Raw genomic sequence first — 72,089 nt, forward strand, 5'->3', positions numbered from 1 at the left:
ACCTTGTTCTTAATTGGGAGAAATGCCACTTTATGGTTAATGAAGGAATTGTATTGGGACATAAAATTTCCGAGAGAGGTATTGAAGTTGATAGAGCTAAAGTTGAAGCAATTGAGAAGATGCCCTATCCTAGGGATGTTAAAGGTATTCGTAGTGTTCTTGGTCATGCTGGGTTTTATAGGAGGTTTATTAAAGACTTTTCCAAGATTTCAAAGCCTCTTACTAATCTTCTTCAAAAAGATGTACCTTTTGTTTTTGATGATGATTGTAAGGAAGCTTTTGAAACTCTAAAGAAAGCCTTAACAACTGCTCCTATAGTTGAACCTCCTGGTTGGAACTTACCTTTTGAAATTATGTGTGATGCTAGTGATTTTGCTGTAGGCGCTGTTCTTGGACAGCGAGTAAATAAAAAATTTAATGTTATTCATTATGCTAGTAAAACTCTTGATGCTGCTCAAAGAAATTATGCTACAACTGAAAAAGAATTGTTAGCTGTAGTCTTTGCTTGTGATAAGTTTAGATCCTATATTGTTGATTCAAAAGTTAGAATTCATACTGATCATGATGCAATTAGATACCTTATGCAAAAGAAAGATGCTAAGCCAAGGCTTATTAGATGGGTGCTTTTGTTGCAAGAATTTGATTTGCATATTGTAGATAGGAAAGGTGCTGATAATCCTGTTGTTGATAACTTGTCTAGATTGGAAAATATTGCTTATGATCCTGTTCCTGTTAATGATAGTTTTCCAAATGAACAATTGGCTGTAATAAAGGTGAGCTCACGAGATAGCCCTTGGTATGCTGATTATGCTAACTTTATTGTTTCCAAGTACTTGCCTCCAACCTTTTCAGCCCAGCAAAGGAGGAAATTCTTTTATGACTTGAGGCATTATTTCTGGGATGACCCACACTTATATAAAGAAGGAGTGGATGGTATTCTGCGAAGATGTGTTCCCGAATATGAACAACAAGAGATATTGAGTAAATGTCGGGGGGAAGACCCCGGATAGGGCAATGGACGCGGAGCAGCCGGCTGGCCACTGGCCGGCTCGCGGCAAAGGCCGGCTGAGGAGCAGCCGGCTGGCGCCGTGGCCGGCTGGTCTGGAAGCCGGCTGGCTCTAGGTCCTAGTCGGCCTGGCTACGGCCGCCAATGCTGTGGCTGGGCCGGCTTCTACAAGCCATATCCGACCGGGGTTTGTACCTCGGACCGACTCGAGGCTGGCGAGTCTTGCACTCGGAAGGAACCGGGTTGGTGATCCGGGTTCCTAAAGTCCACGCCGACTCCATCTTCCGTAAAGCGCGGGGCACCGTGGAGCAATAGTGCCGCGCGCCGGACAGGCCGTCGTGGCTTACGACGATCCGTACCGGCTACAGTGGCTGACGGCGACAGGGACAGCTCCTCTCCATACCGCTGACCGTGGCAGCCGGATGGGACAGGCCACGATGCCTCAACCACTCCTGACGTCACCGCCTCGGGAAGGAGCGGAGGCCGAAGCCGGCCCAGCCGGCCAGTAAACTATAGGGTCTTATATGTAAAGTGCCGGTGTCTATATAAGCCGCACTACCCCCTCTCGTGCAGGGGATCGATCATTTATTGCTTTCACCCACCTACAGAGCTGCCCTGTGAGAGAGACCATCATCTCCCTTAGCCTCTCAGGAGCAGCCGGACACAGCTCTAGGAGCACCATTGTACTGTGTGATCATCATATACACTCATAGCAGGAGTAGAGGTTTTACCTCCACCGGAGGGCCTCGAACCTGGGTACGTCGCCGTGTCGCTCGTGCCCATACCCGCATCCGGATACCGCCGTGAGATCCCTCAGGAACCACTTCGATTAGCCACCCTATGGCATATGCCGTGACGCTACCGCGACATTTGGCGCCCACCGTGGGGCCTTCAGCATCCTCGGCCGGTGTCTTCATCCGGACGGGCCTCACCACCACCACCGGCGAGCGAGTCGCTTCAGGCTTGATCTGGAGATTCGGCTCCCTCGACTGCGTCGCGTGACAACGCTGGCTGCTTCGCTGACCGGCCCTTCCCAGCCGGCGGCGGCGTCATCTCCTTCGGCGGTTTCGACGTCTACGTCGCCACCGCCGCACCGCCGCGCTACCCGCGGCGAGTGCTGCGCTGCGCTAGCCCTCCTCCGCGAGCCGGCAGCAGCGCTCCCGCCAGCCCCGCCGTCGTGCAAGTCATGATGGCTGGCGACGAGCTCCCCACCAAGAACCCGCGCATGCGCGGCCCCAACCTGGAGCGCAACGTCGACCCCAACGCCTCCGGCTCGGGCCCGAAAGCGCCACCACCACCGTCCCGGCTGGACGAAGTCCGGGCAAAGCTGAGCACCCCACTCACGCCTGGTGCCGACCCCACCGCCATCGAGGCGGACTTGGAGGCGCACCGCCAGCTCCTCCTCAAGCAAACCGAAGAACCGGCTGCTGCTAAGCGCCGGATGGAGATCACCCGGCCGCGAGTACAACCGCGCCCACGGCCTCACTCCAGGCGGCGACGAGCCAAGCCGAGCCGGCCACATCCGCCGCAGGGGCCGCGACCTTGGCGCTGAGATCGCCCGCGACGGCGCTCCTTCGCCGGCTCCGTCCGTGGAGCTCCCCGTCTACAACACCCCCGACAAGAACGTGCGCGCGGCAGAAGCCGCCGCAGAAGAGCTGAACCGCCTCGAAGGCGAAGAGTTACGCCGCCAGACTCGGCGGGTGACTGAGCTGCTCAACGCAGCCAACAGGCAGATCGCCGACCCCAGGTATGTCAATGCCCCCAGAGCTTCTCACGCTCGTGGAGCTGCAGGCAACGACAGGGAAGGCGCCAGGGACACGGCCGAGTCCTCCTCCCCAGCACCAAGCCGGCGCCATGATTCCCGGGCCACGCACAGCTCGGGCCGGCCAAGCCACCAGCCGAGCGGCAGCAGCCGCAGCCGGCCCCCTCCAAGCCGGAACCAGGAGCAAGACTCCGGGCCCCGCCGTCATCACCGAGCGGCTCCAGAAGCAAGCGGCGCGCGCCAGCCGGCACACTCCCGGCTGGGCCCGCGCATCGAGCCCGCCGACGCCCGAGATCGCCTCGACCGGCTGGTCGAATCCCGCATTGCGGAAGAAGAAGCTCCAGCCGGCCCAAAGTGCTTCGGGCCCCGCATCGCCAACGAGCCCACGCTCGAAGGCTTCCACGCTCCCGCGCGACACCCCCAAGTACGACGGCACCGCCAAGCCGGAGGACTGGCTGCAGGACTACTCCACCGCAGTCGGCATCGCCAAAGGCAACAAGCGCTGGGCCGTGCGCTACTCCCCCCTGATGCTGGTCGGCTCCGCCCGCACATGGCTCAACAACCTGCCAGCCGGCAGCATAAACGGCTGGCTCGACTTCGAAGCGGCCTTCATCAGCAACTTCACCGGCACCTATCGCCGGCCGGGTCGCCCCCAGCAGCTCGAGATGTGCAAGCAGGGCCCCGACGAGACGGATCGCGCGTACCTGACGCGTTGGTGCGAGATGCGCAACTCCTGTGAGGGCGTGCACGAGATCCAGGCCATCAGCTTCTTCATGGGAGGCTGTCGGCCCAACACCATGCTGTGGCACAAGTTGCGCCGCAGTGACCCCAAGTCGATGGCCGCCTTGATGGCCATCGCCGACAAGTACGCGCTGGCCGAGGAAGCCGGCAAGGCGCCGGCTGACGTTTCGCCGGCCCCCACCAGAAGGGACAACAACAAGCCGGCCGAGGGCGCCTCGCATGGCAGCCGGCGGGACAACTACCGCGGCAAGCGTCACGGCGACCAGCCGGACCGCCGGTACGGCTCCGCCCACGTGGCCGCCGTGGCGGACAACGCGGCAGGCGGCAGCCGCCGCCGAAGCAAGACCGGCAGTGGAAGCCGAAGTACACCTTCGAGCAGATGCTCGACTCGCCGTGCAAGTACCACAGCGGCAAGAACCCCTCCAACCACACCACCCGCGACCGCCACTTCATGAAGCGGCTGACAAGCGGTGAACCTCTCCCGCCTCCACCCCCGCCCCCACCAGCCGGCGGGCCGGGTGGCCAAGCCGGCGCAGAGAACGCCAACCTCGAGCACCACGAGGCTAACCAAGTGCACCATGCCGGCCGATATCTGGCCGAAGACGCCACCTACATCATCTTCACCTCCGAGCCCGAGGACAGGACGAGCCAAGAGCGCCGTTCCCTCGAGGTCAACGCGGTCATACCGCCGGTCCCCCAGTACCTAAACTGGTCAGAGCAGGCCATCACTTTTGATCGCCGCGACACGCCGGCTGTCCTGCCGAAGCCGGGCAGCTACGCCATGGTCCTCGACCCCACCATTGGCACAACCCGGCGCAGCGTGCGTTTCTCGCGCTACCTCATCGACGGCGGCAGCAGCATCAACATCCTCTACCGCGACACCGCCCGCAAGCTGGGCATCCAAGAGGCCGAGTTGCGCCCCACCCCCACCGTCTTCCATGGCATCGTGCTAGGCCACTGCTGCCAGCCGATCGGCCGGATCACGCTGGAGGTGATGTTCGGGAAGCCGGACCACTTCCGCACCGAGAGAATCGAGTTCGAGGTGGTGGACCTCGTGAGTCCCTACCACGCGCTCCTGGGCAGGCCGGCCCCGACCAAGTTCATGGCGGTGCCCCACTATGGGTACCCGAAGATGAAGCTGCCCGGCCCCAAGGTGGTCATTACCGTAGCCGGCGATTATCGCCGCTCCATGGACTCGCGCCACGCGAGCTCCAAGATGGCCCAGACGCTGGTCATCGCCACCGAGAAGCAGCTCATCCACGACGCCGTCGCCCTCGCCAAAGCCGCGCAGACAGACATGCCGGCTGCGGGCAACCCGGCTGGGACGACTCACTTCCAGCCGGCCGACAACACCAAGAAGATCTCGCTGGACCCGGCGCAGCCGGACAAGTTCGTCACCATCGGTGCCGGCTTGAACAAGAAATAGGAAAGCGAGCTCACCAGCCTTCCTCCGTGAGAATCGGGACATCTTCGCGTGGACTCCAAGAGACATGCCGGGTGTGCCGAGGGAGTTGGCTGAGCACCACCTCCACGTCCGGCCCGAAGCCAAGCCGGTGAAGCAGCCTCTCGGGCGCTTCGCCGAAGAACGAAGGAAGGCCATCGGTGAAGAAATCGCCCGGCTCCTAGCTGCCGGCTTCATCATGGAAGTGCTGCACCCGGACTGGTTGGCGAACCCGGTCCTGGTTTTGAAGAAGAACGGCTCCGGCGCATGTGTATCGACTACACCAGCCTGAACAAGGCGTGCCCAAAGGATCCCTTCCCCTGCCGCGCATAGATCAAGTCATAGACTCGATCGCCGGCTGTGAACTCGTTGTCTTTCCTAGACGCCTATTCGAGGCTACCACCAGATTCCTTTGAATCCGGCTGATCAAATAAAGACTTCGTTCATTACCCCGTATGGGGCTTATTGCTACACGACTATGCCGTTCGGCTTGAAAAACGCAGCGCCACCTACCAAAGGTGCATGCAAAAATGCTTGCAGGATCAAATCGGCAGAAACGTTCACGCATATGTGGATGATGTCGTTGTAAAGACCAAGGAGACGACTACCCTCCTTGACGACCTGAGAGAAACCTTCACCAATTTGAGAAGATTCCGGATGAAGCTCAACCCGGCCAAGTGCACATTCGGCGTGCCGTCTGGCCAGCTCCTTGGCTACCTCGTCTCTCAGCGAGGGATCGAAGCCAACCCGGACAAGATCAGTGCCCTAGAGAAGATGGAACCGCCGCGAGTGCCTCAAGGACGTCCGGAAGTTTGCCGGCTGCCCGGCCTCCTTGAGCCGCTTCGTCGACCGGCTGGGGGAGAAGGCACTGCCCCTGTATCAACTAATGAAGAAGGCGGACAAGTTCGTCTGGTCACCGCAGGCGGATGAGGCCTTCCGTGACTTGAAGCGCGTGCTCTCAACCGCGCCAATCCTTGCAACGCCGGCTCCAATGGAGCCGATGCTGTTGTACATCGCAGCCACCAACCGAGTGGTTAGCGTTGTCCTGGTGGTGGAGCGCAAAGAAGCCGAAAACAGGGAGCAGCTGGTTCAGCGCCCGGCCTATTACCTTAGCGAAGTGCTCTCCCGGCCGAAGCAAAATTACCCCCACTACCAGAAGGTCACCTACGGCGTCTACATGGCGGCCAAGAAGCTCAAGCACTACTTCCAAGAGCACCCCATCAGAGTGGTTGCCACAGCGCCCTTGGCGGAAATCATAGGCAGCAAGGATGCCAACGGCCGGGTTGCCAAGTGGGCCCTGGAGCTAGCCGCCCACACCATCCTCTACGAGCCACGCACAGCCATCAAGTCGCAGATCCTCGCGGATTTCTTCGTCGACTGGGCTGAGATGCAGTACCTGCCGCCTGTGCCGGATTCCACACACTGGAAGATGCACTTCGACGGCTCGAAGATGCGCAACGGCTTGGGAGCCGGCATCGTCATCACCTCTCCCAAGGGAGACCGGCTGGACTACGTCCTGCAGATCCACTTCGCCGCCTCCAACAATGTGGCGGAGTACGAAGCGCTCATTCATGGGCTGAAGCTGGCCAAGGAGATTGGCGTGCGTCGCATACTCGCTTCGGCGACTCCGACTTGGTCATACGACAAGCATCTGGCGACTGGGACGCGAAGGACGCCAACATGGCCTCATACCGCTTCCATGTCCAGCAGTTATCCGGCTTCTTCGACGGCTGCGAATTCCACCATGTGCCACGAGCAAATAACGAAGCGGCTGATGCCTTATCCAAGATTGGCTCAACCCGGCAAGCCATTCCGCCGGGTGTCGCCTTGGCGGTTCTCAAGAAGCCGTCCATCATACCGTCACCGGACTTGGATTCAATATTCGTGCCGGCTGACCCGGGGCTGCTCAGCCGAACCCGGGGCTTCATCGCCCAAGTCGGGGGCTAACAAGCCAAACCCGCCGGCTAGCATGCCGAACCCGGGGACTTCTCAGTCCAACCCGGGGGCTTCATCGCCAAACTCGGGGGCTAGCAAGCCGAACCCGCCGGCTAGCAAGCCGAACCCGGCGACCATGCAGTCGAATCCGGAAGCTCCCACGCAGGAGGCCCTGTTGGTCAGCGTATTCGAGATAAGATGCGTACCTTCATGGGCACAAGAATTCCTCTCCTACCTCACCGACGGTGTGCTGCCTGATGATAGAGTCCAGGCCAGGCAGATTGAGAGAAGGGCCAAGGCCTATACCATCATCAACCACCAGCTGTACAAACGCAGCGTAAGTGGGGTGTTCCAGCGGTGCGTCGAGCCGGCTGAAGGGATTGAACTCCTACGGGAAATCCATCAAGGAGAGTGCGGACATCACGCCTCATCCAGAGCCATAGTGGCCAAAGCCTTCCGGCACGGTTTTTATCGCCGACCGCGCTCGGAGACGCGAAGATTTGGTGAAGAAGTGCAACGGCTGTCGCCGCTTCGCAAAGCAAAGACACCAGCCGGCTTCCGCCTTGAAAACCATCCCCATCACATGGCCATTTGCCGTATGGGGCTTGGATATGGTAGGCCCATTCGTAACAGGCGCGAGGCGGCATGACACACCTCTTGGTGATGATTGACAAATTCACCAAGTGGATCGAAGCCAAGCCAATCAAGAAACCGGACGGGTCCACAGCCGTCACATTCCTCAAGGAAATCATTGTGAGATTCGGCTACCCCCACACCATCATCACCGACAACGGCACCAACTTCTCCCAAGGCATCTTCTCTCGCTACTGCGGAGAAATGGGGATCCGGATGGCCCTATCTTCCGTAGCACACCCCGAGTCCAACGGACAAGTGGAAAAGGCTAACGGCTTAGTCCTAGCCGGCATCCGGCCCCGGCTGGTGGAGCCGCTCGAGCGAGCAGCCGGCTGCTGGATTGAAGAACTGCCCAATGTGCTGTGGAGCCCGCGCACAACGACAAACCGCTCGGCCGGCTTCACACCATTTTTCCTCGTATACGGGGCCGAAGCCGTCTTGCCGACCGATATCGAGCATGACGCGCCAAGGATCAAGCTCTACACGAAGCCGAAGCCAAAGAAGCTCGCGAAGATGGAGTTGACCTGGTCGAAGAGGCCCGGCTGCTGGCTGAGTCTAGATCTACTATCTACCAGCAAAGCCTCCGACGCTATCACAGCCGGAAGGTCCAGCCCTTAGCATTCCGAGAAGGAGACCTAGTGCTCCGGCTGATCCAGAGGACAGCCGGACAGCATAAACTGTCATCCCCATGGGAGGGTCCCTTCATCGTGAGCAAGGCAGTAGGCAATGATTCCTACTATCTCATAGATGCCCAAGAGGCTAAGAAAAACAAGCCGGACAAGGCTGACGAGGAGACTAAACGTCCCTGGAATGTCAGGTTACTCCGCCCATTTTACACATGAGAGCAGGAATGTATGTATCCCTTGTATCCCTTTTGTGAGTTATGAAAAAGCTTGCGCCAAGAGCGCTGTTTCCGACAAGTTTTTCGCGTACTTTACCTTGTTTCGCCAATTGGCTTGAACCCTCTCACGCGGTCGGCTCGCAACGTGATCCGGTTTCCGACAGCCGGCTTCCGATCCAGCCTACGGCACCGCAACCCGGCTGTCCGGCCGGCGGGAGTAAGGCCTAGGGAGCCGGCACGCGAAAAACGACTAAGGGAAAGAGTAAAAGCGAGTTGACTTGCAACTTTTCATAAAAGTGCCGGATTGCCGAATTCAGCTCGTTCGACCGAAATACCGTCGGCCTCACCCGCCGGCCCGCTCTTGATCCGGCGACGGATCGCAAGTCGGACGTACGACCGGCAAGGGCACAGCCAAAGAGTGGGGCGGATGGGAAAAGCGAACGAGTCGAAAGAAAGCAACTCGGCACACGAGATGATTAACAAACACATTAAAGCGTGCCTTAATAAAAGGATAATAACATTGTCTTACATATGCACCCGGCATCCCGGGGATTTAACGAATTGTCTTGGCAAAAGCATAAGGAAACAGGTAAAAGCTAAGCGCCGGCTGGATCAGAACCAGCCGGGGGAGCATCAGCAGAGCCGGCCGCCGGGTCATCCTCGGGCACGTCGTCCGCCTCCTCGTCCTCAGCCGCCTCCTCCTCGTCGTCAGACGGCGGATTCGGGTCCGCGACGAAGATGGACTTGTCGACGAAGTCGGCAATGGCGCAGCGCGGGCAAGCCGAGCAGCCTTGTTCTCCGCCGGGAGCTTGTCCTCCACGTCGGCGCGCCGGAACTCCAACTGGTCGAGGCTAACCTCGTTATACCAGGAGAGCACAAAAGATAGCGCCATATCGGCTCCGGCGCGCGTGGCCGACTCCTTCCAGTCCAAGAAGCGGTCGGGAGCCCCGTCCAGCCAAGCGATGAGATTGGAGAGATCTTCCGGCAGCGTCTCCGTCGGCCACAGCAGTCGGATCAGCTCCTCCGCCGCCTTCCGCAGCTCCCAGCCAAGCTTGGTGACCGGCTCCACGCGGGCGGCGATGGACGCCAGATAGTCGTCCATGGTGAAGCAGTCGGAGCTCGCTCCCCGCGTGGCCTGCCGGCGATCCTCCCGCGCCTCGCCAACAGCCGCTAACGCCTCCTCCCGCGCCTCGTGGAAGGCCGCTGCAAAGAAGAAAAGCATGTCAGAAGCCATCAAAGCCGAAATAAGCTGAAAAATGCAAATTTTCGAAGTCCTAAAGTAAGCCTGGCGGCAGCCGGCAAGATCCGACTGCCCCCAGCCTGAAGATGGAGATTCCAAAGCTCTAAAGAAAGCCTGGCGACAGCCGGCAAGAACCGACTGCCCCCAGCCCGAAGATGGAGATATCGAAAAAATCAAGTTTCTGCCGCCGGCTGCCAACCTAAGCCGGCAGCCGACGGCCGAAAGCCGGCAAAGGGGAAGGCATAAGACAAAAGACTCACCCGCCAAGCCGCGGTCGAGCGCGCTAAGTTCCTCCAACCACCGCTTGGCGGTGGCCGACAGCTCGTTGGACTTGGTGGTCACCTCTTGCTGGAGCGAAAGCCGTTGCCGTTCCACCTCCTCCAACCGCTTGCTCAGACCCTCCAGCTTTTCCTCCTGTTCCTTCTTGAGGGCGGCAAGTTCCTTGGAGATGGTTAGCCTCAAGAAGGCGCAGCCGTTTCAGCTCCCCGTCGCCCACCTTCGGCTTGGCGGCAGCAGCCCGGTTCGCCTCCTCACTTGTGGCGCATTGAGCGCGGGCAACTCGGAGGTCCGACTCAAGCTGCGGGACCCGGGCGGCCTCAGCCGCAAGCCGGCAAAAACAAGCCGTCGAGAAGACGAAGCGTAAAAAAAGAGTAAAGGCAAAGAAGAGAAAGCCTCACCCTTGACGACCTCCAGCTCACGAGCCAAGGCGGCCCGCTCGATCTTGGCCTTGTGGTAGCTAGTCACCACCTGGTTGTACAAGAAGGTGCGCCGCTCCGTCAACCGTCCGAAAGAATCAGCTTGCTTAGACGAAACCCGGACCGGCTCCAGGCAGCCGGCCCACGCCTCGGAGGGCTACCAGGTAACAAGAAAATTGCAAAAGAAAAGAAAACACCTACCTTGTCGGCATCCTCCGGCGTCGCTCGGCTGGGCAAGGGTCTCGGCGGCTTTGGTCTTGAGGGCTGGCGCGATAGCCGGAGAAGACCATCTTCATGGGCGCCGTGCCAGGCTGCCCCTCCCGGCTGAGCACCTCGCAGGAATTCGCCCGGTGCCATGCCTCCTCCATAGTTCCGCCGAGCCAAGGCCGGAGTCGGAGGCGGACGGCACAGCGCACCAACCGGGCACCCTTGGCCACATGAAGGCCCTCGCACGGGCCCGCCGGGCCCTCGTCCTCACCGCAGCCCGGGAGTCGGCGTCCTTTGAGCGCGCCGGCTCCTCCCTCGCCGGCTCCTTCCCGGCCGGCTCCCTCCTCGTCGGCTCCGAAGCCGGAGGCGGCGCGGTCGGCGGTCGGCCCGGTGGGAGCCGTCGCATCCGGCGCTTGAGGCGCTCCTTTCGGAGAACTCTCCAGCACCACGACGTTGGGCGCGGGCCCGCCGACTCCGGTCGAAGGCGGCGCAGCCCCACCAGCTCCAGCTCCTGCCGCAGATGGCATGCCCCTGCCAGCTCCGGCTGCCCGCTCCACAAACGGGGCGCGGCGCGGAAACATGTCGTCTAGGGTCGGCCGGCGCGCCGACTGACCCTGGTCTCCGCCGCCAGGCGCGGCAGAAGAAGACGCCCCCGCAGAAGGTGGCGTGGCCGCAGGCGGCACGTTAGCAGCCGGCGGCGTGCGCGCGCGTGCTGAAGGTTGCGGGGTTGGCTCCCTCCTTTGCCGCTGAAGCGGCGACGTGACGGGAGGAGCCTGCCGAGAGCCGCCTCCCTGGGTAAACTTAATCGCGGCCCTAGTCGAACAAGCAAGAAAAGATAAATACAGAGAGGAAGGAAAGAAAAGGAATCAAACAACAGAGGAAAAAGAACTCACCCGGCTTTCTCCGGGACCTTCTTGGGCGCCAGCCGGCGCTGTTTCTTGGCCCTCGCCTCCGAAGCGGCCGTGGACCCGACGCCGGCCCGCTTCCTCCCCTTCGGCGCAGAAGTCGCCGTGCTCGTAGGCGGCGCCGCGCGCAGAGGCACCGCCGGGATGGGCCCCGTGCCGGATTGGGCCGGCTCCGCCTGCGGCCGCTCCTGCTCCCTGCTCCTGCCCATGCTCAGGCGAAGGCGGCGGGTTATGCTCCCCCTGGCCGCCCTGATCCTGCGCCACCGGCAGATCGTCGTCGCCAGCTTGGTCGCCGGCCAAGTCAGCCGGGTCAACGTGATCCGGCGTCCAAACCTTCATCGCCAAGTCGCCATCCTCGATGCCTTGGCGGGTGAAAAGCTGAAAACAAGATAAATATTGAGTCGGCCATGCTGCCGCAAGTCGGAAGACGGAAAAACATCAAACTTACCAGTTCAGGCGGCTGCTCCCGATCGTAAGGCGGCAGCCCCCAGTCCCAGTTGTCCGGCATGTTGGCCTTGGTGATGTTGTTCACCCGGTGAGCCACCTGGGACTTGGAGAGCTCCAACTTCGACGTCCGTGTCGGGTCGAGCCGGCCGGACATGTGGCCGATCTTGTGGACGCGCCACTGGAGCGGTATGACCCGGCGCGAGATGTAGGTGCGAGAGGAGGTCCTCGGCACTCAGCCGGCCCCCCGTGACGCACTCGCCCAGGAAGTCCCACAGGAGGTTCACCTCCGCGTCCGGTCCGAGGACTTGGGGTTGTAGCCCCGCTGGTCCGGCCGATCGGCGGAGCCGGGTTGAATTCCGGCAGGTTGAGCCGGTCGAAGGCCGGGCTCTCGTTCCGCACATAGAAGAAAGACATCTGCCAATTCTTTACGTAATCGACAGCCGGAATCCGCGGGAAGGACGTACCCGTACGGGGATAGATGGAGGCGGCGCCGCAGGTCCTCCGGCGGCCTTCGGTCGTCCGCGCCTTGATGTAGAAGAGCCGGCTCCAAAACTCCACGTCCGGCCACAAGCCGGCGTAGCCTTCCATGAAGGCCACGTAGCAGCTGAGGAGGATCATGGCGTTGGCCGGCAGGTGGTGCGGCTGCAGGCCGAAGTGATCGAGGAACCGGCGGAAGAAGTTGGAAGCCGGCAGACCCAATCCGCGGTCGAGATGCGCGCCGAAGACCACGCGTTCGCCGGGCTCCGGCCGAGGCTCCTCCTCCGCGCCCGGCGCCCTGGTAATCACCCCCGCCGGGATGCGGCGGAGGCGCACGAGCCGGGCAATGTCGTCGTCCTGCATATAGGAACCCTTCCGAGAGCCGCTCGGCTGAGCCATCGAGGACGAAGAAGAAGAGGAGGTCCAAGAGAGGCGGAAGGGCGAAGAAGAGCCGCTCCTCGCCGGAGGAGATCGCGGTGGAGAAGTGCGCGCCGTCGATGCGCGCGGCCCCGTGGCGCCGGATTGGCGGGTTTGCGGCGGTAGCTCGGCGGAGGATCGTCGGGGCGACCGCTCGCTGAGGTTCGCCAGAAGAACGGAAGAGGAATGGCGTCGGAGCAGCGAAAGAGCTCGAGTGAAGAGAAGGAGAGAGGCAGGAGCGCGAGGAGGAAGAAAGGGGCAAGTGCCGCCTCGATACCGCCCCCGCGGCATTTATAGCCGACCGCGGCGGGCGGTTGGCCTCCAAGTGGCCGACGTGGGCCACGTCTCCGGATTTACTGCGCCGTAACTCCTCCCACGACCGCTACCGTTACCGAAACGGCCACACCACGTCGCCCACTACCGCATCGGATCCGGAGGGACATTGATGTGACCGGACGAACCGGCGGCGAGCCCTGGCATCAGGCCGGTCAAGTCGGGCGCAGGACCCGAGGCGGCGGAGACTCCGGCGCGCAGCGAGCCGGAGCCGGACAAGAAGTTCCACTCGAGCCAAAATTCATCAGCAAGGCGGAGGCGCCATCAGATCTTGCGAAAAAGCAAAAAGTGTACAAGTGTAAAAAGCGGCCGGCTAGAAGCAGCCCGGCAGGAACGAGCCGGATGAGGGCGCGGCCGGCTGAATGGAAATTCTCGGCCGGCCCCTCCAAGTGCCGTCTAATATATTCGAGAAGCCGAGAAAACCTGCCTAGGTCCTTCCGGACGCAGGACCTTGCCGGCTTCGGGGGCTAATGTCGGGGGAAGACCCCGGATAGGGCAATGGACGCGGAGCAGCCGGCTGGCCACCGGCCGGCTCGCGGCAAAGGCCGGCTGAGGAGCAGCCGGCCGGCGCCGTGGCCGGCTGGTCCGGAAGCCGGCTGGCTCTAGGTCCTAGTCGGCCTGGCTACGGCCGCCAATGCTGTAGCTGGGCCGGCTTCTACAAGCCATATCCGACTGGGGTTTGTACCTCAGACCGACTCGAGGCTGGCGAGTCTTGCACCGGAAGGAACCGGGTTGGTGATCCGGGTTCCTAAAGTCCACGCTGACTCCATCTTCCGTAAAGCGCGGGGCACTGTGGAGCAATAGTGCCGCGCGCCGGACAGGCCGTCAGGGCTTACGACGATCCGTACCGGCTACAGTGGCTGACGGCGACAGGGACAGCTCCTCTCCATACCGCTGACCGTGGCAGCCGGATGGGACAGGCCACGATGCCTCAACCACTCCTGACGTCACCGCCTCGGGAAGGAGCGGAGGCCGAAGCCGGCCCAGCCGGCCAGTAAACTATAGGGTCTTATATGTAAAGTGCCGGTGTCTATATAAGCCGCACTACCCCCTCTCGTGCGGGGATCGATCATTTATTGCTTTCACCCACCTACGAGCTGCCCTGTGAGAGAGACCATCATCTCCCTTAGCCTCTCAGGAGCAGCCGGACACAGCTCTAGGAGCACCATTGTACTGTGTGATCATCATATACACTCATAGCAGGAGTAGAGGTTTTACCTCCACCGGAGGGCCTCGAACCTGGGTACATCGCCGTGTCGCTCGTGCCCATACCCGCATCCGGATACCGCCGTGAGATCCCTCAGGAACCACTTCGATTAGCCACCCTATGGCATATGCCGTGACGCTACCGCGACAGTAAATGTCATGGTAGTGCTTATGGAGGACATCACGCTGGAGATAGAACTGCGCAAAAGGTTCTACAATCAGGTTTTTATTGGCCGACTCTCTTCAAAGATGCAAGGAAGTTTATCTTATCTTGTGATGAATGTCAAAGGGTTGGTAATATCTCTAGACGCAATGAAATGCCTATGAATTATACTCTTTTTATTGAACCATTCGATTGTTGGGGATTTGACTTCATGGGACCTTTTCCCTCTTCAGAAGGTAACACTCATATACTTGTTGCTGTTGATTATGTTACTAAATGGGTGGAAGCCATACCTACAAAAAGTGCTGATGGTGAGAACTCTTTAAGAATGCTTTTAGATATTATTTTTCCTAGATTTGGAGTTCCTAGATATATTATGACTGATGGAGGTTCTCATTTTATTCATGGTGGTTTTAGAAAAACTCTTGCTAAATATGGTATTAATCATAGAATTGCTTCCGCTTATCATCCTCAAACTAGTGGGCAGGTGGAACTATCAAATAGAGAGATTAAATCTATTTTAGAAAAGACTGTTAATAAAACTAGGAAGAACTGGGCTAGTAAATTGAAGGAAGCACTTTGGGCTTATAGAACTGCTTATAAAAATCCCATGGGTATGTCACCTTATAAAATGGTTTATGGAAAAGCTTGTCATTTACCTTTAGAACTAGAGCACAAAGCTTATTGGGCTGTAAGAGAACTAAATAAAGATCCTAAACTTGCCGGTAAGAAGAGGTTGCTACAATTGAGTTCTCTAGATGAATGGAGAAGTGAAACTTATGAAAATGCTAAACTCTTTAAAGAGAAAGTTAAGAAATGGCATGATAGAAGGATTATCAAAAGAGAATTTAATATTGGGGATAAAGTCCTATTGTATCGGTCTCGTCTCAGATTCTTTGCAGGGAAATTACTCTCAAAATGGGAAGGACCATATGTCGTTGAGGAGGTATATCGTTCAGGAGCAATTAAAATGAGCTCTCTCCAAGGCAATGCCACACAAGTGGTGAATGGACAAAGACTCAAGCATTATATCTCAGGTGATTCTTATAATGAAGATGTTGATGTTATTCGAGTGGAAACACCGGAGGCTTTCATCAAAGGTCAAATTGACGATCCGCCGAACTCGACTTTGAATAGGTAACGATGCTTGGTAATAAAAAGTTCGCGATTTACTTTCCGAACAATGTTTTTGCTGTTTTTGGAAAATATGAAAAATTACGAGATCGAAACGGAGTGGAGGAGACGCACGAGGGCGTGCCCCCATAGGCCGGCGCGGGCCCCAGCCTGGCCGCGCCGCCCTATGAGGTGGCCACCTCGTCGCCCCTCTCCGACTCTGGTTCGATCTGGTACTTTCCTTATGTCGTAAAAATTCCTGCTATATAATCCCCCGGACCCCTGGAGGTCCGTATATCGTTTTCTCGACGTGTTTTGTTTCGAGTTGTTTCTGCCAGGATTTGCTTCGGATCTAGAGCCATCATGTCTTCGTCGGAAACTCCGAAGGACAGCTTCTGCGAGGACGTTGTCAACTTGTACATGAACGAGCTGAAGATGCACCCCAAGGAGTTGCTGCTCGTTGATGGAGAGCTGCAGATCAAAGATGTCCAGGGTCCTAAAGGAGAAGGAAGCTTGGAAGACAGGATGGAGAAGCTAGAACAGGAGGTATTCAACTACAAGAAGATGGCTGAGCGTGAGGTGGACATCTTCCACAAGATTGTGTCTGAACTTATTGATGCACACAAGAAGGAGACTGCAAAGCTATGGGACGACATCCTCTCACCTCACGACACCACCAAAAACTCCAAGCTCAACTCTATGACGTTCAGAATCAGAACTGTGAGTATGAAAACAGGTTTAAACACATAAGCTATGCTGCTAGTTTCAGGATTCCCGAGACCAAGATGTCGTTTGTTGATGGAGAGCCTCTTCCTTGGAAGTACGATGATGGGAATTCATCACCACCATCGCCGAAGGAGTAATTCATCATCGGTATTGGCATCCCCTTGGTTTGTTCCAAGCTTGGGGAGTGCCGCGGTATCACATCATCACTATCTTTTACTTTTTACTATCAAGTAGTGTCATATCATGAGTAGGGAAGTTATCATATAAGATGGGTTGCAGTGTGGAAGTATCTCTCCTTTAGTTGGTTCTCTATGTATCCCTTGGTGTGAGTTATCGTTATGAAATATTAATGAGAAGTCTTATCATTTACATATTGCACATCTTATTTTAGTTTGTAATCTCTATTATATGATTGATCTTGTTATTAGTATTGGTATCACTTTGGGAGCATTGAGTAAATCTACTTGGTTTTGGCAAACTTAGCATTGGTCAAATAGCAACAACACTTTGAGGTTTAAGTAGAAAAGAGAAATACATGTAGTTGTTTCATTGTCTTCCTTTCTTGTTAGCTCATAGCTTATTATTCTTAAGTTAAAATTGTTTGTGCTCACAAGGAAGATGCATGATTGTTTCTATCACATGTATATTTGTTTGTTTCCCTCAACTCTTATGCTTGCTAATTAACCTTGCTAGCCAAAAACCTGTACTGAGAGGGAATGCTTCTCGTGCATCCAAACCTTAACCCGAACCTATGCCATTTGTGTCCACCATAACTACCTACTACATGGTATTTCCTGCCATTCCAAGTAAATACTTCGTGTGCTACCTTTAAATAATTCAAAATTTATTATCTCTTATTTGTGTCAATGTTTTATAGCTCATGAGGAAGTATGTGGTGTTTTATCTTTCAATCTTGTTAGGCAACTTTCAACAATGGACTAGTGGCTTCATCCATTTATCCAATAACTTTGCAAAAAGAGCTGGCAATGGGGTTCCCAGCCCCGATTAATTAACCTTCATAATTTTACAAATAGACACTCCTCCATGGTATGTGATTGTTGGAAGGCACCCGAGGATTCGGTTAGCCATGGCTTGAGAAAGCAAAGGAGGGGAGGAGTGTCATCTAAATAAAACTAAAATAAAAGGCACTCCTTCATGGTATGAGATTGTTGGCAGGCACCCGAGGATTCTGTTAGCCATGGTTTGTGAAAGCAAAGGTTAGAAGGAGTGTCAACTAAAAATAAAACTTTATGGGAGCCGCTCTTCGAGAGTTTGTATGGCAAGGGGGTTAGAGTACCCGCTACCAGTCGTTGACAACAACAAACACCTCTCAAAATGTTACTTCTATTCTCTTTATATGATTTCAAAACTGAAAAAGCTCTAGCACATGATTTAATCCCTGCTTCCCTCTGCGAAGGGCCTGTCTTTTACTTTGTGTTGAGTCAGTAAACCTATTTCCCTCCATCTTGAGCAAGCATTTGAGTTGTTGTGATCAAACCATCTATATTGTGATTTACTTCATCATGTCCTTTACTCTTCCTTGTTTAGTACAAGTTTTATCTGAATGAATATAGCTTTGAAAGTTATCAGTGATTGTGAGGGGACTATTATGATTGAGTATGCAAGTTATGCCATCTAAACTGTAACATAAGAGCGCTGCTCGATAGATAAGTATAACCTATTAATTGTTCTCTGACCAAGAACGAAGTTTGCCATCACCAATTATGATTTCTTATGCACCTTTATTTGTGATTACCTTCTACTTGTTTCAAGTTGAATTATATAAGGAAGTTGTTTACTAGAATGTCTTGTGTGAATGAATATGATGCTTCTTGTCCGTATTTTATTTATCGACTCTTCACTCCATAAACATGTGGTCCTGTTTACCGAGTTCAGTTTCGCTTGGGGACAAGCGAAGTCTAAGCTTGGGGGAGTTGATACGTCCATTTTGCATCATTATTTTATATCATAATTTGCTTGTTATTCATTGATATATTTCATATTTGGAGATAATACTTATGTTATTTCATCTATTTTGCATGTTTCATGATTATTGGAGGATCGCGCACCGGAGTCAGGATTCTGCTGGAAAAAGCGCCGTCAGAATGCAATATTTCGGAAGATCAACAATTGACGGAAATTATATGAAAATTCCTATTTTTCCAGAAGACGAAGGGAGCCAGAAGGGGGAGCCGAGGAGGGCCGCCGTGGGCCCACCTCACAGGCCGGCGCGGGCCAAGGCCTGGCCGCGCCGCCTTGTGGGGAGGGGGCCACATCCCCCTCGGCCTCCTCTCCTTCGCGTACATCTTCGTCCCGAAAACCTAAGCTCCGGGGAGAGAGTCGCGAAGAGTCACGGCCGCCTGCGCGGGGCGGAGAACACCGAGAGAGAAAAGAGCTCTCCGGCAGGCTGAGATCCACCGGGGAAATTCCCTCCCGGAGGGGGAAATCGACGCCATCGTCACCGTCATCGAGATGGACATCATCTCCATCACCATCGTCATCATCTACATCATCATCACCGCCGTCTCCACCGCTGTACATCGTCACCACTGTAACAATTCGGGTTGGATCTTGATTGTTTGATAGGGGAAACTCTCCCGGTGTTGATTTCTACTTGTTATTGATGCTATTGAGTGAAACCATTGAACCAAGGTTTATGTTCAGATTGTTATTCATCATCATATCACCTCTGATCATGTTCCATATGATGTCTCGTGAGTAGTTCGTTTAGTTCTTGAGGACATGGGTGAAGTCTAAATGTTAGTAGTGAATTATGGTTGAGTAATATTCAATGTTATGATATTTAAGTTGTGGTGTTATTCTTCTAGTGGTGTCATGTGAACGTCGACTACATGACACTTCACCTTTATGGGCCTAGGGGAATGCATCATGTACTCGTTTGCCAATTGCGGGGTTGCCGGAGTGACGAAACACTGAACCCCGTTGGTATATCGATGCGGGAGGGATAGCAGGATCTCGAGTTTAAGGCTGTGGTTAGATTTATCTTAATTACTTTCTTGTAGTTGCGGATGCTTGCAAGGGGTATAATCACAAGTATGTATTAGTCCTAGGAAGGGCGGTGCATTAGCATAGGTTCACCCACACAACACTTATCAAAACAATGAAGATTAATTAGCCATATGTAGCGAAAGCACTAGACTAAAATCCCGTGTGTCCTCAAGAACGTTTGGTCATTATAAGTAAACAAACCGGCTTGTCCTTTGTGCTAAAAAGGATTGGGCCACTCGCTGCAATTATTACTCTCGCACTTTACTTACTCGTACTTTATTCATCTGCTACATCAAAACCCCTCGAATACTTGTCTGTGAGCATTTACAGTGAATCCTTCATCGAAACTGCTTGTCAACACCTTCTGCTCCTCGTTGGGATCGACATTCTTACTTATCGAAAATACTACGATACACCCCCTATACTTGTGGGTCATCAGCCGTGGATAGAGCGACTTACTTGGCGTTCACGGTGGAGAGAGCGGCGGGGGATCGATGACGAGGAGCAGCAGAGAGAGCAGGTGGCGCAGCAGCGGGCGATCGTCCACCTCTCCATAGAGTCGGGCGGCCAGTAGGCTAACGCTGAAGCCGATTTCACATGTCATCTGGAATCGAGGAATGAATAATGATTTACTTCCCGCAAAGTGAAACCATTTCGCTCTGCTAAAACATTATTCATTCCTCGGTCATAAATGACATGATAATGAAACTACAAGAAAATGTCTAGTTTGTCTAAAAAAACCCTATAGGGGCCGCCGGTGTGGGAGCAGCACCACAAATGGAGGATGCGGTGCTGGTACCCCCCCATACGGCTGTGACAGTGCCCCTGTCGGCGCCTATTTGGGGGTGACAAGGGATTAACTTGTCAATGCCTACGGGTTGTAGACTAGGGTTTAGTTAGAAGTAGAGGGCAAGTAGATCTCGAAGGTTTCAGCCGAAAAGTACTCGACGATATGAAAACTAGGGTTTGTGAGACAATGAATCGATGCTTTCTTTGTCCCTCGACTCCCCCTTATATAGGAGGTAGAGCCGAGGGATTCGTGATGTACAAGTTACAGAGTTCGGGAAGGTTTCCAACTCCTCCCGTAATATTACAAGTGTTCTCTCCTAATACAACTCTAGCTTTCCTTAACTAGCAAGTTGGGCTTCTGAATTCTTCTTATCCTTCGGGTTGTGGGCCTTCAGTAAACCCCGGTTACCATCTTCGGCAGGCCCATTGGGGATGCCTATGTCAGTAGCCCCCGAGATTTTGCTTGAATCGTAGAGTCAGGGAAAATCTCCACCTTTTTATTTATTCGATAACTCGATCTTCACCACATATCTTTGCATACGAATTTCTATATTGTACGGGGATAATGGTAGTTGGGGCTAGTTCATCGACGGATCGGGTACTAGTTAAGCTGCTCTAGTGGCAATCCGCAAAAACCTACTTCAAGATCACGTCCCTGGACATGATCTCGGGATACTGGTGTAAACTTCGACAGGTGCCGCTTAAGGTCTTACCATTCTGTCGAGTCCCAGTCATATTTATCGGTGTCGGGGGGAAGACCCCGGATAGGGCAATGGACGCGGAGCAGCCGGCTGGCCACTGGCCGGCTCGCGGCAAAGGCCGGCTGAGGAGCAGCCGGCTGGCGCCGTGGCCGGCTGGTGCAGAAGCCCGGCTGGCTCTAGGCCCTAGTCGGCCTGGCTACGGCCACCAATGCTGTAGTTGGGCCGGCTTCTACAAGCCATATCCGACTGGGGTTTGTACCTCAGACCGACTCGAGGCTGGCGAGTCTTGCCCTGGAAGGAACCGGTAGGTGATCCGGGTTCCCAAAGTCCACGCTGACTCCATCTTCCGTGAAACGCGGGGCCTTGTGGAGCAATAGTGCCTCGCGCCGGACAGAGCCGTCGGGGCTTACGACGATCCGTACCGGGTACGGTGGCTGACGGCGACGGGGACACCTCCTCCATACCGGCTGGCCGTGGCAGCCGGATGGGACAGGCCACGATGCCTCAACCACTCCCGACGTCACCGCCTCGGGAAGGAGCGGAGGCCGGAGCCGGCCCAGCCGGCCGGTAAACTATAGGGTCTTATATGTAAAGTGCCGGTGCCTATATAAGCCGCACTACCCCCTCTCGTGCGGGGATCGATCATTTATTGCTTTCACCCACCTACGAGCTGCCCTGCGAGAGAGACCATAGTCTTCCTTAGCCTCTCGGGAGCAGCGGGACACAGCTCTAGGAGCACCATTGTACTTGTGTGATCATCATATACACTCATAGCAGGAGTAGAGGTTTTACCTCCATCGGAGGGCCTCGAACACTGGGTACGTCGCCGTGTCGCTCGTGCCCATACCCGCATCCGGATACCGCCGTGAGATCCCTCGGGAACCACTTCGATTAGCCACCCTATGGCATATGCCGTGACGATACCACGACATTTGGCGCCCACCGTGGGGCCTTCGGCATCCTCGGCCGGTGTCTTCATCCGGACGGGCCTCACCACCACCACCGGCGAGCGAGTCGCTTCGAGGCTTGATCCGGAGATCGGCTCCCTCGGCTGCGTCGACGACAACGGCTCGGCTGTTTCGCTGACCGGCCCTTCCCAGCCGGCGGCAGCGTCATCTCCTTCGGCGGCTTCGACGTCTACGTCGCCACCGTCGCACCGCCGCGCTACCCGCGGCGGGTGCTGCGCTGCGCTAGCCCCCCTCCGCGAGCCGGCAGCAGCGCTCCCGCCAGCCCCGCCGTCGTGCAAGTCATGATGGCTGGCGGCGGGCTCCCCACCAAGAACCCGCGCATGCGCGGCCCCGACCTGGAGCGCAACATCGACCCCAACGCCTCCGGCTCGGGCCCAAAAGCGCCACCACCGCCGTCCCGGCTGGATGCAGTCCGGGCAAAGCTGAGCACCCCGCTCACGCCTGGCGGAGACCCCACCGCCATCGAGGCGGACTTGGAGGCGCACCGCCAGCTCCTCCTCAAGCAAACCGAAGAACTGGCTGCTGCTAAGCGCCAGATGGAGATCACCCAGCGCGAGTATAACCGCGCCCACGGCCTCACTCCAGGCGGCGGCGAGCCAAGCCGAGCCGGCCACATCCGCCGCGAGGGCCGCGACCTCGGCGCCGAGATCGCCCGCGGCCGGCGCTCCTTCCGCCGGCTCCGTCCGCGGAGCTCCCCGTCTACAACACCCCCGACAAGAACATGCGCGCGGCAGAAGCCGCCGCAGAAGAGCTGAACCGCCTTCAGGGCGAAGAGTTACGCCGCCGGACCGGGCGGGTGGCCGGGCTGCTCAACGCAGCCAACGGGCGGATCGCCGACCCCGGGTATGTCGATGCCCCCGAGCTTCTCACGCTCGTGGGGCTGCGAGGCAACGACGGGGAAGGCGCCGGGGACACGGCCGAGTCCTCCTCCCCAGCACCAAGCCGACGCCATGATTCCCGGGCCACGCACAGCTCGGGCCGGCCAAGCCACCAGCCGAGCGGCTGCAGCCGCAGCCGGCCCCCTCCAAGCCGGAACCAGGAGCAAGATTCTGGGCCCCGCCGTCATCACCGGCCGGCTCCAGAAGCAAGCGGCGCGCGCCAGCCGGCACACTCCCGGCTGGGCCCACGCATCGAGCCCGCTAACGCCCGAGACCGCCTCGACCGGCTGGTGCAATCCCGCATCGCGGAAGAAGAGGGGCCAGCCGGCCCAAAGTGCTTCGGGCCGCGGATCCTCAACGAGCCCATGGTCGAGGGCTTCCAGCTCCCGCGCGACACCCCCAAGTACGACGGCACCACCAAGCCGGAGGACCGGGCTGCTGGACTACTCCACGGCGGTCGGCATCGCCAAGGGCAACAAGCGGCTGGGCTGTGCGTTACTCCCCCTCATGCTACTCGGCTCCGCCCGCACGTGGCTCAACAACCTGCCAGCCGGCAGCATAAACGGCTGGCTGGACTTCGAAGCCGCCTTCATCAGCAACTTTACCGGCACTTATCGCCGGCCGGGTCGCCCTCAACAGCTTGAGATGTGCAAGCAGGGCCCGGACGAGACGGATCGCGCGTACCTGACGCGCTGGTGCGAGATGCGCAACTCTTGCGAGGGCGTGCACGAGATGCAAGCCATCAGCTTCTTCATGGGCGGCTGCCGACCCAACACCATGCTGTGGCACAAGCTGCGCCGCAGCGAGCCCAAGACGATGGCCGCCTTGATGGTCATCGCAGACAAGTACGCGGCGCGAGAGGAAGCCGGCAAGGCGCCGGCTGATGTTTCACCGGCCCCGGCAAGACGGGACAACAACAAGCCGGCCGAGGGCGCCTCGCACGGCAGCCGGCGGGACAACTACCGCGGCGGCAAGCGTCACAACGACCAGCCGGACCGCCGGTACGGCTCCGCCCACGTGGCCGCCGTGGCAGACAACGCGGCAGGCGGCAGCCGCCGCCAGAAGCAAGACCGGCAGTGGAAGCCGAAGTACACCTTCGAGCAGATGCTCGACTTCGCCGTGCAAGTACCACAGCGGCAAGAACCCCTCCAACCACACCACCCGCGGCTGCCACTTCATGAAGCGGGCGACAAGCGGTGAACCCCTCCCGCCTCCACCCCCGCCTCCACCGGCCGGCGGGCCGGGTGGCCAAGCCGGCGCGAGAGAACGTCAACCTCGAGCACCACGAGGCCAACCAAGTGCACCATGCCGGCCGATATCCGGCCGAAGACGCCACCTACATCATCTTCACCTCCGAGCCCGAGGACGGGACGAGCCAAGAGCGCCGTTCCCTCGAGGTCAACGCGGTCATACCGCCGGTCCCCCGGTACCTAAGCTGGTCGGAGCGAGGCCATCACTTTTGATCGCCGCGACACACCGGCTGTCCTGCCGAAGCCGGGCAGCTACGCCATGGTCCTCGACCCCACCATCGGCACAACCCGGCGCAGCGTGCGTTTCTCGCGCGTCCTCATCGACGGCGGCAGCGGCATCAACATCCTCTACCGCGACACCGCCCGCAAGCTGGGCATCCGGGAGGCCGAGTTGAGCCCCACCCCCACCGTCTTCCATGGCATCGTGCCGAGGCCATTGCTGCCGGCCGATCGGCCGGATCACGGCCGGAGGTGATGTTCGGGAAGCCGGACCACTTCCGCTCGAGAGAATCGAGTTCGAGGTGGTGGACCTCGTGAGTCCCTACCACGCGCTCCTGGGCAGGCCGGCCACGACCAAGTTCATGGCGGTGCCCCACTATGGGTACCTGAAAATGAAGCTGCACGGCCCCAAGGGGGTCATCACCGTAGCCGGCGACTATCGCCGCTCCATGGACTGCGCCACGCGAGCTCCAAGATGGCCCGGACGCTGGTCATCGCCACCGAGAAGCAGCTCATCCACGACGCCGTCGCCCTCGCCAAAGCCGCGCGAGACGGACATGCCGGCTGCGGGCAGCCCGGCTGGGACGACTCACTTCCAGCCGGCCGACAACACCAAGAAGATCCTGCTGGACCCGGCGCAGCCGGCTCAAGTTCGTCACCATCGGTGCCGGCTTGAACAAGAAATAGGAAAGCGAGCTCACCAGCTTCCTCCGTGAGAATCGGGACATCTTCGCGTGGACTCCAAGAGACATGCCGGGTGTGCCGAGGGAGTTGGCTGAGCACCACCTCCACGTCCGGCCTGAAGCCAAGCCGGTGAAGCAGCCTCTCAGGCGCTTCGCCGAAGAACGAAGGAAGGCCATTGGTGAAGAAATCGCCCGGCTCCTAGCTGCCGGCTTCATCATGGAAGTGCTGCACCCGGACTGGTTGGCGAACCCGGTCCTGGTTTTGAAGAAGAACGGCTCTGAGCGCATGTGTATCGACTACACCAGCCTGAACAAGGCGTGCCCGAAGGATCCCTTCCCCTGCCGCGCATAGATCAAGTCATAGACTCAATTGCTGAGCTGTGAGCTGTTGTCTTTCTTAGACGCCTATTCGAGCTACCACCGGATTCCTTTGAATCCGGCTGATCAAATAAAGACTTCGTTCATTACCCCGTACGGGGCTTATTGCTACACGACTATGCCGTTCGGCTTGAAAAATGCAGGCGCCACCTACCAAAGGTGCATGCAAAAATGCTTGCGGGATCAAATCGGCGAAACGTTCACGCATATGTGGATGATGTCGTTGTAAAGACCAAGGAGACGACTACCCTCCTTGATGACCTGAGAGAAACCTTCACCAATCTGAGAAGATTCCGGATGAAGCTCAACCCGGCCAAGTGCACATTCGGCGTGCCGTCTGGCCAGCTCCTTGGCTACCTCGTCTCTTAGCGAGGGATCGAAGCCAACCCGGACAAGATCAGTGCCCTAGAGAAGATGGAAGCTGCCGCGAGTGCCTCAGGACGTCCGAGAAGTTTGCTGGCTGCACGGCCTCCTTGAGCCGCTTCGTCGGCCGGGCTGGGGAGAAGGCACTGCCCCTGTATCAACTAATGAAGAAGGCGGACAAATTCGTCTGGTCACCGCAGGCGGATGAAGCTTTCCGTGACTTGAAGCGCGTGCTCTCAACCGCGCCAATCCTTGCAACGCCGGGTTCAATGGAGCCGATGCTGTTGTACATCGCAGCCACCAATCGGGTGGTTAGCGTTGTCCTGGTGGTGGAGCGCAGAGAAGCCGGCAACGAGGAGCAGGCGGTTCAGCGCCCGAGTCTACTACCTTAGCGAAGTGCTCTCCCGGTCGAAGCAAAATTACCCCCACTACCCGAGAAGGTCACCTACGGCGTCTACATGGCGGCCAAGAAGCTCAAGCACTACTTCCAAGAGCACCCCATCGGGGTGGTTGCCACAGCGCCCTTGGCGGAAATCATAGGCAGACAAGGATGCCAACGGCCGGGTTGCCAAGTGGGCCCTGGAGCTAGCCGCCCACACCATCCTCTACGAGCCACGCACGGCCATCAAGTCGCGAGATCCTCGCGGACTTCTTCGTCGACTGGGCTGAGATGCAGTACCTGCCGCCTGTGCCGGATTCCACGCATTGGAAGATGCACTTCGACGGCTCGAAGATGCGCAACGGCTTGGGAGCCGGCATCGTCATAACTTCTCCCAAGGGGGACCGGCTGGACTACGTCCTGCAGATCCACTTCGCCGCCTCCAACAATGTGGCGGAGTACGAAGCGCTCATTCATGGGCTGAAGCTGGCCAAGGAGATTGGCGTGCGTCGCATACTACGCTTCGGCGACTCCGACTTGGTCATACGGCAAGCATGCGGCGGCTGGGACGCGAAGGACGCCAACATGGCCTCGTACCGCTTCCATGTCCGGCAGCTATCCGGCTTCTTCGACGGCTGCGAATTCCACCATGTGCCACGAGCAAATAACGAGCGGCGGATGCCTTATCCAAGATTGGCTCAACCCGGCAAGCCATTCCGCCGGGTGTCGCCTTGGCGGTTCTCAAGAAGCCGTCCATCATACCGATCACCGGACTCGGATTCAATATTCGTGCCGGCTGACCGGGGGCTGCTCAGCCGAACCCGGGGGCTTCATCGCCCAAGTCGGGGGCTAACAAGCCAAACCCGCCGGCTAGCATGCCGAACCCGGGGACTTCTCAGTCCAACCCGGGGCTTCATCGCCAAACTCGGGGGCTAGCAAGCCGAACCCGCCGGCTAGCAAGCCGAACCCGGCGACCATGCGGTCGAATCCGGAAGCTCCCACGCGGGAGGCCTACGTTGGTCGGCGTATTCGAGATAAGATGCGTACCTTCATGGGCACAAGAATTCCTCTCCTACCTCACCGACGGTGTGCTTTGCTGATGATAGAGTCCGGAGCCGGGCAGATTGAGAGAAGGGCCAAGGCCTATACCATCATCAACCACCAGCTGTACAAACGCAGCGTAAGTGGGGTGTTCCAGCGGTGCGTCGAGCCGGCTGAAGGGATTGAACTCCTACGGGAAATCCATCAAGGAGAGTGCGGACATCACGCCTCATCCAGAGCCATAGTGGCCAAAGCCTTCCGGCACGGGTTCTACTGGCCGACTGCGCTCAGAGACGCAGAAGATTTGGTGAAGAAGTGCAACGGCTGTCAGCGCTTCGCAAAGCAAAGACACCAGCCGGCTTCCGCCTTGAAAACCATCCCCATCACATGGCCATTTGCCGTATGGGGCTTGGATATGGTAGGCCCATTCAGAAGAGCGCGAGGCGGCATGACACACCTCTTGGTGATGATTGACAAATTCACCAAGTGGATCGAAGCCAAGCCAATCAAGAAACTGGATGGGTCCACAGCCGTCACATTCCTCAAGGAAATCATTGTGAGATTCGGCTACCCCCACACCATCATCACCGACAACGGCACCAACTTCTCCCAAGGCATCTTCTCTCGCTATTGCGGGGAATGGGGATCCGGATGGCCCTATCTTCGTGGCACACCCGAGTCCAACGGACAAGTGGAAAAGGCTAACGGCTTAGTCCTAGCCGGCATCCGGCCCCGGCTGGTGGAGCCGCTCGAGCGAGCAGCCGGCTGCTGGATTGAAGAATTGCCCAATGTCTTTGTGGAGCACTGCGCACAACGACAAACCGCTCGGTCGGCTTCACACCATTTTTCCTCGTATACGGGGCCGAAGCCGTCTTGCCGGCGATATCGAGCATGATGCGCCAAGGATCAAGCTCTACACGAAGCCGAAGCCAAAGAAGCTCGCGAAGATGGAGTTGACCTGGTCGAAGAGGCCGTGCTGCTGGCTGAGTCTAGATCTACTATCTACCGAGCAAAGCCTCCGACGCTATCACAGCCGGGAGGGTCCAGCCCTTAGCATTCCGAGAGGGAGACCTAGTGCTCCGGCTGATCCAGAGGACAGCCGGACAGCATAAACTATCATCCCCATGGGAGGGTCCCTTCATCGTGAGCAAGGCAGTAGGCAATGATTCCTACTATCTCATAGATGCCCAAGAGGCTAAGAAAAACAAGCCGGACAAGGCTGACGAGGAGACTAAACGTCCCTGGAATGTCAGGTTACTCCGCCCATTTTACACATGAGAGCAGGAATGTATGTATCCCTTGTATCCCTTTTGTGAGTTATGAAAAAGCTTGCGCCAAGAGCGCTGTTTCCGACAAGTTTTTCGCGTACTTTACCTTGTTTCGCCAATTGGCTTGAACCCTCTCACGCGGTCGGCTCAGTAACGTGATCCGGTTTCCGACAGCCGGCTTCCGATCCAGCTACGGGACCGCAACCCGGCTGTCCGGCTGGCGGGAGTAAGGCCTAGGGAGCCGGCACGCGAAAACGACTAAGGGAAAGAGTAAAGCGAGTTGACTTGCAACTTTTCATAAAAGTGCCGGATTGCCGAATTCAGCTCGTTCGGCGAAATCTCGTCGGCCTCACCCAGCAGCCCGCTCTTGATCCGGCGACGGACCGCAAGTCGGACGTACGGCCGGCAAGGGCACGGCCAAAGAGTGGGGCGGATGGGAAAAAGCGAACGAGTCGAAAGAAAGCAACTCGGCACACAGATGATTAACAAACACATTAAAGCGTGCCTTAGTAAAAGGATAATAACATTGTCTTACATATGCACCCGGCATCCCGGGGATTTAACGAATTGTCTTGGCAAAAGCATAAGGAAACAGGTAAAAGCTAAGCGCCGGCTGCATCAGCAGAGCCGGCCGCCGGGTCATCCTCGGGCACATCGTCCGCCTCCTCGTCCTCAGCCGCCTCCTCCTCGTCGTCAGACGGCGGATTCGGGTCCGCGATGAAGAGGGACTTGTCGACGAAGTCGGCAATGGCGCAGGCGCGGGCAAGCCGAGCAGTCTTGTTCTCCGCCGGGAGCTTGTCCTCCACGCCGGCGCGCCGGAACTCCAGCTGGTCGAGGCTAACCTCGTTATACCAGGAGAGCACAAAAGATAGCGCCATATCGGCTCCGGCGCGCGTGGCCGACTCCTTCCAGTCCAAGAAGCGGTCGGGAGCCCTGTCCAGCCAAGCGATGAGATTGGAGAGATCTTCTGGCAGCGTCTCCGTCGGCCACAGCAGTCGCATCAGCTCCTCCGCCGCCTTCCGCAGCTCCCAGCCGAGCTTGGTGACCGGCTCCACGCGGGCGGCGATGGACGCCAGATAGTCGTCCATGGTGAAGCAGTCGGAGCTCTGCTCCCCAGTGGCCTGCCGGCGATCCTCCCGCGCCCTGCCAACAGCTGCTAACGCCTCCTCCTGCGCCTCAGGGAAGGCCGCTGCAAAGAAGAAAAGCATGTCAGAAGCCATCAAAGCCGAAATAAGCTGAAAAATGCAAATTTTCGAAGTCCTAAAGAAAACCTGGAGGCAGCCGGCAAGAACCGACTGCCCCCAGCCCGAAGATGGAGATATCGAAAAAATCAAGGTTCTGCCGCTGGCTGCCAACCTAAGCCGGCAGCCGACGGCCGAAAGCCGGCAAAGGGGAAGGCATAAGACAAAAGACTCACCAGCCAAGCCGCGGTCGAGCGCGCTAAGTTCCCCCAACCACCGCTTGGCGGTGGCCGACAGCTCGTTGGACTTGGTGGTCACCTCCTGCTGGAGCGAAAGCCGTTGCCGTTCCACCTCCTCCAACCGCTTGCTCAGACCCTCCAGTTTCTCCTCCTGCTCCTTCTTGAGGGCGGCAAGTTCCTTGAGATGGTTAGCCTCAAGGAGGCGCAGCCGTTTCAGCTCCCCGTCAGCCACCTTCAGCTTGGCGGCAGCAGCCTGGTTCGCCTCCTCACTTGTGGCGCATTGAGCGCGGGCAACTCGGAGGTCCGACTCAAGCTGCGGGACCCGGGCGGCCTCAGCTGCAGGCCGGCAAAAACAAGCCGTCAGTAAAACAGAAGCGTAAAAAAGAGTAAAGGCAAAGAGAGAAAGCCTCACCCTTGACAGCCTCCAGCTCGCGAGCCAAGCCGGCTCGCTCGATCTTGGCCTTGTGGTAGCTGGTCACCACCTTGTTGTACAAGACGGTGCGTCGCTCCGTAACCGTACGAAAGAATCGGTTGCTTAGACGAAACCCGGACCGGCTCCAAGCAGCGGACCATGCCTCGGAGGGCTACCGAGGATAATAACAAAATTGCAAAAACAGAAAGACACCTACCTTGTCAGCATCCTCCAGCGTTGCTAGCTGGGCCAGGGCCTCGGCGGCCTTGTTCTTAAGGGCGGCCCGGTAGCCGGAGAAGACTATCTTCATGGGCGCCGTACCAGGCTGCCCCTCCCGGTTGAACACCTCGCAGGAATCCGCCGAGTGCCACGCAGCCTCCATGGTGCCAGCCGAGCCAAGGCTGGAGTCAGAGGCAGACGGCACATGCAGCAGCCGGGCCCCCTTGGCCACGTGAAGGCCCTCAGTTGGGCCCGGCGGGCCCCTCGTCCTCACCAGAGCCCGGGAATCGGCGTCCTTTGAGCGCCCTGGCTGCCCCCTCGCCGGCTCCTTCCCGGTCGGCTCCCTCCTCGTCGGCTCCGAAGCTGGAGGCGGCGCGGTCGAAGCAGTCGGCCCGGTGGGAGCCGTCGCATCCGGCGCCCGAGGCGCTCCCTTCGGAGAACTCTCCGGCACCACGACGTTGGGCGCGGGCCCGCCGACTCCGGTCGAAGGCGGCGCAGCCCCACCAGCTCCAGCTCCTGCCGCAGGCGGCATGCCCCTGCCGGCTCCGGCTGCCCGCTCCACAAACGGGGCGCGGCGCGGAAACATGTCGTCTAAGGTCGGCTGGCGCGCCGACTGACCCTGGTCTCCGCCGCCAGGCGCCGCAGAAGAAGACGCCCCCGCAGAAGGTGGCGTGGCCGCAGGCGGCACGTTAGCAGCCGGCGGCGTGCGCGCGCGGGCTGAAGGTTGCGGGGTTGGCTCCCTCCTTTGCCGCTGAAGCGGCGACGTGACGGGAGGGGCCTGCCGAGAGCCGCCTCCCTGGGTAAACTTAATCGCGGCCCTAGTCGAACAAGCAAGAAAAGATAAGTACAGAGGAAGGAAAGAAAAGGAATCAAACAACAGAGGAAAAAGAACTCACCCGGCTTTCTCCGGGACCTTCTTGGGCGCCAACCGGCGCTGTTTCTTGGCCCTCGCCTCCGAAGCGGCCGTGGACCCGACGCCGGCCCGCTTCCTCCCCTTCGGCGCAGAAGTCGCCGTGCTAGTAGGCGGCGCCGCGCGCAGAGGCACCGCCGGGATGGCCCCCGTGCCGGATTGGGCCGGCTCCGCCTGCAGCTGCTCCTGCTCCTGCTCCTGCTCATGCTCAGGCGAAGGCGGCGGGTTATGCTCCCCCTGGCCGCCCTGATCCTGCGCCACCAGCAGATCGTCGTCGCCAGCTTGGTCGCCGGCTAAGTCAGCCGGGTCAACGAGATCCGGCGTCCAGACCTTCGTCGCCAAGTCGCCATCCTCGATGCCTTGGCGGACGAAAAGCTGAAAACAAGACAAGATAAATATCGAGTCGGCCACGCTGCCGCAAGTCGGAAGACGGAAAAACATCAACTTACCAGTTCAGGCGGCTGCTCCCGATCGTAAGGCGCCAGCCCCCAGTCCCAGTTGTCCGGCATGTTGGCCTTGGTGATGTTGTTCACCCGGTGAGCCACCTGGGCCTTGGAGAGCTCCAACTTCGACGTCCGTGTCGGGTCGAGCAGGCCGGACATGTGGCCGATCTTGTGGACGCGCCACTGGAGCGGTACGACCCGGCGCGAGATGTAGGTGCAGAGGAGGTCCTCGGCACTCAGCCGGCCCTCCGAGACGCACCGGCCCGGGAAGTTCCACAGGAGGTTCACCTCCGCGTCCGGGTTCGAGGACTTGGCGTTGAAGCCCCGGTTGATCCGGCCGATCGGCGGAGCCGGGTTGAATTCCGGCAGAGTTGAGCCGGTCGAAGGCCGGGCTCTCGTTCCGCACATAAAGAAAGACATCCGCCAATTCTTTACGAGAATCGACAGTCGGAATCCGCGGGAAGGACGTACCCGTACGGGGGTAGATGGAGGCGGCGCCGCAGGTCCTCAGGCGGCCTTCGGTCGTCTGCGCCTTGATGTAGAAGAGCCGGCTCCAGAACTCCACGTCCGGCCACAAGCCGGCGTAGCCTTCCATAAAGGCCACGTAGCAGCTGAGGAGGATCATGGCGTTGGCCGGCAGGTGGTGCGGCTGCAGGCCGAAGTGATCGAGGAACCGGCGGAAGAAGTTGGAAGCCGGCAGACCCAATCCGCGGTCGAGATGCGCGCCGAAGACCACGCGTTCGCCGGGCTCCGGCCGAGGCTCTGCTCCTCGCCGGCGCCACGGTAATCACCCCCGCCGGGATGCGGCGGAGGCGCACGAACCGGGCAATGTCGTCGTCCTGCATGTAGGAGCCCTTCCAGGAGCCGCTCGGCTGGGCCATCGAGGACGAAGAAGAAGAGGTCCAAGAGAGGCGGAAGGGCGAAGAAGAGCCGCTCCTCGCCGGAGGAGATCGCGGTGGAGAAGGGCGCGCCGTCGATGCGCGTGGCCCCGTGGCGCCGGATTGGCGGGCTCGCGGCGGTAGCTCGGCGGAGGATCGTCGGGGCGACCGCTCGCTGAGATTCGCCAGAAGAACGGCGTCGGAGCAGCGAAGGAGCAAGGCAGGAGCGCGAGGAGGAAGAAAGGGGCAAGTGCCGCCTCGGTACCGCCCCCGCGGCATTTATAGCCGACCGCGGCGGTTGGCCTCCAAGTGGCCGACGTGGGCCACGTCTCCGGGTTTACTGCGCCATAACTCCCCCCACGACCGCTACCGTTACCAGAAACGGCCACACCACGTCGCCCACTACCGCACCGGATCCGGAGGGACATTGATGTGACCAGGACGAACCGGCGGCGAGCCCCAGCGTCGAGGCCGGTCAAGTCGGGCGCAGAGCCCTAGGCGGCGGAGACTCCGGCGCGCAGCGAGCCGGAGCCGGACAAGAAGTTCCACTCGAGCCAAAATTCGTCAGCAAGGCGGAGGCGCCATCAGATCTTGCGAGAACGCAAAAACTGCCCAAGTGTAAAAAGCGGCCGGCTAGAAGCAGCCGGCAGGAACGAGCCGGATGAGGGCGCAGCCGGCTGAATGGAAATTCTCAGTCGGCCCCTCCAAGTGCCGTCTAATATATTCGAGAAGCCAGGAAAACCTGCCTAGGTCCTTCTAAACGCAGGACCTTGCCAGCTTCGGGGCTAATGTCGGGGGAAGACCCCGGATAGGGCAATGGACGCGGAGCAGCCGGCTGGCCACCGGCCGGCTCGCGGCAAAGGCCGGCCGAGGAGCAGCCGGCTGGCGCCGTGGCCGGCTGGTCTGGAAGCCGGCTGGCTCTAGGTCCTAGTCGGCCTGGCTACGGCCACCAATGCTGTAGTTGGGCCGGCTTCTACAAGCCATATCCGACTGGGGTTTGTACCTCAGACCGACTCGAGGCCGGCGAGTCTTGCACTGGAAGGAACCGGGTAGGTGATCCGGGTTCCCAAAGTCCACGCTGACTCCATCTTCCGTGAAACGCGGGGCACTGTGGAGCAATAGTGCCTCGCGCCGGACAGGCCGTCAGGGCTTACGACGATCCGTACTGGGTACAGTGGCTGACGGCGACAGGGACACCTCCTCCATACCGCTGACCGTGGCAGCCGGATGGGACAGGCCACGATGCCTCAACCACTCCTGACGTCACCGCCTCGGGAAGGAGCGGAAGCCGGAGCCGGCCCAGCCGGCCAGTAAACTATAGGGTCTTATATGTAAAGTGCCGGTGCCTATATAAGCCGCACTACCCCCTCTCGTGCAGGGATCGATCATTTATTGCTTTCACCCACCTACGAGCTGCCCTCCGAGAGAGACCATAGTCTTCCTTAGCCTCTCGGGAGCAGCCGGACACAGCTCTAGGAGCACCATTGTACTCGTGTGATCATCATATACACTCATAGCGGGAGTAGAGGTTTTACCTCCATCGGAGGGCCTCGAACCTGGGTACGTCGCCGTGTCGCTCGTGCCCATACCCGCATCCGGATACCGCCGTGAGATCCCTCAGGAACCACTTCGATTAGCCACCCTATGGCATATGCCGTGACGATACCACGACAATCGGGTACCTAACGCGTCCGTTAGGATTTTTCTTCGTATCCATTGATACGGAAAAAAGTAGCAAACCGACGTCAGAGACGGCGCCACGCCACACGGAACGGATCCGGGGTCTTACCTTCACAAAGTTTTGCGGCATTCAGAAATTATTCGCAACTTTGGCGCTCTGAGAATATATTGTTGAGTGCTTTTTCGGCTGTTGGAATAGCACATTTTATTGAGTCAACGGATGACTTATATTGCTCTCCCGATGGGAGTATATGTCGAGTTATTTATATAACTCGAAATATACTCACTTTTTCTTCTTCTTTTTCTCTCTTTTTTCTTTCTTTCTTCTTTTTTTTATAATTTCATCGGGCACGCGAACAGCATTCCCGATGGGAGTAGCCCCCGAGGCTACAGCGAAGGACTTGTGCTTGGGTGTAGGCTCCACGCCTTATGTCGCTATATTTTTCATCTGTCGCATAGTTTTTCGAATCTCTCGGGTGCGCGAACAGCGCTCCCGATGGGAGTAGCCCCCGAGGCTATGAGAAAATACTTGTATTTGATCATAGGCTCTCGCCATTTCTATTTTGTCTTTCTCGAATTTTTCATTTTTCCAAAGTAGCCCCCGAGCATTTGATCAAAAACTTGTATTTGATCAAAGGCTCTCAAAATGATCCATAATCTTCTGTTGTCGCCTTTTTATGAAGCTGTTGAGTCGAAATTTTCTCTTGCTAAGGTGACATCATTGCTGACGATAGCCACGACCGCTGTTCCTGGAAACCGCGAGAAGTTCTCTCTTGCTGCCTTGCGGGCCCAAATTACGCATCGTATTGACACGTCGTGCAAGTGGGGGACACACGTCCTCCGCTTTTCCTGACGCACGTACTGTAGCTCCTGTGCTTTCGCGCGTGTATGAAATTACTTTTTACCCGTTGACCACGTGTACACCATCTGTTCCGCAATCTCTCAATCCAACGGCGCATCGATTCACCGCACCTCTATATAAAGGCATCGTCTTCCTCCTCTAGTCTTTTCGCTCGCGCCGCACCTCTGCTTCTCCTCTGCAAAATCCCCCATTGCTCCCATTGCTTCAAGCGCTCAACCACACTCACACCCTTCGCCACCAAGCTCATTGATGCCGCCTCGCATCCGTTTGACTAGGCACAACACTCCAGAGTCGAAGATGGCGACGGCGGATCTGGGAAGCGCCGAGTGTGAGAGATCCAAGATCTCTGCCCAAGACATCAATCTGCTGAAGAAGATGGGGTTCAACAAGAAGGAGAACTCACTCCGCTTCCCCAAGGAGGAGAGCTATCCAAAGCCTCCAATCGAGTATCGGGTCAGTTTCGTTGACCATCTCATCTGAGGTCTTTCTCCCCCAATCCACGAATTTCTTCGGGGTCTTTTGTTTGTTTATGGGCTTCAACTGCATCAGTTGACGCCCAATTCCATCCTCCACGTGTCGATTTTTATCACATTGTGTGAGTGCTTCCTCGGGGTCCAACCTAATTGGGCTCTGTGGAAGCGTATCTTCTGCCTTCGCCGTAATGGCTCCCACAACGTCACCTACAACATTGGCGGCGTTGTTATCTGTGCTCGCTCTGACGTTGAATATTTCGACGTCAAATTCCCCGACTCTGTCCAAGGTTGGCGGAAGAAATGGCTGTATATCCACGAAGAAAGCTCCAATCCAGTGGAGGACAACATCGCCCCTTTCAACGGAGAGGCCAAAATCCTTCGCCGCCTTTCCTGGGATGCTGAAGCTACCGAAGCTGAGAAGTTGGCGACAGAAGCGCTGATGACTCGCATCCACGAGCTACAGAACACCCGCGGCAAGGAGCTTTCGGGCATTGAGATTACTGCCTATTTCCTTAGGATTAGAGTGCAGCCTCTCCAAGCTCGCAAAAATCCCCTTTGGAAGTATGCTGGTGAAGAAGATGTCGACAGGCTCTCAAAAGACCTTCCTTTGAAGGATTTTGAAAAGCTTATCCGCAAAATCTCATCGCTCAACAAGAAGGATCCAATTCCATCCTCTTGCCGCATTACGCCATATAGTGGCGCCAATCCTCTCCCCGAGATAATTTTTCCTCTTAATTGCTATATTGTCTCTCCCGAGTTTTAATATTTATCGACTACTGTCTTGCTAGCTTCTTTTGCATAACTTCTTTTTTATCGACACTTTTTCTCAGAACCACCATGTTCTCGCTTCTCTTCCTCCTCTTCCCGAGGGTGGAGAAGTTGAAGACCGTACCGTTGTCGATGATGACAACCAAGGTACCTCACGTCCTGAAAGTGAAGTCGCGGGTTCTCACAAATCCGCGGCTTCTTCTGAAAAAGACGCTGAGTCTGAGGCCACTGCCTCGACACACTCCCTTCCTCCTGCTGTTTCTCCAAGGAATAAAAGGAAGAGGGATGAAGTTGAAAATTCCGGCACCTCCAAAGCCGAAGAAGCTGGTCCTTCAAACAAGAAGGCAGCTTTCAACCCATATGATGATGCCCTCGTCAGCTCGTAAGTTACTCCTTGCTTCTTACTGTTTTGCTCTTGTCATATTTTGTCTATCTTGCTTCTTATACGGTCGCCATTTTACTGCAGTGGTGACGAGGAAGAGGCGCAAGCTATTGACGCGACTGCTCGAACGAGTATGTCGCGTACTTTAGTTGTGTCTGAAGTGCAAGTTGAAGGAGAAGAATCGTCGCCTCCTCAACAAAACACCGATCAGCCGACTCCTCCTGCAAGCCCCCTTGTCCCTTCGCCAAAAAGGGCGAGGGTTGAATCAATCATGGAGCCTGCCTTACAATTGGGTGGCTCCACGACTCCTCTTCTAGATGATGTAAGTCCCTTCTCTTTTTCTTTTGTGCTAAGTACTTCCACATGCTATCGATCTTTTTGTTGTTTACTTCTTTTGGCTTTGTGCTGTCGAACTTTTTCTATGTTGACACTTTCTTGTTTCTATCTTTCTTCGTCAGCCTTTGATTAAGGAATTCATCCGCTTCGGTGCCCAATTCGTCGGGTACCGTGAATATGCTAGCAAGGCTGAAGGTAATATTTTGCTGCTTCTCCTGGCCCATGACTTCTCACTCCTTTCTTGTCGTGATTCTGACTGGTTTTGACTATTTTGGCAGAAAAACTTGCGGAAGCCAACAAGCGTGCCGATGCACTTGCTCAAAAATTGGAGCAAAGTGAAAAGGCTCGTAAAAGGGCTGAATCAGATGCTAATAAGGCCAAGGCAGATGCTGAAAAGGCCAAGGCAGATGCTGCTGGTGTTGAAGATCTTCGAAAGAGGCTTCACGACGCAGAAACTGCTTTGAGCGACAAAATAACTGAGCAAGCTGCTCGAGAGGAAAAGATCCTCAGTCGCTTGGAGGCACAGAGTCGACGTTTTGTTAGTAAGTGCTCGAATCGTTGTGCATTTCCTCGGGTTACTTCACATTTTCCGAGCATTCTTTATTTACGAGCTACCCTTTGCTTGTTTTCAGGGAGAACTCATCAAGAATACGAAGTGGATGGTCCTGAAGGCGACGAGCTTCTCGACGCGCTGACCCTTCTTGAAATCCATGGGGATGAAGCACGCGAAGGCCTTGCTGATGCTGAGGCAGGTCTGTCGAAGCTTTTCCCCTACTTCTTCCCGAAGAAAGAGGAGTCCAACACTTTTGTTGCTCTTGCCAAAGGCTTCAACGTGCCGGAAGATCTTGGGCTCAAACTTCGCCAAGAGGGCCTGAAAGTTGGCGTAGAGGGCACTATCGCGCTGATTGCTGATAGCCAGCAAAATGTCGACTGGGCCAAGGTTGGCGACATAGGGTAGATGGAAACGAAGAAGTGGCAATCTCTAATTAGAGCTACCAAACCTTCCTCAAACCCAATCCTTGCCTACCTTGGTGTTAAACCAACTCCTGCTCCAAGCGCATCCAAGCCGGAGGTCAAGTAGACCACCCTTTCTTTCTTTTCTTTTTTCTTTTGATGCTGTCACCAAAGTAGCTTTGGCGACGCCTACCGCACTAGTTTGTTAGGGCTTTCTCCATTGTAATGTCTTGTAAATATTCTAAAAATCAATGGAATTCTATCTTCCTTGATGATTGATGTCGAGCCTTTTCTTTCAGTTGACGTCCGATAACTATACTCCAACTCCTGCTCCTTCCGATGTTTTGCCTACCTCTTCTCGCTCGAAGAAAGCGCTTGTGAATAGTGAACTTGATGAAGATTCCTCGAGTAAGAGTTTAGCGCAAGACTTGGAAGAACTTCGTCAACAACTTCAGCATGCGAAGAAGCAAACACTTGTGATGATGGAGCAATCTCGAAAGGCATCCGAAAAAGAGAAAATCGCACTTCAACAAGCTCGAGAAGCCATATCTGCCAAGGAAGCCGCCGTTTCTGAAGCTGAAAAGGCAACCACTCGAGAGAATTGTATGCTCAAACTGATGAATGAAGCCAGTGTAGATATGTCAGGTATGCTTTTTCAATCCAGAACTTCCTCTATCTTTCTGCTGTATCCTTTTTTGAATTTCTCGTGCCGTCGCCAAATAGGTTCCTTTCTCGACGCTGCTGCTGAAGATGAAAGGGTAAACGTAAGGACAAATCTTCTCGTTAACCTTTCTCTTGACCACGGTTCTCTATTCTGGGCCACTCCAGAGCGGACCCGACAGATTGTCAGGTTTCAAGACCGCGCCTGTCAGGTTCGCGAGTTCCTTGATTTCTGCACTAGAACATTGTCCCTTGTTTACAAGACGATGTTTCCTCGGGACGAGGCACCCGATACTCTTCTTGGTTTGATGGAAAAGTTTCGGGATGCCCCTCGTATTCATAACTTTGTACGATCTCAATTGACTGCTGGAGCAAGATTCGCCATGATCATGATACAGATCTGCCATCGAAAATTAGATCTGATGACGATTGTTTCCAAATGCCTGGCCAAGAAGTCGAAGCGAAAAAGTAACGTCGACAAAATCAATGACATTGTGACTCCTGTAGCCGAAGAAATGATGGACGAACTTCTTCGGATGGACTCTGAATTCTTTGTCAAATGGAGCTATGCTGATCATAAGACGACTGCTGCAAATAACAAAGGTCTATCCATAGATAGTATATTAGGCATTGACTGAGTTGTACTATATTGCGAGAAATCATGTCTATATTTTTTGTCGAATTCTTTGTGTTAATGAAGTTGTCTATATTTTGAAGTGTAATCTGTATTGCGAAGCCCCCGAGCCCTTGGCCGGAGCTTATACTGTTTTTTCGTCTCAATGAATTTACTATTTTGCGAGAATATATATTTTGCTGTCGTGGGTTATGAGCCCCCGAGCCTTTCGACGAAAAAGATGTATATCACCAATATCTTTTACTATATTGCAGCACCGCGAGCCCGCCTCATTAAAAACCTTTCCAGCCCCACTCGATGCCCTGAAAAGGAAAAGAGTGCGTCTGAAAACTCGCGGGCGTTTCAGTACATTGTATTTTTAAAAAGGAGGACTATATTTCCACTCTAAGCGTAGAACCGCCTGAGTTGTGCCACGTTCCAGGGATTTTTCTCAGGAACCCCTGTCTTCTTGTCCTTGATCCTGTATGCTCCTCCTTCGATTACTTTTGTGACGATGTAAGGACCAAGCCACGGCGACTCGAGTTTTTCAGTACTCTGTTGATTGAGCCGTAAGACTAAATCTCCGACCTGGAAGGATCTTGGCCGCAGTCATCGACTGTGATAGTTTTTCAAGTCTTGCTGGTACTTGGTGACCCATGATAATATTTCGTCTCGAGCTTCATCGACTGCATCGACATCGTCCTCTAATGCTCTTCTGGAAGTTTCTTCATCATATTATGTGACTCTTGGGGAATCATGCTCTATTTCGATCGGTAATACTGCCTCAGCTCCATGGACCAGAAAGAACGGATTTTCCTGTGTCGCCGTATTTGGTGTTGTTCGAATACTCCATAAAACACTTGGCAACTCTTCTGTCCAAGTATGTCGAGCCTTTTCAAGCGGTCCTAGCAGGCGCTTCTTGATACCGTTGCAGATGATACCATTGGCTTTCTCGACTTGACCATTGGTTTGCGGATGCCCAACTGACGCGAAGTGCAATTTAATGCCCACCTCTGCGCAGTATGCCTTGAATTCCTTGGATGTAAAGTTACTGCCATTGTCCGTGACGATGCTATGAGGTACTCCAAACCGAAAAACAATGCTCTTCACGAATTTTATTGCTGATGCTGCATCTGGTGAATTTATTGGCTTTGCTTCTATCCACTTGGTGAATTTGTCGACAGCGACAAGCATATACTCGTATCCTCCTGGCGAGGCTTTGTGTAATTTTCCCACCATATCGAGACCCCATTGGGCAAACGGCCAAGACAATGGTATTGGCATCAGCTCTGCTGCTGGAGAGTGGGGTTTTGCGGCGAATCTCTGGCACGCGTCGCAGGTTCGTACTATCTCCTTCGCATCCTCGATTGCTGTCAACCAGTAAAATCCAGCCCGAAAAACCTTGGCCACAATAGCTCGATTGCTCGCGTGATGACCACATATTCCCTCGTGTACATCCTTTAAGATTATCCTTCCTTCTTCGGGTGTGACGCACCTTTGTAGCACGCCCGAAATACTGCGCTTGTATAACTCCCCTTTGACCACTGTAAAGGCTTTGGATCGTCGAATAACTCGCCTTGCTTCAACTGGATCGTCGGGTATTTCTTTCCTTAAGATATATGATATGTACGCTTGCATCCATGGGACCTCCACCATCATCACCAGCTCCTGGTCCTCTTCTTCTTCCGGTGCTTCTTTGAGAGCCGTCGAAGTTTTCTCCTCCTTCTCCTTCTTCTGCGCCTTCTTTGGTTTGGTGGATCTCTCGGTTATCTCTTCCCAAAACACACCTGGCAGAATTGCGAGGCAGTGCGACCCGATGTTTGCGAGAACATCGGCTTCATCATTGCTTAGCCTGCTGATGTGATTTACCTCGCATCCATCAAATAACTTCTCGAGCTTGTTGTACACTTGCTTGTATGCCACCATGCTGTCATTGACTGCATCACATTGGTTCATGACTTGCTGTGCCACCAATTGCGAGTCGCCCAAGATTTTTAATCGGGTTGCACCACAAGCTTTCGCCATCTTCATCCCGTGTATAAGAGCTTCGTATTCTGCTTCATTGTTAGATGCGTTTGGGAACGTCATCCGTAGGACATACTTCAGTTTGTCGCCTTCAGGTGATATAAGTATCACACCTGCACCAGCTCCTTCTATCCTCTTGGACCCGTCGAAGTTCATAGTCCAAGTTCTTGATAAATCTGGGGGTCCTGTATTTTGCAGCTCCATCCACTCTGCGATGAAATCTGGCAGAATTTGCGACTTTATTGCTTTTCTTTTTTCATACGTGATGTCCCGAGGGGAAAGTTCTATCCCCCAAAGGGAGACACGACATGTAGCTTCTGGATTGTTCAGGATATTTGATAGAGGTGCTTCATTGACCACTATTATCAGGTGTGCCGAAAAATAGTGGCGCAATTTCCTTGCGGTTGTGAACACTCCATATGCTAGCTTCTGGTACTGCGGGTACCGCTGTTTTGAAGGCGATAAAACTTCACTAATGAAATATACCGGCCTTTGCACTCCATGGAGTTTTCCTTCTTCTTCTCTTTCGACAACTAGCGCCGCGCTGACCACCTGAGGTGTGTCTGCAATGTATAACAAGAGGGGTTCCTTCTCTTTCGGCGCCACCAAGATTGGTGGTGTTGAAATTGTGCGTTTAAGATCCTCGAAGGCTCTATCTGCCTCTTCGTACCACTGGAATTTCTCGCATTGCTTGATTAATGCGTAGAACGGTAACGCCTTTTCTCCTAGCCTGGCGACGAATCTGTTTAAAGCTGTGACTCGCCCAGTTAGCTGATGTATTTCTTTCAACTTTGTTGGCTTCCTCATTGTTACGATAGCTTGAATTTTTTCGGGATTAGCTTCAATCCCTCTTGCTGAGACTAGGAAACCAAGAAGTTCTCCTGCAGGGACGCCGAAGGAACACTTCGTTGGGTTCAACTTGAGGCAAAACTTGACGAGGTTATCGAAAGTTTCCTTCAGATCCTCGATTAGCATTGTCCCCTTTTTTGATGTTATGATGACATCATCAATGTATACTTGTGCGTTTTTCCCAATCTGTGTTGCTAGGCACTTCTGCATCATCCTCTGGTACGTTGCTCCCGCGTTTTTCAGACCAAAAGGCATTGTTCTATAGCAAAACACACCATAAGGTGTGATGAACGCTGTTTTGACCTCGTCTTCTTCTTTCAATCTGATCTGGTTATAACCAGAATATGCATCCAGGAAGGAAAGACGTTCACATCCTGCCGTGGAGTCGATAATTTGATCGATCCTCGGGAGGGGAAAGTGATCCTTTGGACAATGTTTATTGAGACATGTAAAGTCGACACACATGCGAAGGACTTTAGTGTTTTTCTTCGGCACCAACACTGGGTTTGCTACCCACGTGGCCTCTGTATGCAGCTCCTTGATGAAACCAGCTTCTCTCAGTCGATCAATTTCTGACAGCATAGCTTTGCGGTTTGGCTCCGAAAAACGTCACAAAGGTTGTTTGATTGGTCTCGCTAATGGATCCAAGTTTAGGTGGTGCTCGGCAAGTTCCCTGGGTACTCCTGGCATGTCAGCTAGACACCATGCGAAGATTTTCCAGTGCTCACGGAGGAACTCGACGAGCGTGCTTTCCTATGCGAGGTCCATGTCTGTCGCAATGGACGTCATCTTTTTTGGATCTGTCGGGTGAATCTGCACCTCCTTAGAATTTTTCTCAGTGTTAAAGGTTGATTCTTTGTTGGGCCTTCCTACATCTGGCAGCACATCATAATCAGTCGTGAGCCTTGACGCCATGTACTCTGCTTGCATCCCGAAGGTTTCTGATAGTCGATGAAAATCCTTGTCACACTTATCGGCTAGCGCGAAGCTTCCTTTGACTGTGATTGGTCCCTTAGGTCCAGGCATCCTCCACAACAGGTACGTGTAATGTGGTACCGCCATAAACCTGGCATATGCTGGTCGTCCCAACAAAGCGTGGTACTGTGATGGGAAATCCATGACTTCAAATTCCAGCCTCTCTATTCTGTAGTTTTCTCGGGTCCCAAACTGAACATCGAGATTGATCTTCCCCAACGGATAACTTGGCTTCTCCGGTGTGATGCCATGGAAACGTGTGTCAGTTGGTTTCTGATTTGCTAGAGATATATTCATCTTCCTTAGTGTATATGCATAATAAGGTTTAAACTGCTGCCTCCATCTATGAATAGTCGAGATACGTCGAATCCTGCAATTACTGCTGGTAAGATAAGTGCTGACTGCCCTAGTCGAGGAACTTGCTGTGGATGATCCGCTATTGTGAAGCCAATGTCTTGCCCTAACCAATTAAGGTGCTCAACCGTTGGCGGAAACATTTTCTCTGCCATGAACACCTGTCGCGAGATTACTTTCTGAGCTCTATTGGATGGCCTGCCTTTCTGAATCATCGAGACCGCTCCGTTGGAATTGGGATCAACGTAAGGTGGTGGTGTAGGTGCTGCCGCTATTCTGAGCTGGTGTCGATTTTCGTCCGTAATTGCGGGAGGAGGTGGCAAGTGGATCTCACTCCTGGGCCCTTGAGGGTTTCTATGTGTTGCCTGGGCATTGGCGTGTCCTGCCCACCTTAACATTGCCTGAAAATTTCGGAAATCCTTTTGCAAGTGTCCTGACTATCTCTTTCCGTTGTTGTCGAGATAAAAATGCATCTGACACGGCCCGTTCATCATCTCCTCGGGGGACACGAAAGGTCTTTGAAACCTTGGCCCATTATTTTTCCTGTTGTTTCGGGAGTCATCTCTATTGTCGCCTCGCTGCTCGTTGCTCCTCTGATAGTCATCTCTATTGTTTCCTCCAACGCTTGCTCGGAAGCCAGCCGAAATTTGTCCAGGAGCATCATAGCTCGAGTACTGCCGAGGAAATCGTCACCTATTTTGATAATTTCGACCGCGGTCCTCTTCTGGTGACCTATGCCGTTTGTTGTGAACAACATCTTCTCCATCTGCCCATCTGTTTGCTATCTCCATTAATGCGGATATTGTCTTTGGGTTAGTTCTACCCGAGTCCTCGACGAAATCTCCCCGCCTGATTCCTGCGACAAACGCATCTATCGCTCTCTCGTCAGATATATTCTCTGCCGAGTTTTTAATAATATTCCACCTTTGGATGTACTTCCTCATTGATTCGTCTGGCTTTTGTCGACACGCCCTCAATTCCTCTAGTGATGGAGGTTTTTTGCAAGTGGACCGGAAATTCTTGACGAACACGTCCTCGAAGCTATCCCAGTTGTCGATAGATCCTGGAGGAAGCTTCTTTATCCAAGATCGCGCAGCTCCACTCAGATGTACCTGGATGCTCTGCATAGCTGTTGCTCTGGTTCCTCCTGTCAGCTTCACCGTCTCGAGGTAATCGACTAGCCAATCCTCTGGATCTTGCAGGCCGTCGAATTTTTTGAAGTTATCAGGCAATTTGAACCCCGAAGGAACTCGAGTTTTTCGAACCCTCCTGGTGAAGCATGGCAGCCCACACATATCCTCATCATCTAGCTCTGGGGAGTGCCGATGTTCCCTTCTATTTTGTCGTGCTCTATCCACCCTTGCTTGCGCTGCTGTGTCTCTTGCTCCACTTGTTCTCTCGGGAACTGGTGCTACTGCCGCAGGCCGTGGACTATTTTGCCTGCCTGTTCCTACGGGAGGTGTTGCTGCAAACGCCGTTCCCATGGCCCCTACACCTGCCATGGCCATATTGTATAATGCCTCTCTTGGATCTCCGGGAGGTGGCCTGGATGCAAGGATAAAGGCTTGTGTCACCATATACCCAGCTTCCGGTGTCTTGGGGATAATGTTCCCTCTCGTGTCTATCGACATAAAATACATTTCGAGGTTTTGATGAAGGAGATATGCCCAAGAGGCAATAATAAAAGTGGTTATTATATATCTTTATGTTTATGATAAATGTTTATATATCATGCTATAATTGTATTAACCGAAACATTGGTACATGTGTGATATATAGACAAACAAAGAAGTCCCTAGTATGCCTCTTAACTAGCTTGTTGATTAATGGATGATTAGTTTCATAATCATGAACATTGGATGTTATTAATAACAAGGTTATATCATTGTATGAATGATGTAATGGACACACCCAATTAAGCGTAGCATAAGATCTCGTCATTAAGTTATTTGCTATAAGCTTTCGATACATAGTTACCTAGTCCTTATGACCATGAGATCATGTAAATCACTTATACCGGAAAGGTACTTTGATTACACCAAACGCCACTGCGTAAATGGGTGGTTATAAAGGTGGGATTAAGTATCCGGAAAGTATGAGTTGAGGCATATGGATCAACAGTGGGATTTGTCCATCCCGATGACGGATAGATATACTCTGGGCCCTCTCGGTGGAATGTCGTCTAATGTCTTGCAAGCATATGAATGAGTTCATAAGAGACCACATACCACGGTACGAGTAAAGAGTACTTGTCGAGAGACGAGGTTGAACAAGGTATAGAGTGATACCGAAGATCAAACCTCGGACAAGTAAAACATCGCGTGACAAAGGGAATTGGTATTGTATGTGAATGGTTCATTCGATCACTAAAGTCATCGTTGAATATGTGGGAGCCATTATGGATCTCCGGATCCCGCTATTGGTTATTGGTCGGAGTGAGTACTCAACCATGTCCGCATAGTTCACGAACCGTAGGGTGACACACTTAAAGTTGGATGTTGAAATGGTAGAACTTGAATATGGAATGGAGTTCGAATATTTGTTCGGAGTCCCGGATGAGATCCCGGACATCACGAGGAGTTCCGGAATGGTCCGGAGAATAAGATTCATATATAGGATGTCATTTTATGTGAATTAAAATGATCCGGAAGGTTCTACGGAAGGTTCTAGAAGGTTCTAGAAAAGTCCGGAAGAAATAAGGATGGAAGGTGGAGTCCCGGAGGGACTCCACCCACCTTGGCCGGCCAACCTAAGGGAGGAGGAGTCCCAAGTGGACTCCCCACCATGGTGGCCGGCCACCCCACCAAGGAAAGGGGAGTCCCACTCCCCCTAGGTTTGGACACTTGGAAGGTTTTTGTTGGGGTCTTATTCGGACTCTTTGACCTAAACCTTGGGGCTTCCACCTATATAAAGAGGGGAGAGAGGGGCTGGCCGGCCACTCAAGCCACCACCATGGCCGCACCCCTCAAGGGTGCCCTAGCCGGCGCCCTCTCCCCAAACCCTAGCGGCCTCTCTCCTCCACCACATCCCGCACGCTTAAGCGAAGCTCCGCCGGATTTCTCCACCACCACCGACACCACGCCGTCGTGCCTGCCGGATTCAAGAGGAGCTACTACTTCCGCTGCCCGCTGGAACGGGGAGATGGACGTCGTCTTCATCAACAACCGAACGTGTGACCGAGTACGGAGGTGCTGCCCGTTCGTGGCGCCGGAAGCGATCGTGATCAAGATCTTCTACGCGCTTTTGCAAGCGGCAAGTGAACGTCTACCGCAGCAACAAGAGCCTCATCTTGTAGGCTTTGGAATCTCTTCAAGGGTGAGACTCGATACCCCCTCGTTGCTCCCGTCTTCTAGATTGCATCTTGGCTTGGATTGCGTTCTCGCGGTAGGAATTTTTTTTGTTTTCTATGCAACGAATCCCTACAGTGGTATCAGAGCCGTGTCTATGCATAGATGGTTGCACGAGTAGAACACAATGGTTTTGTGGGCGTTGATGCTCTTGTTATCTTTAGTTTGAGTACTTTGCATCTTTGTGGCATAGTGGGATGAAGCGGCCCGGACTAACTTTACATGACCGCGTTCATGAGACTTGTTCCTTGTTCGACATGCAACTTGTATTGCATAAGAGGCTTTGCGGGTGTCTGTCTCTCCTACTATAGTGAAGATTCAATTTACCCTTCTATTGACAACATTAGTATCACCGTTGTGGTTCATGTTCGTAGGTAGATTAGATCTCTCTCGAAAACCCTAAACCACGTAAAATATGCAAACCAAATTAGAGACGTCTAACTTGTTTTTGCAGGGTTTGGTGATGTGATATGGCCATAATGTGATGATGAATATGTATGAGATGATCATTATTATATTGTGGCAACCGGCAGAAGCCTTATGGTTGTCTTTAATTTTCATGTTGAGTAGTATTTCAAAGTAGTTGTAATAGTTGCTACATGAGGTGAACAACCATGAAGACGGCGCCATGGACCTTGACGCTACGCCGACGATGATGGAGATCATGTCCGTTGATGATGGAGATCATGTCCGTGCTTTGGAGATGAAGATCAAAGGCGCAAAGACAAAAGGGCCATATCATATCACATATGAACTGCATGTGATGTTAATCCTTTATGCATCTTATTTTGCTTAGATCGCGACGGTAGCATTATAAGATGATCCCTCACATTAATATCAAGATAATAAAGTGTTCTCCCCTCGTATGCACCGTTGTACGAGTTCGTCGTTTCGAAGCATCTCGTGATGATCGGATGTGATAGATTCAACGTTCACATACAACGGGTGTAAGCCATGTTGCACACGCGGAATACTTGGGTTTGCTTGACGAGCCTAGCATGTACAGACATGGCCTCGGGACAACAGAAACCGAAAGGTTGAACACGAGTCATATGGATGATATGATCAACATGTTGATGTTCACCATTGAAGCTACATCATCTCACGTGATGATCGGTTTTGGTGTAGTGGATGTGGATCGTGTACCACTTAACAACTTTGAGGGATGTTGTATTAAGTGGGAGTTCATTAGTAATTAGATTAGAACATGAACTAATTATCATAAACATAGTCTGAGTAGTATTTTGAATTAATTTTGTAGTATTGGCATCCGTTTTCTACTATGCGCTAGTCTTGTTATTGAGATAGAAATACTGTTAAAATTGACAAGAAACTTTACGGATTGGTACCGTATTGTTAAAGAATCAAGAATTGATTAAGTCCTACTGCAAACTTTTAGTAAACCTCACATTGTTGATTCAAAGAGCTATGGTTTCAATTAGTAACTAAAAGTTATCTTGTCTCCGTAAAACTTGAAGTTCAAATCTGTTTGAAAAGTAAGGAGCTGAAAATTTAGTTTTCAGAAATAATCAAGGTATGAGATATATGTGATATCTAAGACCTTATTGCAAGATGATAGAATATAATTTGGTGAGACTACATAAACTCATAAGTTTTATGGGAATGTATGAAGGTTGAAGACGCCAGACGTCACAATCCTCCAACTATTGGGGCACTAACGATATTCGCATATCCATGAAGTTATCATCCTTAGTATGCACCGTTGCTAAGACTCGTCGTATCGAAGCATCACGTGATGATCGGGTGTGATAGATTCTACGTGTGCATACAACGGGTGCAAGCCGATTTGCACATGCGAATACTAAGGTTAAACTTTATGAGCCTAGCATGTACAGACATGGTCTCAGAAAGTTGTCATGAATTGATGGATAAAATTATGAGTGAAATTGTTCATCGTATTACAAAGTTACTAATAGTGAAATCTAGAACACTTGTCATATGATGATCAACTTCAAAATAAGAACCTCAAGGTTATTGGTATTAGACCAACAAACCTAGAAGTTATTGATGTTGAAGTGTTTTTCTGAATAATGAGGGAAACTAAAAGAGAAACTGCAAAAGATATTTTGGCAGAAAGAAAGAAAAGACTAGAAAGTCTAGCTCAGGTGTATATAAATGATATACATGTTATGGTTGTATTCCTAGTTAGGTCACACTATGAAATTCTTGGGTATTAGTACTATATTGGTTGGTATGAAGTATCATACAAAACAACGCAATACAAGAATACAATGGCCTAAGTGACTGACAAGGAATATGATAGGAATGCACGTCTAGAACAAAATAAAGTGTTATTATGTTCATCGTTGGCATTCTATCTAGCCCTTAGAATTTATAATAAAGAACTTAATAATTGTTATTTTGTTCTGGTCAAATGAAAACAATGAGTTGTTCAAATTATGACATTACTCCATGTATGATGGACAAGTTATTATAAATCTTAATGGTGAAACACACATACATAACACTGACGCTAAAATGCCATAAGGCAAAAGATTTGAATTCCACTTATTTGTGGAACCGCCATTTAGGTCATGTTAGAAAGGAACGCATGAAGGAACTCCATGCAAATGGATTTTTGGAGTCATTTGATTTTTGAATCATTTGGCGCTTGCAAATCTTTTCTAAAGAGAATGATTAAAATACCGTTCATAGGCCAAGAGTTGAACGGGCAACAAACTTAGTGGAAAAATACATAATGATGTATGTGGTTCACTGAGCATAGTTGTGTGCGGGAGATTCTTCTACTTCATGAAAACTTTCAACAATGAATTGAGTATATATGTGGATATATTCAATAAGGAAGAAGTTTGAAACATTTGAATGGATTCAAATAAATTTCAGCATGAAGTGGAAATCATCGTAATAGAAAAATCAAATATCTATGATTGGATCATGGTGAAAATATTTGAATTACGAGTTTTAGCAAACATCTAAGAGAGTCATGAAATTGTTCTACAACTCACATTTCTTGGAGCATCATAATGATGATATAGTATCCGAGAGATGTATCCAAACCTTGTTGGATTAATGATGAGATAAAATATTATGACGCCATTATATTTTTGTGGATTATGCTTTAGTGACTACCGCTTTTACACTAAATAGAGCATCATCATGATCCGTTGAAATGACGCCATACAAGTTATGGTATGGGTATAAACCCTAATAGTCTTTTCTTTAAATTTTGGTCTAAGAGTTTACAACCAAAATCGGATGAATGTCTTTGTTGGTTATCCCAGAGATTGAATTGGGAATTCTTCCCACGAGACAAAGACAAAAGTGTTTGTCAATGTTTCTTATTTCCGAGAAATTGTTTCTAGTGAAGTATTTGAGTGGGAGGACAATATAATTTGATAAGGTTTATGAACCTGAGCATAATGATCAGAGTAGCGCAGCATCAGAATTGGTTTCGGAAGCGGCCATAACGATCATGGCTCCCATGACTACAAAGTGTTTTAGCCATGGAGATCAAAGTATATATTGAATCTTGTAGGTATGGTTTACTTTGTGATCAAATAAATGATTTGTGAACAAAGGATTGATTTTGAACAATGATAAACCAACTACAAACAAAGAAGTTATGATGGGCCCTGACTCCGTTAAAATGGCTATACGCCATGAAATCCAAGATAGATGAATACTTTTTGAAAGTAAATGGATCTGTAAAATTGATGGACTTGGATGAAATATCTTTGAAGAAGCTTGACTTGTCGAAAAGTTGTTTACGACAAAGTTCAAAGAGTTGACTACGACAAGATTAGATCTTCCGTAGCAATGCTTATAGTCTATATGGATTATTCTAGTAATCACTACATATTTCTTTTATGAGATATGTTAGTAGGATGGCAAAATACATTACTTATCGAAGTGTGTATTAAAGGTGTATACAAGATACAACCAAGAGTTTTGCTGGTCCGTGGAATACTAGATAGGTATATGAACTTCAATTGGATGAAGTAAGTATCACGGAGTTGGAATCTTCACCGGATGAAATAGTCAAAGAGTTTTTGATTTCATCAGAAACGATGAAGAGGCTTGCATTTGCAAGAAATTAAGTGGGAGCGCTAAGACATATTTATAATACTTTATGTAGATGACATATAGTTGGTTATAAATGATGTAATTATATACTTGATTAAAAAGGTTTCATTGAGAAATTAACTTCAATGAAAAGATATGGACTGAAACAAATTTAGTGTCAAGATCTATGAAGATAGATTGAAACACAAAATAAGTTTAAGTCAAAGTACATAGAATAGATATTGAAATAGTTCAATATAGAAATATTAAGAAGATGTTCTTGTCATGTGAAGTTTTAACAAGACTTGAGTGTATCTGACACTTAATGAGTAAAAACACATGAGTGATTATAGATCACGAATAATATGTACACAATCAGATGTCCTATGCTCTAAAAGTGTTATGAGCATGTACCAGAATGATTCATGTGATAATCACTGAAAAACAGTAAGAATATTCTTGAGTACTTAAGAAGAACCAAGTATATATATATAGTTTTATATGGATAAATGACAAAACAAATCGCTGTAAGGTGTTGCACCGATATTAGTTTTGTCACATATGAAAATAAAATTTCAAATCTCAAATTAGACTAAGTGTTGTTTAAAAGGTAGCACAATGAGCTAGAAGTTGTCTATGCTAGATTTAGAAGAGTTCTAAATATTGTGACGGATTCTACAAAAGAAGGCGAGTATGTCATTGTTTTGACAATGACAAAGGATATTAAGTCAAGAGGTTCTTTGAGAACTTGGTGTAGTTTCGACAGAGTCAGAACTTTGAAGCTATATTGTGTGTGACAATATTAGTGACATATTTCAGACCGCGGAATTAAGGTTCCACCAGAAGACCAAACATATTTAATGCCGACTCATTTGGAAATGAGTGATGCGTTGAGACGCAAATGAATTACAAAATACATACGTTTCGAGCGTGTCGGATCCGTTGACTAAAACCTCTCCCGTGAGCAAAACATGATAAAGCACCGGAAGGCCAAGGTGTTATATCTTTACAAATGTAAACTAGATTATTGACTCTAGTGCAAGTGGGAGACTCGAAGGAGATATGCCCAAGAGGCAATAATAAAAGTGGTTATTATATATCTTTATGTTTATGATAAATGTTTATATATCATGCTATAATTGTATTAACCGAAACATTGGTACATGTGTGATATATAGACAAACAAAGAAGTCCCTAGTATGCCTCTTAACTAGCTTGTTGATTAATGGATGATTAGTTTAATAATCATGAACATTGGATATTATTAATAACAAGGTTATATCATTGTATGAATGATGTAATGGACACACCCAATTAAGCGTAGCATAAGATCTCGTCATTAAGTTAATTGCTATAAGCTTTCGATACATAGTTACCTAGTCCTTATGACCATGAGATCATGTAAATCACTTATACCGGAAAGGTACTTTGATTACACCAAACGCCACTGCGTAAATGGGTGGTTATAAAGGTGGGATTAAGTATCCGGAAAGTATGAGTTGAGGCATATGGATCAACGAGTGGGATTTGTCCATACCGATGACGGATAGATATACTCCGGGCCCTCTCGGTGGAATGTCGTCTAATGTCTTGCAAGCATATGAATGAGTTCATAAGAGACCACATACCACGGTACGAGTAAAGAGTACTTGTCAGGAGACGAGGTTGAACAAGGTATAGAGTGATACCGAAGATCAAACCTCGGACAAGTAAAATATCGCGTGACAAAGGGAATTGGTATTGTATGTGAATGGTTCATTCGATCACTAAAGTCATCGTTGAATATGTGGGAGCCATTATGGATCTCCAGATCCCGCTATTGGTTATTGGTCGGAGTGAGTACTCAACCATGTCTGCATAGTTCACGAACCGTAGGGTGACACACTTAAAGTTGGATGTTGAAATGGTAGAACTTGAATATGGAATGGAGTTCGAATATTTATTCGGTGTCCCGGATGAGATCCCGGACATCACGAGGAGTTCCGGAATGGTCCGGAGAATAAGATTCATATATAGGATGTCATTTTATGTGAATTAAAATGATCCGGAAGGTTCTAGAAGGTTCTAGAAAAGTCCGGAAGAAATAAGGATGGAAGGTGGAGTCCCGGAGGACTCCACCCACCTTGGCCGGCCAACCTAAGGGAGGAGGAGTCCCAAGTGGACTCCCCACCATGGTGGCCGGCCACCCCACCAAGGAAAGGGGGGAGTCCCACTCCCCCTAGGTTTGGACACTTGGAAGGTTTTTGTTGGGGTCTTATTCGGACTCTTTGACCTAAACCTTGGGGCTTCCACCTATATAAAGAGGGGGAGAGAGGGGCTGGCCGGCCACTCAAGCCACCACCATGGTCGCACCCCTCAAGGGTGCCCTAGCCGGCGCCCCTCTCCCCAAACCCTAGCGGCCTCTCTCCTCCACCACATCCCGCACGCTTAAGCGAAGCTCCGCCGGATTTCTCCACCACCGACACCACGCCGTCGTGCTGTCGGATTCAAGAGGAGCTACTACTTCCGCTGCCCGCAGGAACGGGGAGATGGACGTCGTCTTCATCAACAACCGAACGTGTGACCGAGTACGGAGGTGCTGCCCGTTCGTGGCGCCGGAAGCGATCGTGATCAAGATCTTCTACGCGCTTTTGCAAGCGGCAAGTGAACGTCTACCGCAGCAACAAGAACCTCATCTTGTAGGCTTTGGAATCTCTTCAAGGGTGAGACTCGATACCCCCTCGTTGCTCCCGTCTTCTAGATTGCATCTTGGCTTGGATTGCGTTCTCGCGGTAGGAATTTTTTTTTTCTATGCAACGAATCCCTACATTTGAACCAAGTGCTCTCTTTCTCCCTCAGGTATGTTTTGCAGCCTTGATCTTGCTCTGTTCCGAGCTTCCCTGTGGCTGTATCCCGAAGTTCTTGAATGTCGACTTAACTCCGCCCTTCGCCTGCTTGATGCAGAGGCTGCTTCCTGCCTTCTATCCAACTCGATTTTCTGCTTCTCGAGCTCCCGCCTGGTATGTGCAAGCCTATACTGGTATGCTTGTAACTCCTCAGGTGTCGCCGTTACAGTCATTGGCTCTGTACCATTAATAGCTCTTGCGACTCGATCCCACACTTCTTGCAGAAATCGCACCATCTCCCGTGTCCCTGGTCCGATATATTTTGTCCCTAGACCTCTCGTGAGATCTGCAGGATCGACATATGGATTCCCTGCCTCGTCGAAGTTCTATGATATCTCCTCTTGTGGGCGACTCGGATCTCCGATTGAATAGATCTGATGATATTTTGGATACTGAACCATGTTAGGTTTGGTGACACCATCATAGAGATTGGTGAAGACCTTGCCAATGGTAGTGGATCTGTCGATGAAGTTGAAGCTGTCGACGCTATTCGAGTCATCGCTTATATCTGAGTCCGCGAGATGACTCGAAGGACATGTCGCTGAAGATCTTGGCGAGCTTTTCGCTTGCCCTGGTGCTGATGAAGCGTGGCGATGAAGTCTCCTCTTCGCCTGACTCGATTGACGATGTGGAGTTCGAAAAATCGGAATCGACCGCCGATAATCCCGACGAGATCGGAATTTCGAGACGATACGCTCCCTCCTTCTCGACGCGAAAGTGGAACCTTCCGAACGTCATCTCCATAGGCTCCTCCAGATATGCATATGCATCCAAACAGGAGGGCAGGTGAGGAACAAAATCGACAGGACCAGTTGCGATTTGTTTACCTCGATCCATCGCGTTGCTTGCTGTTGACGAAGTCGACGATCTTGAACGTGCCATCAAGATCAGATCCTTGACTCCTCTAATTCCCACAGACGGCGCCAATTGACAAGGGATTAACTTGTCAATGCCTACGGGTTGTAGACTAGGGTTTAGTTAGAAGTAGAGGGCAAGTAGATCTCGAAGGTTTCAGCCGAAAAGTACTCGACGATATGAAAACTAGGGTTTGTGAGACAATGAATCGATGCTTTCTTTGTCCCTCGACTCCCCCTTATATAGGAGGTGGAGCCGAGGGATTCGTGATGTACAAGTTACAAAGTTCGGGAAGGTTTCCAACTCCTCCCGTAATATTACAAGTGTTCTCTCCTAATACAACTCTAGCTTTCCTTAACTAGCAAGTTGTGCTTCCGAATTCTTCTTATCCTTCGGGTTGTGGGCCTTCAGTAAACCCCAGGTACCATCTTCGGCAGGCCCATTGGGGATGCCTATGTCAGGGGGCACCAGTGGAGATGCTCTGAGAGTAAGAATGGGAAGAGAGGAAGAAGAGATGATTGAGAGAGAATGAAGAACCGAAAGAAGACCATCGTAGTCTCCATGTTGCTCATGGTGGCATTTGCTGTACTACTTCGGTGCTCCAATGAGACTGTAAATAATGTGATGAAGTTGAATACATTTGATATTTTTGTATAAATTTGTTGCCAAGCCTGCAAAAATAAAGTGAGGAAAAAATCAAATATATCTAGAAATTAATACTAACATGGTGCCCATGTACTGGTAGCAGGCCACCTGCCACACAACTAGTACTCCAGAAACTAGTAGCAGGTGGCGGCAACGTGCGACCAATAGTGGAGATACTGGTAGCGAGCAGTTAGGGCGCGCTACCTATAAAGCTAGTGGTCGTGTGCAAAGTGCACAACATATCCACTACTAGCCGTGTACCCAACGGGCACGCAACCAGTAGTTGGTTACCAATCGCAAATGGGGCCCGTGATTCCCTGATTGTTATCCAAATACCACATGCGGCCAGTAGCGTCTTCTCTACTAGTGTTTGGGGAATGACCATGGAACAATGGTCTCCACTTCTTTCAGTTGCTCCCATGGTAATAGATTCATCAGCTAGGAAGGTATCTTATTTCTCTGGTAGGTTGCACACATGGCTTGCTGAGGCAGATGCTTTCACCAAATTCTTTCACATGCACTCTAACCATAGGCGTCGGAAGAACTTTGTTGTTCACCACAAGGTGGGTGGCGTGCTTGTGTCAGACCAAGATGAGAAGGCCGGAGCAGTGGACTCCTTCTATGGAGAGCTCCTAGGCTCGTCACCGGAGCGTGGTTTCTCTCTAGACCTAGACTACATGGGTGTGCAGACACATGGCCTCTATGAACTTGGTGATGATTACTATGCTATTCTATCCGTTGAGTCTAGTGACATGACATAGAGAACAACTAGCTCTATGCTTGTGTTTTTTTTTGATAAGCTTGGAAGACAACGGGATCACTTTATTGGAGTAGTTCATGTAAGTGATACTACTTCATTCTCACTTAAGAAAGCAATTGAAGCATTACTTAATGTAACATCTCAAATTTTAAAACAAAGAAGGAAATGAATTTCCTTTTTACAAAATTTGGAACCAACAAAAACTTTTATTAATTTAAGTTTGATACATAGTGATCATGCTTAGATGTTGTGTTATTGCCATGATTGTTTGTTGTAGTATTTTGAAATGATCTTAAACCCTAAACCTCACTCCTCTTTGCACCATCTAAGATAAAACAAAATAAAAAGAAATAAAATAAGAAAAGGGCCTATGTGCCTATGGCTATTTTTGGTAAAACTTTTACCTAGGCTTTTCTACCATGTTTAGGTGTTTTGAAAACATCAACAAACCTAACCTAGTACCTACCAACTAATTAAAGTGAGAAACAACAAGAAAATAAACATATGCAAAGAGGCATATGTGGCACATAGCCATATTACCAAATTTTGACCTATGCCCTCCTACCTTACCCTAATGGTTTGAAACCTTTCCCAAACTCACTCTAATGCTAAATAAACCATAGAACATGCCTAAGTGAAGCAAAGAAAAGGAAAATAAGAAATTAAGAAAAATGCAATTCATCACATACATGTGCTTATGGCCATTTTTGCAAATCTTGGAACTAGGCCTTTTGGAATTGTTTCAATGGTTTGGAAATGTTCCTAAACCAGTAAGAATCACCTTTGAATCAAGAAAAACCAAATCAAATAGAGAGAAACAAAATAAATGAGAAAAATGGAAATCTCACTCACATAAACAAATGGCCATTTTTGCAAATCATCAACCAAGGCTACCATTGCTTGTGCCATTGCTTGTGAAACACTAATATATCAATAACAAACACATTTGCATCAAAGAAACACAAATCAAATCAAAGGAAAATCAAATCCTTGTTACATGTGATAATGGTCAAATTGCCCCTTTTTAACAACCTACCTACTTTGAGCCCTTTTATTAAGAGAGTTCTAAACCAAAACTTCTTAAGTCTTTGCACCTCATCCAAGACCATGTCAAGATGAACTTTTCTTGTGTTGACCACCATGGTTGACCCTGCCTAGTTTGACCAATATAAATGAGACAAGTAGCAACTATGAAACAAAAACAAGATCTTACCCATTTTGACATTTTGCAAATCAACTCCATTTTGAGCACCACCACCACACTTATGCTTCAAATATTATTTGTTTCCACTCCACCAAAAAGAATTACAAAATTCAAATCTTTTTCTCTTTCGGCCATTTTCACAAACACCTTCTGAGCACTATTAGACTTTGAGCATACATGCTTTTACCCAATGGTTCTAAGCCTAAACCAGGATGAAATGAGATTCTGGTGGTCCTTGTACCTCCTCTGTATCAGAACCTGCCCTTTTGCACTGATAAAAGTGGTGGCATGATGAAGAACTCCACCATGCCGTGCACCATGCCGGTCATCATGCTCCCTCCCTCTCTGCTCCTCTTCTTGCACTTTCATCATGTCCAGCAGCACCTACTGGCAACCCTGATCGTCACCCTGCCCACCATTGGCCACGGAGAGGCACGCCCTGGCCAGGAACGCACGCGCCCAGACGCGCCCAGAACGCCCAGGTCGTGCCAGACCGCGCATGAGCACGTCTCTGGACACGACAGAGCGCACGCTCGCCCGATCGCTGTCGTCCTCCCCACGTCTCCTCCGTTTGCACACGCACACGCCTACTCACCTGCTCCCTCCTAGACACCCTCACTGGCACACGGGAGTCCTGTCGCCGTCGCCATGATCGTCGTTCTCCGCCACAGTACTGTCAGCTCCCATCAAACCCCTGCACGCTCTCGTCCATCATTCGCCGCGCCAGCACGCTCCCTAGCCTCGCCTAGACGTCGCTTACATCACGCGCACCTTACCTTGCCCCTTCACCGCTCCAAACCGCCGCGCCATGGCCAACCCGAGCGCACCCCCGCAGCACCTCGCGCCCCTATAAAAGGAGGCCACCCCGCGCCTCATTCTTTACACCACCGTGCTCCCTTCTCTCTTCTCAACCTCCTCACCCACCTCTCCTCCTCGATTGAGCCCACCATCGCCGGAATTTCACCGGAGCAGCTGCCAGTACCCGCAGGTCACCGCCGTTGATTGAAGCCACCCTGAGCGACACCGCTGCTACCCGCTGCTTCCCCATCGTCGACAACGCCTCCGCAGCACGTCGCCGATCATCGCCGGAGCCCAGGATCGCCGCCGACCCCCTCCCTCCGCCGTGCCAGTACACGCCTCTCGTCGACGACGACGACGTTCGACCTTCGATCGTCCTTCTAATCTCACGGTTCACGTTGAAAGGTACCGCTTCGGTGTTATAAGGCGCTGACCGCTGGGACCAACCCTGTCAGGCGGCCCGCGGCGTGAGCAGCGCTAGCTAGGCCGGCCCGTTTACTCTTCCCTTTGCTGGCCCGTTAATTCTCCCGCGCTAGCTCGTTCATTCAAATTCAAACTATTTGATTTAGCCCGATTTTCCTCACAGATGCTTTGTTCAAAATCAAATAACTTCAAATCCACTCAACCAAATTTGATGAACCTTATATTGTTGGAAAGCCTATCAAATGCTCTATCCAACCACACCGGATTCAAACCCATAGCTATTGTAGATTTTGAATGATAAAAATAACAAGACAGAGAGTTTCAGAGTTCAAATAAATTTATAAAATCAACCATAATGAATTTTGAGATGATTCAAATTCTCATAATTCACATTTCGAATACTCTAATTGATTATGCAAAAATATGATAGGGTTGCTTCATATGATCATGGTCTAGATTTAAATAATGGCTATGTGGCCATTCCTAGCTCATTTAAATTATTTCAAAACTAACATTTAAATTCCATGAGATATAGCATCTCATTTAAATCAGTATTCCAAGTAATTCAATGTGAGGTGATGAAATATCCTTCATGACCCCACATGTTATTATTGAGAATATTAAACCATGTCTATAGTAGCATTTAAATTACATGAGGTGACATACCTCATTTAAATCATTTTTCCCCAATGATAAAGATGAAGTGTTGACCTTGGTCAACATGTGCTCATCCATTATTATTTGAGGAGATTAAATCTTAACAAGATTCAATGAGAGGAAATTATTTCTCCAAACTAAAGAGAAACCCTAATCTACATTTCAATGAGAGGAAATTATTTTCCTAACACTAAGTAAGAAAACCCTAGAATAATTTTGGGTAGCAATGTTAAGTGATGATGATAGATCATTTGTGTGAGCCATTAAGGCTAATTAAGTCTACTTAAGAGTTGTTTGGTGACTGTATCCTCGTACTCGTTTATAGACGCTAGTACCGGAGACTATCAAGAGGAGGAGGTATTCTACCAAGAGGAAGGAGAAGAGAACTTTGATCACTACCCCAACCAAGGCAAGCTAACACTCTTGCAAAGCTCCCAAGTGCAAAGCTCCAATGGAGCAAGGCACCATTACATTTCTATCTCTACTTAAGGATCCTTTTCCCAAGTTTTTACCTTACCAGTTTTTGACTTTTGTCTATCAAAGTTTACTTTTTGATTCATGATTCACTTGGTTCAGATATAGAGTAGCCCAAGAGCATCAAATTTAGCCTAGAGTAATCAAAGCTAGTTAGCACCCCTCATGACTAGTTGCTAGTGCTAAACCAATAAAATTGACTACTCTAGATGGGAACATGTGAAATGAAATGACTTTGAAAACCTTGGAATGATGAATCATTCTATTGAAAGATTTTTGAAGGTGAATATGACTTGTGAATGACTTAGTGAATTTTACGAAAACTGATGGTTTGGTTCGGATGCGATACCATTCCAATTTGAAAGTACCCCCACAATACCCAATATGGGTAAGGGATTAACTAGAAATTTATGTGCTTTGGTATGGGTTCCCTCTAAACAAGCGTCATCGGGGTTATGCCAAGCCTGCCTCCAAAGAAACAGGAAGTGATGTGAAATGACGTGAAATGAGGTGAATGTCCGGCCCAAGCCCTGTGCAGTTCCCAGGCTGACCGTTTGTCTTCACTGGGAGGCCAAGCTCATGGGGAGAGGTGCCTATACTAGAGTATGTAAGTGAAAGGTTATGGTTGGTAGTACACACACGGAGTGTGATAAATCAGGGCCAGTTAACCCTGACAGATTATTGCAAATGTTGTGGCACAAGTGTACGACCTCTGCAGAGTGTAAAACTATTCGAATAGCCATGTCCACGGTTATGGACGGTTGGAAAGGCCATATTGTTCCGTCATCAGATCATTTTCAAAAATGTGACATGTGACATGTGACTTGAACTTGAAAGGTGAAAGGTGAATTTGACTTGAATCACAACAGAGTTGTGGGAATGACACTGATGTTCCCACTTGAGTTAGGTTAGGCAAATGAGGAGTCTTTCATTTAAAATTGCTCATGAAATAAAATTGGCTTTATGCAAATAAACTTAGAGCTTAGCACCCCCTTACCATAGTTGATAATACTTACATTAGAGTACTCATGGCTTTGTCCCTGGCTATTCAAATGGCCAGACTTTGAAGGAGAATAGCAGTACGAGGAATATGGACAGCAGGACGTCTACGAGAACTAGGACTGCTCCTGACATCAAGCGTTGGCCTGTGGATTAGATAGCCACTACTACTTCGCTTCCGCTATTTGTGATGTTCGTTGATCAATAGATCAACTACTGTTGTAATATTGGATCATGTGATCTACCTTTGTAAGACGATTATATGTTGTAATAAATGATGACTCTAGGATATTCAACTGTTATGTCTCGCAACAACAATCTTCCTGGGATTGCGATGTATGGCATAATAGGCATTTGGAATTAAAAATCCGGGTGTTGACAAGTTGGTATCAGAGCCATTGTTTGACCTTAGGAGACCCTAGTTAAAATGAACGTCTGAAAAACTTAGTTTCAAAACCAATGAAGTGAATATTTATGAAAACTTATTCTCACTCTTACCCTTGAGATCTTTTTCAAAAATAAGAAACTCATGCTCTACCTTTCTTTGTAATTCTACATAAAAGTTTGCACACTTGATCACTTCATTAACTTACTTATCCTAATTGCTCACAGATGGAGTACCAATGTGAGTCCTATCAGCTTGGCCATGGAGGAAACCTGATGTTCGAGAAGGATTTGAAGCAACTAGTGGAATATTTAGGACGCCCGTATCCCGAGTTCTTCGGAATACCCCTCAACCATCCGTCGGGAGGACCACCTCGGTGGGAAGTTACTGCAGATCTGAGAGGAAAGCTTGGAGCCCCAATATGGGAAACCATCTGGTTTTCTGTAACAGGAAACACTTGGAAGGGTGGAATCGCCAAAGCCATGCAAGAAGCAATTGCCCGTCTGTGTGGACAAAATGAGCACAAGATCAAGAACACTCGCTTTGTTTACTACCCAAGACATGACCCCATGGGAAGACCCCTAACCATGCCACCGCACCCGGAGATGAACTACTATGTGGTATGCCTAGACTTCCTGCTGCACAAGACCCACAAGGAGTTGGACAATGCCCGTCAAGCATGATGCGTGTAGTTGACACGTCCGTTGGGAACCCCAAGAGGAAGGTGTGATGCGCACAGCGGCAAGTTTCCCTCAGTAAGAAACCAAGGTTTAATCGAACCAGTAGGAGTCAAGAAGCACGTTGAAGGTTGATGGCGGCGGGATGTAGTGCGGCGCAACACCGGAGATTCCGGCGCCAACGTGGAACCTACACAACACAACCAAAGTACTTTGCCCCAACGAAACGGTGAGGTTGTCAATCTCACCGGCTTGCCGTAACAAAGGATTAACCGTATTGTGTGGAAGATGATTGTTTGCGGAAAACGAGTAAAACAAGTATTGCGAGTAGATTGTATGCGATGTAAAGAATAGGACCGGGGTCCACGAGTTCACTAGAGGTGTCTCTCCCATAAGATAAACGAGCATGTTGGGTGAACAAATTACGAGTTGGGCAATTGACAAATAGAGAGGGCATGACCATGCACATACATATTATGATGAGTACTTGTGAGATTTAATTGGGCATTACGACAAAGTACATAGACCGCTATCCAGCATGCATCTATGCCTAAAAAGTCCACCTTCGAGGTTATCATCCGAACCCCCTCCAGTATTAAGTTGCTAACAACAGACAATTGCATTAAGTATTGCGCGTAATGTAATCAGTGACTACATCCTCGAACATAGCACCAATGTTTTATCCCTAGTGGCAACAGCACATCCATAATCTTAGAGGTTCTTGTCACTCCTCCAGATTCACGGAGACATGAACCCACTATCGAGCATAAATACTCCCTCTTGGAGTTACTAGCATCAACTTGGCCAGAGCATCTACTAATAACGGAGAGCATGCAAGATCATAAACAACACATAGACATGAATTGATAATCAACATAACATAGTATTCTCTATTCATCGGATCCCAACAAACGCAACATATAGAATTACGAGATAGATGATCTTGATCATGTTCGGCAGCTCACAAGACCCGACAATTAAGCACAATGGGGAGAAGACAACCATCTAGCTACTGCTATGGACCCATAGTCCAGGGGTAGACTACTCACACATCACTACGGAGGCGACCATGGTGGCGTAGAGTCCTCCGGGAGATGAATCCCCTCTCCGGCAGGGTGCCGGAGGCGATCTCCTGAATCCCCCGAGATGGGATTGGCGGCGGCGGCGTCTCTGGAAGGTTTTCCGTATCGTGGCTCTCGGTACTGGGGGTTTCGCGACGGAGGCTATTTGTAGGCGGAAGGGCAGGCCAGGGGGCCACACGAGGGCCCCACACCACAGGTCGGCGCGGCCAAGGGCCAGGCCGCGCCGCCCTAGGGTTTGGCCGCCTCGTGGCCCCACTTCGTCTCCTCTTCGGTCTTCTGGAAGCTTCGTGGCAAAATAGGACCCTGGGCGTTGATTTCGTCCAAATTCCGAGAATATTTCGTTACTAGGATTTCTGAAACCAAAAACAGCAGAAAACGACAATCGGCTCTTCGGCATCTTGTTAATAGGTTAGTTCCGGAAAATGCACGAATATGACATAAAGTGTGCATAAAACATGTAGATATCATCAATAATGTGGCATGGAACACAAGAAATTATCGATACGTCGGAGACGTATCAGCATCCCCAAGCTTAGTTACTGTTCGTCCCGAGCAGGTAAAACGATAACAAAGATAATTTACGGAGTGACATGCCATCATAACCTTGATCATACTATTTGTAAACATATGTAATGAATGCAGCGATCAAAACAATGGTAATGACATGAGTAAACAAGTGAATCATAAAGCAAAGACTTTTCATGAATAGTACTTCAAGACAAGCATCAATAAGTCTTGCATAAGAGTTAACTCATAAAGCAATAAATCAAAGTAAAGGCATTGAAGCAACACAAAGGAAGATTAAGTTTCAGCGGTTGCTTTCAACTTGTAACATGTATATCTCATGGATATTGTCAACATAGAGTAATATAATAAGTGCAATATGCAAGTATGTAGGAATCAATGCACAGTTCACACAAGTGTTTGCTTCTTGAGGTGGAGAGAAATAGGTGAACTGACTCAACATAAAAGTAAAAAAGAATGGTCCTTCAAAGAGGAAAGCATCGATTGCTATATTTGTGCTAGAGCTTTTATTTTGAAAACATGAAACAATTTTGTCAACGGTAGTAATAAAGCATATGAGTTATGTAAATTATATCTTACAAGTTGCAAGCCTCATGCATAGTATACTAATAGTGCCCGCACCTTGTCCTAATTAGCTTGGACTACCGGATCATCGCAATACACATGTTTTAACCAAGTGTCACAATGGGGTACCTCCATGCCGCCTGTACAAAGGTCTAAGGAGAAAGCTCGCATTTTGGATTTCTCGCTTTTGATTATTCTCAACTTAGACATCCATACCGGGACAACATGGACAACGGATAATGGACTCCTCTTTAATGCATAAGCATGTGGCAACAATTATTATTCTCATATGAGATTGAGGATATATGTCCAAAACTGAAACTTCCACCATGAATCATGGCTTTAGTTAGCGGCCCAATGTTCTTCTCTAACAATATGCATGCTCCAACCATTAAGGTGGTAGATCTCTCTTACTTCGGACAAGACGGACATGCATAGCAACTCACATGATATTCAACAAAGAATAGTTGATGGCATCCCCAGAAACATGGTTATCACACAACAAGCAACTTAATAAGAGATAAAGTGCATAAGTACATATTCAATACCACAATAGTTTTTAAGCTATTTGTCCCATGAGCTATATATTGTAAAGGTGAATGATGGAATTTTAAAGGTAGCACTCAAGCAATTTACTTTGGAATGGCGGAGAAATACCATGTAGTAGGTAGGTATGGTGGACACAAATGGCATAGTGGTTGGCTCAAGGATTTTGGATGCATGAGAAGTATTCCCTCTCGATACAAGGTTTAGGCTAGCAAGGTTATTTGAAACAAACACAAGGATGAACCGGTGCAGCAAAACTCACATAAAAGACATATTGTAAACATTATAAGAATCTACACCGTGTTCCTTGTTGTTCAAAACTCAATACTAGATATTATCTAGACTTTAGAGAGACCAATTATGCAAACCAAATTTTAGCATGCTCTATGTATTTCTTCATTAATGGGTGCAAAGTATATGATGCAAGAGCTTAAACATGAGCACAACAATTGCCAAGTATCAAATTATTCAAGACATTTTAGAATTACTACATGTAGCATTTTCCAATTCCAACCATATAACAATTTAACGAAGAAGAAACTTCGCCATGAATATTATGAGTAGAGCCTAAGGACATACTTGTCCATATGCAACAGCGGAGCGTGTCTCTCTCCCATACAGTGAATGCTAGGATCCATTTATTCAAACAAAAACAAAAACAAAAACAAAAACAAAAACAAACCGACGCTCCAAGCAAAGCACATAAGATGTGATGGAATAAAAATATAGTTTCAGGGGAGGAACCTGATAATGTTGTCGATGAAGAAGGGGATGCCTTGGGCATCCCCAAGCTTAGACGCTTGAGTCTTCTTAGAATATGCAGGGGTGAACCACCGGGGCATCCCCAAGCTCAGAGTTTTCACTCTCCTTGATCATATTGCATCATACTCCTCTCTTGATCCTTGAAAACTTCCTCCACACCAAACTCGAAACAACTCATTAGAGGGTTAGTGCACAATCAAAATATACATGTTCAGAGGTGACATAATCATTCTTAACACTTCTGGACATTGCACAAAGATACTGAAAGTCAATGGAATCGAAATATCCATCGAACATAACAAAACTGGCAATGCGAAATAAAAGGCAGAATCTGTCAAAACAGAACAGTTCGTATTGACGAATTTTATCGAGGCACCAGACTTGCTCAACTGAAAATTCTCAAATTGAATGAAAGTTGCGTACATATCTGAGGATCACTCACGTAAATTGGCATAATTTTCTGAGTTACCTACAGAGAATTTTGCCCAGATTCGTGACAGCAAAGAAATCTGTTTCTGCGCAGTAATCCAAATCTAGTATGAACTTTACTATCAAAGACTTTACTTGGCACAACAAAACACTAAACTAAGATAAGGAGAGGTTGCTACAGTAGTAAACAACTTCCAAGACACAAAAATAAAAACCAAGTACTGTAGTAAAACATGGGTTGTCTCCCATAAGCGCTTTTCTTTAACGCCTTTCAGCTAGGCGCAGAAAGTGTATATCAAGTATTATCAAGAGGTGATGCATTGGCATTCTTACCAGGGGTGTTGCTCTTACCTTTCTTACTCTTATTCCTACTCTTTGGTCTAGGGAATACATGACCGCATCCAGGTGTAGAGGTAAAATTTAGAGTGCCTTTCCCAACATCTATGACTGCTCCCATGAGTTTCAGCAGGGATCTTCCAAGCGTGATTTGTCCTGCCCCTACACATTCAATAACGAGATAATCAGTGGATACCGTCCTTCCAGGAAAGGTTGTGAAAACACCTTCAGCTATACCCTTAGGTATTACAACAGAGTTATCCGTAAGAGTTATTTCTTCTCCCCCTTCAGTAAGTTTCCAAAGTGTCAAAGATTCATAAATACTTTCAGGCATAAGGCAAAACTCAGACATAATATCACAACGAGCAAGAAAAGTTTCACCACCAATAGTAGCTTTAACGGTAGGCACCCACATTGAAGGTTCGAAACTTAATGGAACATAATCATAGTATTTGCGAATTTGGTTATACACTTCTTTTAAACATGATATATTTGTTTCAATAGTGTTTAATCTATTATGCATGCTAGCATGAGATGGATCAAAATTATTATCGGAGCTAAATGATGTAATCAATTTCCTTATAGCATTAAAAGCTTGATCCCCATCACAATGAAGGAAATCTCCTCCCACTACAGGCATCTAAGGCATATCTATAGCGAAGAATAAGCCCAAAATAGAAATTACTAAGAAGCAAACTCAAGGTCATTTTAGGTTCAGTTTTACTATAAGAATCAAAAATTCTAGACCATGCTTCTTTAAAATTCTCTTCACCTCCTTGTTTAAAAGTGAAGATTGATTCCTCAGGTGATAGAGTAACAACTACGGGACTAGACATAATAATAAAGTAAATGCGAGTAACTAATTTTTTTTTGGGTTTTTGATATAGAGTGCAAACAAGACAGTAAAATAAAGTAAAACTAGCAACTAATTTTTTTGTATTTTGATATAGTGCAGCAAACAAAGTAGTAAATAAAATAAAGCAAGACAAAAACAAAGTAAAGAGATTGGGAAGTGGAGACTCCCCTTGCAGCGTGTCTTGATCTCCCCGGCAACGGCGCCAGAAATTTGCTTGATGCGTGTAGTTGACACGTCCGTTGGGAACCCCAAGAGGAAGGTGTGATGCGCACAGCGGCAAGTTTCCCTCGATAAGAAACCAAGGTTTAATCGAACCAGTAGGAGTCAAGAAGCACGTTGAAGGTTGATGGCGGCGGGATGTAGTGCGGCGCAACACCGGAGATTCCGGCGCCAACGTGGAACCTGCACAACACAACCAAAGTACTTTGCCCCAACGAAACGGTGAGGTTGTCAATCTCACCGGCTTGCTGTAACAAAGGATTAACCGTATTGTGTGGAAGATGATTGTTTGCAGAAAACGATAAAACGAGTATTGCGATAGATTGTATGCGATGTAAAGAATAGGACCGGGGTCCACGAGTTCACTAGAGGTGTCTCTCCCATAAGATAAACAGCATGTTGGGTGAACAAATTACAGTTGGGCAATTGACAAATAGAGAGGGCATGACCATGCACATACATATTATGATGAGTACTGTGAGATTTAATTGGGCATTACGACAAAGTACATAGATCGCTATCCAGCATGCATCTATGCCTAAAAAGTCCACCTTCAGGTTATCATCCGAACCCCCTCCAGTATTAAGTTGCTAACAACAGACAATTGCATTAAGTATTGCGCGTAATGTAATCAGTGACTACATCCTCGAACATAGCACCAATGTTTTATCCCTAGTGGCAACATCACATCCATAATCTTAGAGGTTCTTGTCACTCCTCCATATTCACGGAGACATGAACCCACTATCGAGCATAAATACTCCCTCTTGGAGTTACTAGCATCAACTTGGCCAGAGCATCTACTAATAACGGAGAGCATGCAAGATCATAAACAACACATGGACATGAATTGATAATCAACATAACATAGTATTCTCTATTCATCGGATCCCAACAAACGCAACATATAGAATTATAGATAGATGATCTTGATCATGTTCGGCAGCTCACAAGACCCGACAATTAAGCACAATGGGGAGAAGACAACCATCTAGCTACTGCTATGGACCCATAATCCAGGGGTAGACTATTCACACATCACTCCGGAGGCGACCATGGCGGCGTAGAGTCCTCCGGGAGATGAATCCCCTCTCCGGCAGGGTGCCGGAGGCGATCTCCTGAATCCCCCGAGATGGGATTGGCGGCGGCGGCGTCTCTGGAAGGTTTTCCGTATCGTGGCTCTCGGTACTGGGGGTTTCGCGACGGAGGCTATTTGTAGGCGGAAGGGCAGGTCAGGGGGCCACACGAGGGCCCCACACCACAGGTCGGCGCGGCCAAGGGCCAGGCCGCGCTGCCCTAGGGTTTGGCCGCCTCGTGGCCCCACTTCGTCTCCTCTTCGGTCTTCTGGAAGCTTCGTGGCAAAATAGGACCCTGGGCGTTGATTTCGTCCAATTCCGAGAATATTTCGTTACTAGGATTTCTGAAACCAAAAATAGCAGAAAACAACAACTGGCTCTTCGGCATCTTGTTAATAGGTTAGTTCCAGAAAATGCACGAATATGACATAAAGTGTGCATAAAACATGTAGATATCATCAATAATGTGGCATGGAACACAAGAAATTATCGATACGTCGGAGACGTATCAAAGCACATTACCCATGAAGATGAAGAAACCACCATGAAGAGTAGTAGTACTAAGTCACTTGAGTAGGTGCGAGTTTGTATCAGGAGGATTCCCTTGTATCGTAGAGCGATGAATGGTTCTTAAAATCAACGGTGTGTTAGCTTTGTAATATGTGATGTTTGGTCTGAATGAAAAAGTGTTGTTGGTTTTTACCCCCGCAACACTACTCAAGTTTTCAAGTTTTGAACTTTTTGAACTTTAACTCAAACAAACCGTAGAAATTTCCCTCTTATCTTATCATATACCTCCATGTTCAGATGGCCCCACCAACCCGCAGCACCAACCAGGATGCAATGATGCAGATGCTGCAGATGATGATGGCAGACAGGGAAGCCGAGAGAGCTGAACGTCAAGCCAATATCGCCGCACTGCAGCAGATAGCTCAGAACAATCAAGGCCATGGAAACCACGATCACCCTTGGTCGAAGCTGAAGAACTTTCAGAACACCAACCCACCAATGTTCAGCAAGACCAAAGAGCCCCTTGACGCAGATGACTGGCTCCAAACAATGGAGAACAATCTGGAAGTTGCGGGAGTTGAAGCCGCAGAGAAAGTACTATTCGCCACCCACTACCTGCCAGGACCTGCCAGAGCCTGGTGGACAAGTGCCCGTGCAATGAATGCCGGACAAATGATGACCTGGGAAGACTTCAAGCTGAAGTTTAGCAAGTATCACGTGCCCCAAGGACTGATCAAGAAGATGAGAGACGAGTTCCGTGAACTCAAGCAAGGAAGAATGTCCGTGGTGGAATACCGCGACAGATTCCTCACTCTGTCAAGGTACGCCTCGGATGAGACCGACACCAACGAGAAGAGGAAGGAAAGATTTCTGAATGGACTGCACGACGAGATGCAAACTGTGTTAGTGAACATTCCGTTCGCTAACCTCGAAGCCCTTGTGGACTCAGCCATACAGATGGAAGGGAAACTGCATCAAGCCAACGAGAACCGCAAGCGCCGGATGATGAACCATAATGGACCCAACAATGCACTGAAGTACCGCAACAGCTCAACTGGAGGATTTGCCTCAAGATACAACAAGCCCCCTGCTCAGACTTATCGCCCAAACTACACCAACAACAACGGAGGACCCCCGAAGCCCGGAGGCAACCACCCCAACAACAACAATCACCACAGCAACAACAACAATCACCACAGCAACAACAACAACAACAACAGCAACCACAACAACAACAACAACAACAACCATCCCAATGGTAGCAACAACAACCCCAATACTGCCACCAGGACTGGAAGCAACGTTGTTCCCGTCAACCCCAAAGAGAAGTCAACTGTGAACTGCTATGAATATGGAGTTGTGGGTCACTACTCCAATGAGTGCCCCAAGAAGCTCGCCAAGATTGCTGCCAACACCGCTGCACCTGCTCAGCAACAGCGCCGCTTCGCAGTTAAAAGGAACCAGAACAACCGCAACGGTCGTCTCTACCACATGAATGCCACTGAAGCCCAGGAAGCTCCCCAGGCCATGCCAAGTATGTTTTCCTGTTAATCCAATTGCCCAATCTCTCGTAGGAACCTAACTTTTCTTAAAATCTCGGGACGAGATTTGTTTAAGGGGGAAGGGTTTGTAACATCCCAAATTTTAAAACAAAGAAGAAAATGAATTTCCTTTTTACAAAATTTGGAACCAACAAAAACTTTTATTAATTTAAGTTTGATACATAGTGATCATGCTTAGATGTTGTGTTATTGCCATGATTGTTTGTTGTAGTATTTTGAAATGATCTTAAACCCTAAACCTCACCCCTCTTTTCACCATCTAAGATAAAACAAAATAAAAAGAAATAAAATAAGAAAAGGGCCTATGTGCCTATGGCTATTTTTGGTAAAACTTTTACCTTGGCTTTTCTACCTTGTTTAGGTGTTTTGAAAACATCAACAAACCTAACCTAGTACCTACCAACTAATTAAAGTGAGAAACAACAAGAAAATAAACATATGCAACGAGGCATATGTGGCAGATAGCCATATTACCAAATTTTGACCTATGCCCTCCTACCTTACCCTAATGGTTTGAAACCTTTCCCAAACTCACTCTAATGCTAAATAAACCATAGAACATGCCTAAGTGAAGCAAAGAAAAGGAAAATAAGAAATTAAGAAAAATGCAATTCATCACATACATGTGCTTATGGGCATTTTTGCAAATCTTGGAACTAGGCCTTTTGGAATTGTTTCAATGGTTTGGAAATGTTCCTAAACCAGTAAGAATCACCTTTGAATCAAGAAAAACCAAATCAAATAGAGAGAAACAAAATAAATGAGAAAAATGGAAATCTCACTCACATACACAAATGGCCATTTTTGCAAATCATCAACCAAGGCCACCATTGCTTGTGCCATTGCTTGTGAAACACTAATATATCAATAACAAACACATTTGCATCAAAGAAACACAAATCAAATCAAAGGAAAATCAAATCCTTGTTACATGTGATAATGGTCAAATTGCCCCTTTTTAACAACCTACCCACTTTGAGCCCTTTTATTAAGGAGTTCTAAACCAAACCTTCTTAAGTCTTTGCACCTCATCCAAGACCATGTCCAGATGAACTTTTCTTGTGTTGACCACCATGGTTGACCCTGCCTAGTTTGACCAATATAAATGAGACAAGTAGCAACTATGAAACAAAAACAAGATCTTACCCATTTTGACATTTTGCAAATCAACTCCATTTTGAGCACCACCACCACACTTATGCTTCAAATATTATTTTTTTCCACTCCACCAAAAAGAATTACAAAATTCAAATCTTTTTCTCTTTCGGCCATTTTCACAAACACCTTCTGAGCACTAATAGACTTTGAGCATACATGCTTTTACCCAATGGTTCTAAGCCTAAACCAGAGATGAAATGAGATTCTGGTGGTCCTTGTACCTCCTCTGGTGGTTCTGCGGTGGTCCTTTGCACACTCGCCCGATCGTTGTCGTCCTCCCCTCGCCTCCTCCGTTTGCACACGCACGCGCCTACTCACCTGCTCCCTCCTAGACACCCTCACTGGCACGCGGGAGCCCTGTCGCCATCGCCATGATCGTCGTTCTCCGCCACAGTACTGTCAGCTCCCATCAAACCCCTGCACGCTCTCGTCCATCATTCGCCGCGCCAGCACGCTCCGTAGCCTCGCCTAGACGTCGCTTACATCACGTGCACCTTACCTTGCCCCTTCACCGCTCCAAACCGCCGAGCCATGGCCAACCCGAGCGCACCCTCGCAGCACCTCGCGCCCCTATAAAAGGAGGCCACCCCGCGCCTCATTCTTCACACCACCATGCTCCCCTCTCTCTTCTCGACCTCCTCGCCCACCTCTCCTCCTCGATTGAGCCCACCATCGCCGGAATTTCACCGGAGCAGCCGCCAGTACCCGCAGGTCACCGCCGTTGATTGAAGCCACCCTGAGCGACGCCGCTGCTTCCCCGTTGTCGACAACGCCGCCGCAGCACGTCACCGATCATCGCCGGAGCCCAGGATCGACGCCGACCCCCTCCCTCCGTCGTGCCAGTACACGCCTCTTGTCGACGATGACGACGACGTTCGACTGTC

The sequence above is a fragment of the Lolium rigidum genome, chromosome 7, assembly GCF_022539505.1.
Source record: "Lolium rigidum isolate FL_2022 chromosome 7, APGP_CSIRO_Lrig_0.1, whole genome shotgun sequence".
Lineage (NCBI taxonomy): Eukaryota > Viridiplantae > Streptophyta > Magnoliopsida > Poales > Poaceae > Lolium > Lolium rigidum.